This window comes from Scyliorhinus canicula, chromosome 9, assembly GCF_902713615.1.
Source record: "Scyliorhinus canicula chromosome 9, sScyCan1.1, whole genome shotgun sequence".
NCBI lineage: Eukaryota > Metazoa > Chordata > Chondrichthyes > Carcharhiniformes > Scyliorhinidae > Scyliorhinus > Scyliorhinus canicula.
The window spans coordinates 165,833,417-165,905,505 of NC_052154.1; the positions used below are offsets into that span (position 1 = coordinate 165,833,417).

The 72,089-nt window shown below is 43.2% G+C and overlaps 1 protein-coding gene across 6 annotated transcripts; it reads right to left on the reverse strand.

Annotated features, from left to right (window-relative positions):
* Positions 1-11,471: 11,471 nt before the first annotated feature.
* Positions 11,472-52,857, reverse strand: lmo1 (LIM domain only 1). 6 transcript variants are annotated; one of them, XM_038808118.1, is made up of 5 exons: positions 51,227-51,409; positions 41,395-41,468; positions 29,869-30,082; positions 14,204-14,329; positions 11,472-11,891 (listed from the first exon to the last, which is right to left on the reverse strand). In XM_038808118.1, the coding sequence occupies exons 3-5, from the start codon at positions 30,072-30,074 to the stop codon at positions 11,786-11,788; spliced, it is 438 nt and encodes a 145-aa protein (XP_038664046.1). In that variant the 5' UTR covers positions 30,075-30,082; positions 41,395-41,468; positions 51,227-51,409; the 3' UTR covers positions 11,472-11,785. The 6 variants fall into 6 exon arrangements, with proteins under 6 accessions (XP_038664046.1, XP_038664043.1, XP_038664044.1 ...); XM_038808115.1 differs by lacking the exon at positions 51,227-51,409 and adding an exon at positions 49,564-50,034; XM_038808116.1 differs by lacking the exons at positions 41,395-41,468; positions 51,227-51,409 and adding an exon at positions 52,801-52,857.
* Between the last annotated feature and the right edge of the window lie 19,232 nt (positions 52,858-72,089).

Consider the following 72,089-nt stretch of genomic DNA (forward strand, 5'->3'; position numbering starts at 1 on the left):
TAACTGAAATTTTAATGACCTAAATTGATAATTGCTGAACAACCTCTCTAGTTCAGGAAAAACGCATGCGAAAATATGGGCGGCACGGTAGCACAGTGGTTAGCACAGTTGCTTCACAGCTCCAAGGTTCGATTCCCAGCTTCGGTCACTGTCTCTGTGGAGTCTGCACGTTCTCCCCATGTCTGCCTGGGTTTCCCCCGGGTGCTCCGGTTTCCGCTCAGAGTCCAAAGATGTGCAGGTTGGGTGGATTGGCTATGCTAAACTGCCCTTAAGTGTCCAAAAAAGGTTAGGTGGGGTGTTCTTTCCAAGGGCCGGTGCAGACTCAATGGGCCGAATGGCCTCCTTCTGCACTGTAAATTCTATGAATCTGAAAGTAATTTTGTTAAGTTTTTAAAAAAGATTTAAAACAAAATTATTTTCCTCTTTTCTATCTCCCTTAATCCCATGTGTATCTCTTAACCTTAATTTCATTTATTTTTATTGAATGCCCACAGATGTTTCTCAGTGGGCAGCATGGTAGCACAAGTGGGTAGCACTGTGGCTTCACATCGCCAGGGTCCCAGGTTCGATTCCCCGCTGAGTCACTGTCTGTGCGGAGTCTGCACATTCCCCCGTGTCTGCGTGGGTTTCCTCCGGGTGCTCCGGTTTCCTCCCACAGTCCAAAGATGTGCAGGTTAGGTGGATTGGCCGTGCTAAATTGCCCTTAGTGACCAAAAAGGTTAGGTGTTATTGGGTTGCAGGGATAGGGTGTAAGTGAGGGCTTAAGTGGGTCGGTGCAGACTCGATGGGCTGAATGGCCTCCTTCTGCACTGTATATTCTATGTTCTAATCATGAGATGTGGACATGGCTTATTGCCCATCCCTATTTGCCCTTGGTAAATTGGTAGCGAGTCAACCTTTGGAACCGCTGCAGTCCACATGATGTCGGTATACCTACTGTATTGTTAGGGAGGGAATTCCAGGATTTTAATCCAGCAGCAGTGAAGGAACAGCAGTATAGTTCAAAGTCAGGATGGTGTGTGACTTCCATTTTCATTTCTGGTACCCAAATTGATAGCAGACGATCTGCCTGGTTTTGTTCTTATGAGACTCTCTGTTGGTATTAGAGTGGTTTGCTAAGCCATTTCAGAGTCTAATCGAGAGTTGACCATATTGCTGTGGGTCTGCAGTCATATGTAGACAAGTTAAGAATGCAAAATTCTCTTGCCTGAAGGACATTAAGTGAACTAAATTGGTTGTTTTCACAATCTGGTAGTTTCATGGTCATCATTATTGAAACTACCTTTTTACTTACAGTATGATGACTTAAGTAATTTTGTTTGATGCTGCCCGGTTTGTAGCCTAGGTCAGTGAGAGTTTTTCCCATCTGATTGGTTGAAATGCCTCCCTGTTGCTGCTTTCCCTGCTCAGATGCCAGAAGTCCCCCTGTAAAAGGAACCACACTGAAGTAGAGAGGGTGTTGTCAGTGTGCATGCGGAAGCTACTCCATGCACATTGCAAAGAACAACAGATAGAGAAGGAAGAAAATGGAACAAAGATGAATTATTGGGCACTCATGCTAACTCGGTGAGATGGAAACCAAATCCGGTATTGGAGTCTATGACTGGGTAGGTAACCATTGAACTGAACAATGGCAAAACTAGAGGAGAATGCTGTTCTTGACTACGTCCAAGAGAGTCGAGAGGTCGACCAGGGAAAGGGAAGTAATTTGATTGCCACCAGTTCAATGCTGTGACAGAGGTAAAACCCCAATTGGAAAACTGCTGGGATTTCAATGGGCAGTTTTTCAAATTTAGTTCCATTGTAAGTTGAATACAATAGCCTTTGTTTTTGCCCACATTCAATAGACAATTTAGATCTCAGGATTATTTGCTATACCTCTGAAAAAGTTCAAAAATACCCAGTCAAAAGTTAATATTTTAAAAAATATATAAATTGGAGTAACTTACATTTGACAAGCATTCTTCAGCTGAATCAAGTGCATTGGGGACTTATAATCTGAAACAATTATGCTATGGGCGAAGCACAAGTAAAAGCAAAAGGAACCTAGGAGTTTTCCAAAAATCATGAATTCAACTTCTCCTTTTGAAGTGTTGGCTGTTTGTCGAATTCCTGTCTAATTGAATCTGCGCCTTAGGAAACAAAGTTTGTGTTTATATGATGACTTTGTGACATTTTCATAAAATGTTTAAAGGGTGCAAAACACTAATACACTAACAAAGAGGTAATTTCATAGAAATTTATTTTATTAGCACTGTAGCATTGCAGGCTGCTAGGATTTCAATTCTAATGGGCAGGTTATCAAATTTGTAAGTTGACTATAATAACCTTGTTTTTGCCCAAGATATTAAAACTAATATCTTGAGGTAATTTACCATTACTGCTGCAGAAGGGCAGCACGGTAGTATTGTGGATAGCACAATTGCTTCTCAGCTCCAGGGTCCCAGGTTCGATTCCGGCTTGGGTCACTGTCTGTGCGGTGTCTGCACATCCTCCCAGTGTCTGCGTGGGTTTCCTCCGGGTGCTCCGGTTTCCTCCCACAGTCCAAAGATGTGCAGGTTAGGTGGATTGGCCATGATAAATAGTCTAAAGTCAGCATGTCATTTATATGGCAATTCAAATTCAACTCTTTGGGACTGAAGATTATCTTAACACAAGTCAAATTATGGTGTACAAATCCATTTACTGGCAGTCAAATAACCAGTGGTGTAACAGCACTTTCACAGTCCACAACAGCTAGTGTCAGGCTATTATCACAGTAGTGCAAATGAATGTTACCGTTCCCTATGGCACCACCAGCAAATTTGGAGAACTCTGCAAACCATTACTCTATGAATCTTGCATCTTCATTGATGGAAAAGCAGGTAATAAGATGCAAATAGTTCAGTGGACAACCGTATTATTTTAGGTGAGATTTTGCATTAGTTGCTTTTAAACAGCATTTACTGGTGTAAACCGCACGATGGCACAGTTGCTAGCACTGCTGCCTCACAGCTCGCAGGAGCCAGGTTTGATTCAGACTTCGGGTAACTGTCTGTGTGGAGTTTATACTTTCTTCCCGTGTCCGCATCGGCTTCCTCCAGGTTCTCCAGTTTCCTCCCACAGTCCGAACATGTGCAGATGAGGTTTCAGGAATAGGGACTAGGTAGTGTGGTCACTCAAAGGGTCAGTGCACTCGATGGGCCGAATGTCCTCCTTCTGCACTGTAGGGATTCTATGAAATTCACTCTTTCAGCTTGTATCAAAAAAGATACACTTTCTGTGGAACAAGGCTCAATATTGCTGTATTACATCCCTTTTAATGTCCTCCCCCACCCCCTTGTAATTTAGTGAGCCAGAAGAAGTGAATTACTTGATTTATTTAAAATTTTCATGTAGTCCAGTTAACTTTCAGCAATACGTTTTACACTTTCCTCTTCTAAACACAGGGAGTCACCATACGATACAGTAAAACAGTAATATGAAAATGGATTAGACAGTTTGTACAAGTTCAGCCTTCTGTTGGTTGTCAGATAGATTGTCTAGAGTTCTCTAGAGTTCAAAGTTCTAGAGTTCAAAGTTAACATAGCAAAGAGGATTCTGTAAAACACAACTGGCAACTACGTGGCAAATTTGCAGTAGCATCACAGAGCTACAGCCGAAGTGGGAGGTTTATGTAGCTCAAATGTAAAAGTAGCAATTGTTGCAAAGATCATGCTGCCATTAAAATCACTGTTGCATTAGGAAAAGCATTAATTCTTCTGTGGAACACTGTATACAAGGAATCAAAGAGCAAAGAACAATACAGCACAGGAACAGGCCCATCGGCTCTTCAGGCCTGCGCTGATCATGGTACCTGCCTAAACTAAAACCGTATGCACTTACGGAGTCCGTATCCTTCCATTCCCACCCTATCAATATATTTGTCTAGATGTCCCTTAAATGCCGCTATCGTTCCTGCTCCCACCACCTCCCCAGGCAGCGCGTTCCATATATTTACCACCCTCTGTAAAAAAAAAAACTTGCCTTGCACATCTTTTCTAAACTTTTCTCCACACACTGTAAACCTATGTCCTCTAGTATTGGACTCTCCTACCCCAGGAAAGAGCATCTGACTATCCACACTGCCCATGCCATTCAATCTTGCAGACCTCTTTATCAGGTCACCTCTCAACCGTTGTTCCAGTGAGAACAGAACGGGTTTAATCGAACCTCTCCTCATAGCTAATGCCCTCCATACCAGGCAACATCCTTGTAAACCGACTCTGTACCCTCTCCAAAGCATCCACAATCTTATGTTGTGTGGCGACCAGAATTGTACACAATATTCCAAATGAGGCCTAACTAAGGTCCTGTACAGCTGTAACGTGACTTGCCAATTTTTATATTCAGTGCCCCAACTGATGAAGGCCAGCATGCCGTATGCCTTCTTGACCACCTTATCTACATACGTTGCCACTTTGTGATCGGGGGGTATGCACGCCCAGATCTCTCTGCCTGACAGTACTCGCAACAGTTCTTCCATTTATTGTGTAATTCCGACATGCATTGGACCTTCCAATGTGCATTACCTCACACTTGTCCGGATTAAACTCCATCTGCCATTCCTCCGCCCAAGACTCCAACCAGTTTATATCCTGCTGTATCCTCTGACAATCCTCTTCACTATCTACAACTCCACCAATTTTTGTGTCATCAGCGAACGTACTAATCAGACCAGCTACATTTTCTTCCAAATCATTTATAAATACAATGAACAACAAAAGGTCCCAGAACTGATCCCTGTGGAACGCCGCTAGTCACAGCCTTCCACTCAGAAAAGCACCCTTCTACTGCTACCCTCTGTATTCTGTGCCCAAGCCAGTTCTGTATCCAATTTGCCAGCTCTCCTCTGATCCCATGTGACTTCATCTTTTGCACCAGTCTACCATGAGGTACTTGCCAAAAGGTTTTACTGAAGTACATGCATACAACATCTACTGCCTTTCCCTCATCTATCATCTTTGTCACTTCCTCGAAAAACTCAATCAATCAAATTAGTGAGGCACGACCGCCCCTTCACAAACCATGCTGTCCATCACTAATAGGATTTACTCACATTTGGAAACAAATGGACCTATCTGTAAGAATCTTTTCCAGTAATTTCCCTACCACTAATGGAAGGCTCATCGACCTACAACTTCCTGGATTATCCTTGCTGCCCTTCTTAAACAATGGAACAACATTAGCTACAGGCGAAGTTCCAAAGGACTGGAGAGTAGCCAATGAGGATACAAAGATTACTGTCAAGTCCCCAGCAATTTCCTCCCTTGTCTCCCTCAGTATTCTGGGGTAGATCCCATCAGGCCCTGGGGACTTATCTACTTTAATGCTTTTTAAGATGCCCAACACCTCTTTATTAATATCAACATGACTCAGAATATCTCCACACTCTGCCCTATACTCCTCAGCCACCAAGTCCTTCTCTTTGAATACTGAATCAGTGCGATATCATTTCAAGTCATGCAAGGGCAGCACAGGTTGACTTCTGATTAACATGTGGAAAAAGCATTTCTAACCACTAGTTAGCCAACAAGCGCTGAATGTTATTTAAAAAGGAGCCTGTGCAGTACTCCATATGCCCCCATCTATAAATGGTCAGACAAACACTGACCTACTGGCCGGCAAAACCAAGTGGTAATAAGTTTTGCCAGATTGCTACCCCATTCGATGAAAAATTGCACGGCGGGCTTGGGAACAAAAGTACCCAGCGTTGCTACGAAACCAGGTCAGAAGGGATCCTTAAATTGGAGGTAGATGTTTTTAAAAGGCTCATACCAGCTCATGTGTTGAAGATTTTTTTTTCTTAAATGTTCATTCACAGAATGTGAACATCACTGGCAACGCCAACTGCGGTTGCCCATCCGGAACGAGCCACCTTTTTGAACTGCAGCAATCCATTAGGATAGAGTTCCAGGCTTATTGATCCAGCGACAGCGAAGGAATAATGAGATTGTTCCAAGTCAGGATGGTATCTGGCTTGGAGTGGAACTTGGCCCCGTCCTCCTTCCAAGTTCACCTTTATTTCTTGATGAGACTCAAACACTGCTCCTCCTTCTGTTGTAATTAACCGGTATGCTAACAAACATCCTCTCGGCCAACCGGTTTGGAAAATTGAGGACCCAAGAGGGGAACCAGGCAGAGCCAGCGACTGTGCTCTCCCATCTCCCATCAAAGCACATATTCCACCTCCTGTATTTTGGCAGATGTTGTACTGACAACAGCTGCTCTTCCCAAAAGGAAGCTTTGCCAAAAGATTCTCAATGGCTCAAAATACTGGAGTGCTTGACTAACTACACCGTTTTATCAAAAAGACCAAATCTTTGGTCTTTGCCATTTAATATGGCATATTATGCAGCACAGCTTTAAAAAAGGCATTGAGGAATGATTGCAGGAGACTCTCTCCATTGAAGAGAAGAGCATTAAAGCAACATACTTGGTCATTATGTAGGAAATGCAGAGAGTTGCCAATTTGTACAAAGCATAGTTCCACAAATAGCAATGCAATAATGACCAGGTTATTGTTTTCCCCCCCAGAAAGGTGATGCTGGTTGATCAGGGGATCAGTATTGTACTGTGGAAATGTCTTGCTCTTCAGACTCTGCTATCCCTGGCCCCTCAGGAATCCACATGGGATTTGCTACAGTGAACACGTAGCAGCAGTCATCTCTGCAACGCCTCAACACTGACCTTCTCCTGACCAATCCATTGACTGCAGGTTTGGAGGAATATGCTATGGGGATACATGCAGTTACCACGGAGCAAGAGGGCTGGGAATTTGTTTCTTATTTATAGGATTTGGGTGGCATTAGATGGGTAAACAATTATATCACCAATTGCCATTGAGAAGGTGGAAGTAAATTGCCTTACTGAATCACTGCAGTCCCATGTGCTGTAGGTAGTTCCACAGCACTGTCAGAAAGATCTAGGATTTCGACTGACTGGAAGTGAAGGAATGGTGGCATCTGGATGGTGAGTAACCTGGAGAGTAGTTTCCAAGTGGTGGTGTTCCTATGCATCTGCGGCCCTCATCTTCGAGGGTAGCAGCTATGCATTTGAAACATGTCACCCAAGGAACCTTGGTGAGTTCCAGCAGTGCATCTTATAGATGATACTGCCCCAACCCCAACCGGTCATCATCAGTGGTGAAGCAAATGAGTGCATAGGTTGCCAATGAAGCAGACTTTGTCCTGGATGATGGAAAACTAATAATAATTATTCTTATCGTCACAAGTAGGCTTCAACGAAGTTGCTGTGAAAATCTCGGTCAACATATTCCAGTGCCTGATTGGAGAGGCCAGCACAGGAACCGATCAAGTACTGTTAGAGCTGGACTCATCCAGGCAAGTGGAGAGTATTCCATCACACTGCTGACTTGTGTTTTGCTGGTGGTAGTCAGGTGAGCTACTGGCCACAATTCCTAACCTGACACCTGATCAGTAAACAGTCTTTATATGGCTAGTACAGTTCAGTTTCTGCCCAATGACAATCCCCAGGATGTAATTGGAAGGAGACAGTGTTGATGGTGTTAAGAGTTACATTGGCTCCACTTCCTCGACTGCTGCTACGGGACAGTACTGGGCTGTCCCTCCCCTTCCACACTTTCTGCAGCAACCAGCATGTCTGGTGTGGGTCACTTTAGCACTTCACTTTGTTAGTTATTCATTGCTGGATTTGTCTCTTCACTAGGAGACAACCTTCAACCCTATGCCCTTAAATATCAACTTATTTTCCTTTCCCACCACACAAGTCATCTTTGGACCAGCTGAACTGCACCTGGTGTCCCCAAAAAAAAACAAATGAATTTCAAAATCTGCAGCATTATATTTCACGCAGCTTTTAAACCTTTTAGAAACGACTTGAACCCAAAGACAAAAATAGGCAGAGTCAAAATAAAATCAGGCAACATCTGCAATGAACACAAATACAGACCAACTTTAAAAAGGGGTTGATTAGGAAATCCCAAATCATTGAATGTTTGAAAACAGATTTAGTTCCAGAAACTCTATTGGAAACTTAACCTTGCCGAAGAACCAGTACATGCACACTGGTCATCTAGGTTGTCCCTCCACAAGTTTCCAGCTACATTAGACATTAAAGTTTAGGTTGCTACATTCCTTAAATAGAGCTAGCTAGGCAGCAAAATTATTGCTACTTGTAGAAATAGTCACAAGCCAAAAGCAAAATGTCTGATGTTTAAATACATTCCCAAATATGCCATGTTAAATACACAACTCTCATTGTAATAGGTTATAGAGTGAGCGGGACATTAGCTATGTGACATGTCATGGAATACAAGTTGCAAGCTGCTCATTTAAAAACAGCTAGAATCAGAATACCCAATTAAAGGGCAATTTAGCATGGCCAATCCATCTATCCTGCACATCTTTTTGGGTTGTGGGGATGAGACCCACACAGATTTTTTTTTTTTTTAAATTTAGATTACCCAATTATTTTTTCCAATTAAGGGGCAATTTAGCGTGGCCAATCCACCTACTCTGCACATTTTTGGGTTGTGGGGGCGAAACCCACGCAGACACGGGGAGAATGTGCAAACTCCACACGGACAGTGACCCAGAGCCGGGATCGAACCTGGGACCTCAGCGCCGTGAGGCGGTTGTGCTAACCACTGCGCCACCGTGCTGCCCCGAGACCCACACAGATGAGGAGAATGTGCAAACTCCCACACATTCTGGCCTCTGGTCACTGTGTGGCCTTTGCATTCTTCCCATGTGGGTCTTGCCTCCAAAACCAAGATGTGCAGGGTAAGCGGACAGGCCATGCTAAATTGCCCCTCAAATTGGAAAATTTGGCACTTCTTTTAATCATCCGAAATCCATTTCCACTAAGTTTCCGTACATGCCTTAACAAACAAGCTTATAACACTAAAGCACCCCTCCCTCCCACAATGAAAAACGCTTCAAAGTGGATTTATAACCCAAGAGCCCCCATCACAGGTATTGATCAATTCTATGGAGATGCATCTTTAAATTTTCCCCTTCCCCTGTATTTTCCTCTTCCTGTTAAAGATGCAGATTTCTGTACTTGAATTGACAAATTGACAAATTCCTACCAAAAACATACCAAGATGCTTTCTCCCAGCTACTACATCCAAATATCAAGAATCTAAAATTTAGCCTCCTTCCAGAGATCAGATTCAGTGGTTCCCGGCTATGGTTTTGGATCGTCAATTTTCTGTATGAAAGATTGAATTAGGAATTCGGAAAATGGTGCATTTAGTATTTTTGTCTATCCTTCGACTCGTTGAGAACTTGCATTCTTGATTCTTCATTCACACTAGTAGGTTGAAAAGGTCTGATGTAATAAGAGAAAACAGTACACAAGAGAAGCACAGTCTTTAAAATGGGAATGGCAGTCAAGTTTGCCATGTGGAAAAGTTGCATGTGCATTTGTCGAGGCAATGTTGAGGATTGGTGGGTTGACATATTCTCTTATGCATTTCACAAAGGTTACACAGATTGGTGATCATACAATGACTTTTCTTTGCATGTTCATCCTGTAGACCAAAGCAGCTCAAGGGTATATCTGAACAAGCCCTGCAGATCAGCAACAGGAAATGCTCAGGTCAGGCAGCATCGGAGGAGAGAACAATAGGTCAATGACCTTTCATCAGAACTGAAGAGAGTTTAAGCAAGAGTGAAGGTGGACAATAGGGGAAGAACAGAGATCATCTCTGATGGGGTGGAGAGCAGCGGAGGTTAGATAAAACATGCCACAGCCAAAGAATGATAATGGGTATAAAGTAGCAACAAAAACAAAAAAGTGTCTGAAGGAGGCATGTGAATAGCTTCATAGGAATCACCTGAATGCAACAAGAGGTAAAGAACAAAGACACCAAACAACAAAGAAGAAACAAACCGACAAGACAGAGGTTTAGTCTGAAGTTGAACTCTGCCCAAGTGCTTCCCTCGAGTTTGACTGGAAAATTGTTGCAGGCCATGGACAGAAGGTCAGTACAGGGGCAAGGTGGGAAGTGGAATGTAGGTGTTCCGCACAGTGCTCACTCAAGTTGGTGTTTAGTCTTTCAATATCAAAGATATCACATTGCAAACAGTGAATATAGTATAAAAATGGAGTACACAAGTAAATCGCTTTTGATTTTGCAAAATGTCTTTGGGGGTTGAGTGGGGGGGGGGGGGGTAAATGTGGGACATATTGCATCTCCTGTCCTTGGTTCAACAGAGAGGGGTGTGTTAAAGGGTGACAGAGGAGTGCACTCAAGTTGTAGAAGGAATGCCGAAGATGAAGGACAGGGGCTTTTAGTGGTGGCATCAAGCTGGAGTTGGCAGAAAATGGCCCATTGAATACAAGGGGTGGAATGAGAGGACCAGGAGAACTCTATCATTGTTCCTGGGAGGGAAGAAAGGCAAGAGAACATGTGCACAAAAGAGATTGAACACGGAAGGCCCTTGACACAGGAATCCACATTGGAGGCAAAAGGGAAGATCCATCAGAAGTGATATAGAAGGGGGCAGCATGTGGCACAATGGCTAGCATTGCTACCTACGGTGCTGAGGACCCGGGTTCGAATCCCAGCCCTGGGTCAATGTCCATGTGGAGTTTGCACACATTCTCCCTCATGTCTGTGTGGGTTTCACCCCCATAACCCAAGGTTAGGTGGATTGGCTACGCTAAATTGTCCCTCAATTGGAAATAAAATAATTGGGTACTCAAAAAAGTAGAGATGTAAAAGATTACATCCTGATACAATGGAGACACTGGAAAAATGGAATGGAGTCCTTACAGGAAGCAGGGCACGAGGAAGTGGAGCCTGTGGGCTTGTAGTTGATAGCTCAGGTCTCATTTGCTATGTTACATCTCCATTCAAATCCTTGGACAAACCTGGTTTCTCAACTATACCATTACCACTCTTCGGTTGTTGCATTATAATACCCCCTGCTCTCCATCTCCACAGACAGACCTCTCATGTTCTTCCTGCCCAGTCTTAAAAACTTCCATTTTGTTAGTTCTTCAGTTCGGATTTTAAAAAAGGTATCTTCTTGGATGCTGCCGGGTATTTCCAGTTCCACTTCCAAGTTCGGACAACCTGTAAATAGATACAGCAATTCAACTCCTGCGAGGGACACTTGCTACTTAGATGGGCAACTGTTCAACAGAAAACTGCTGCCTACAGAATCAAATTTGTTACAAACTGGAAGAAAAAAATTGATGTGACAAAAACAATTGCACAGAGTGATGTTCTTGTACTATTATTATTTCACCCATCTGTACACTTCAATAGTGGACTATAGTCTGGTCTAGTTATGCACCAAATTCAAGGCATTAGATCAAGATCTGTAAAAAGAAAAATCTTATTACTTCCACAGCAAGTATTTGACGTGCAAGTTTCCAGCACTGATCAATTTTACATCTTTTTGGAGTAGCTGTTCATTTGCTGAAGTTTAAAAAAAAAGTCAATGTTCACAAGTAGGAACATTTAATTTTCTTTAATGCACACCAGTAATAATAAAATTGCATTACATTTATGTAAAATAAATGTTCCAGTTTATATATACAGAAACACTGTACATACCCTCCCAGACCCAACATCACAAAACGTACAGGCAAAGCACTGCCCAGCTAAACAGGCACAGCTGTGCACCTAAAATCTTAATTGCTCAGTGTTGGAGAAAGTTACTTTAATCCATCCTGGACTAATTGAAGTGTTGCAAGCAAGCCGACAGATGCTCTCCATTTTCGTTTAAGTGTTGAACATCCCACAATGCTTTAGAAGGCCATGGGCAAGTCACTGAACTTGTGATGGGAAACTTCCATTCATTGCCCCTTCCTCATAGTCCATTTGGCAGAGGATCATGTTATTCTTCAGAAAAAATTTGTCTCCCACACAAAACCTAAAGAAGAAAAAAAAAATGAGAAAGTTAGATATACAAGGGAGATTTGCAGGATTTCCCCCAGTGAATGGCCTTATGCCATTTCAGAAATCCTGCCGACCCAAGCTTGCAGCTGGCATGGAGATTCTCTTCAACGCAGGATGTTCTGTCCAACATTCCTCCCTCAGCCAAAAACACTAACAGGATTACCCATTCATTTATGGATGGAGATCTTGCTGTGTGCCTATTTGCTGCTACATTTGCCTACAAGGTGACTGCAGATCATAATTAGTGAACAGCTTTAATACATACCGATGGGAATGTTAAAGCATTCTACAAGGAAAGAGCAGTAGCGGTTATGTTAGTGGGCTAGTAATCCAAAGATTTGGACCAAATCCAAAAGAGTTCAAATCCCATTTTGGCAGTTTGAATTTAAAATTAGTTTATTCCAGATTAGTTTTAAAGGCTAGCATGGCAATGATAATTAGTGTCACAAAGTGGGCTACATTAACACTGCAATGAAATTACTGTGATAATCCCTTAGTCACCACACTCCGGCACCAGTTCGGATACAACTCGAGGGAGAATTCAGAATGTCCAATTCACCTAACAAGCACGTCTTTCGGGACTTGTGGGAGGAAACCAGAGCACCCAGAGAAAACCCACACAGACACGGGGAGAGTGTGTAAACTCCCCACAGGTGATCCAAGTCAGGAATCGAACTCGGGTCCCTGGCACGGTGAAGCAACAATGCTGACCACTGTGCTACCGTGCCACTCCTAATAATAGAATATAACTGGTTCATGTGCTGGAAAAGCACAGAACACTTGACTTCTGTTCACAAATATCTTGGGGGAAAAAATTGAGCATGTTTAACCTGCCCCGGTCAATTCCAATCCCACACCAACACGGCTCACCCCTAACTGCCCTTGCTAAAATGAGACTAGCGAGCACTGCTTTGGTATATCAAACCATACAAAAAAAAAATTCCCATTTATTTAAGGCAGCAGCTCACCACCCAACATCCACCTCAAGGGCAGATAAATGCAGGCTTCACCACTCACATCCTGCGAATCAAAGTTTGATTTCTCCACCACTGCATACTTCAATTGTGTATTTGAATTTTGAGCTGTAAACAAGATTACAATCTGTGATGAACATGCATTTGACCACCGTCTAGGAAGAGTTAGATCAACTTCCAGGAATGCTGGGGTAGATTCAGAAAGCATGCATCTGGAATGGTGCTTTACTTCTTCATGGTTTTTGTTACCCATTTCTAATTGCCCTTGGGAAGTGGTGATGAGCTGCTTTTATGAACTGCTGCTGGTCCATGTGGTGTAGAACAGTAACACTTGTGCTAGGGAGAGAATTCCAGGATTTTGACCCAGCAACAGTGAAGGAACTGCACTGCAGTCCCAAGTCAAGATGTGCACAGCTTGGGAGGGGAACTTGCAGGTAGTGTTCTGATGCATCTGCTGGCCTTTTCCATGGAACATGCTGTTGGAAGGAGCCTTGGTGAGTCCCAACAGGACATCTTGTAGATGGTGCACACTGTGCATCGGTTGAAGGCGTGAATTGTTAAGTAGATCAAGCAGGCTGCTTTGTCCTGAATGTCGTCAAGCTTATCCCATCATAGATCAGCTGAAGACAGGCGGTTCCTTCTGGTCAGTAAACATTCACAAGAATTGCTTCATTCAATCTCAGCTCAGTGACCTGCCAGTTAATTGGCAACCTAACAAGTCAGTCCCCAGGGGGAAGAGGTCAAGTCTTCAATTTGTGGAGAGAGAAGGGGGGTTAACATTAGAGTCTGGATGACTCAAAACATTAGCTCCCTTCTCGCTCCACAGATGCCGTCGGACCTGCTGAGATTGCCCCATTTGTGTTTTTGTTTCAGATTCCAGCATCCGCAGTAATTTGCCTTTTGTGCAACCAAGGATAGTCTACAAGACGAACTTCCTTCCTGGATCGAGAATGGTTAGGAAAAGCTGACCACCAGGGATAAATGATAATCTTTTAATCCTGTAAAATAGGATTCCCTTCCCTTCCTTAAAAAAAAACATTCACCCCCAAGGTGCCACATTTCAGAATGAAAATAAGTGGTACCCACATTTATCGAAGCAAAGCTTGGGGGAAAAAAGGGCAGTTTTTAAAAGATATCTTTTACTGGCATGTTAAATTGGAACTACAAATGAAAGACCATGCCAATTGGGTGCATTTAATATGGAAGACAAATTCAGGAAAGTTACACATTTTAAAGCTCAAAATGTCAATTGTACTTTTAAATATAGTGATGGCTTTTGCTGGGCTGGATACAGCCGTTGTCTCTGCCTTACCTCTGATTGCACAGCTGACAGGCAAAGCAGTCCAAGTGGTAGACATTTTCCCGGGCTCTCATCACCATTTCAAAGGCAGGGATCAGTTTACTGCATGCTGCACAATTCCCTGTGGTACCAAACAGCCTGGCAAATGGAAAAATAAATGATTTCTGATAAACTCCATACAAGCCGTTTGAACAAAACAGCACAAAGGCAAATTAATCTGGTAAATCTCAAAGATTCCATTCGCAATGCCATCCAGATTCTGGGATCTGTTGAAAGCTCGCAAAAGACAATAAGGCAGAAGATAATCCTCACTAACCCTTGCATTGTACATTTATCAACTGGAAAAACTAGGCCACTCCAAACTGGTATAAGTTACCCCATCAGAAGGAGGTTACAAGTTCAAGCCCAGGTGATGACCTTCACAACCTAAACTAACAATTCAGTGCAATACTGGAGCGCACCTATGTATCAGTTCAGGCGGACAAGACCCATGGCATTACTTGAATGAGAGTCTCCTGACTGCGACTAAGTCATCTCTCGACTATTCATCTCATTGTGGAAATACGGATTGTAAATAAAAATTTCTCAAACAGCAAAGGGTCTGGCCCCACATGCCTTAAAATGGCAAGCATGGTTGATTGTGAAATGCAATACTGATGGAACATTACATTTTTTAATTATTTGCTTTCACTACCTGAACATTCATATTTAATTACATTTCTGCACAATTTTGTATTTCTGCTTCATTAACAAGGTGCAGCACGAGCTACATTTGCCAATAGGTTCCGTGGCAGACGCTTCCTTTTGCTATTTGAAGTGTTAAAAATTGTAAAGTACGCAAAAGTGATCCAATTGCATAACGTGTTTACCATCACCTTGTAACTTGGACCAGATACTAAAATCACATGCATGCCAGTCTCTGAAGAAAGTGGACAAAGTTTGGTTCGAATTGCATGCTGCATTATTCCACTGCAATGCATATTGTAGAATTTAGTTTTGATTTATGATAGAGCATGTGGTGGTTCTCCTGTCCTGCATTCCATGGGTTGTTTAGTCTTGCCGATTCCTTGTAGAAACTCCAGTTTTCAAAGATTTTGACTCCCCTACACGACCTTTGCCAGATTGAAATCTTTGTTGCAAAGTACACCTCTGCTGGCCGATCAAAATTTTCTCCAATACAAAACACCATTTGCAGCCACCACTTATTTGGAGGTTTTAAATTATACATTAACTCAAAATGAAAAGCATTTTTTTCCTCTACGGAATGATGGAAGAGCCAAATTAAAAAACATGTGCTGTGCTTCCCATCACCAACCCGCCACAACCCCCTGATATTCATATTTCCAAATGAATTGCCAAATCTCCCCCCCCCGGCAATCCATCCATTGTTTCAGTCACAATCTTCCATATTTTTTCTCTAACTGCAGTTTGTCACTGGATTTCCAACACCATCATTAATGGATGGTAAGTAAGTGAACAGCGCCAAATGTGAATCATCCTACAGGGCCAAACCTTCCTTTTACAACTATTCATTTCTTTCTGCATCCTGCCCATTTCATAATAGCCACATGACTTTAATTTGGTCCCAGATGGTTATAGCAATGGAAGGTCTGGTTTGTCAGATCATTTAAGTACTAGTGCTAGTCAACTGAAGTATCAACTTGCTCTATTGCCTTGACTGGAGTTAAAAGTTTAACCTGAGTATTTCCCAGCATTTGCTTATTTTAAGTTTTCATTTTTTGGAATCTGTTTTGATAGCAAATGGAGATTCTACATGGACAATATTCCAACTATTACCTAACCAAGTTATAAAATTCAAGATCATTATAATAGTCCTATTTCTAAATCATTTATATTTCCTTTTCTACTTGTATTCACAAAAATGCGTTTCCAGATCCAGAGATAATATTTCCAGATAACAGGTTCTAATTTTACTATCTAATAGTGAATGAATTGTTATTAACTCTTCACTCACGAGTCATCCTCTTTCATAATTCAGTTTGCCAAATCAAATACAATGCAAAAATGAAGGTAGCTTCTATTCTTGAACATCTGTCAATGCTTCGCTTTCCTAGAGTTCAAATGTAATTTACCTTTCACCCAGAGGCAGTAAGGAAACCTATCTGGCATCTAACTGTACCTCTCTTTCAAGGGGCTGGTTTAGCACAGGACTAAGGAGCTGGCTTTTAAAGCAGACCAACAGCATGGTTCAATTCCCGTACCAACCTCCCCGAACAGGCGCCAGAATGTGGCGACTAGGGTCTTTTCATAGTAACTTCATTTGAAGCCTACTTGTGACAATAAGCGATTTTCATTTTCATGTTCCCTGCTTGGCGAGACAGGAAAAACTGGAGGAAGAACTAGGAATAGAAAGAGACACACACTGGATCGAAGCACTAAACAGGGCAAACTCCACCTTCACATGCACAAGGCTAAGTCTAAAGCAGCTGAAAGTGGTGCACAGAGTGCACCTAAACAGAACCGGAATGGAGCAGGTTCTTCATGTGGACAAATGTCAACGGTGCCAGGGAGGCCTGGCCAACCACACCCACATGTTCTGGGCATGCCCAGACTGGTCAGGTTCTGCACAGGCTTCTTTTGAGGCAATGTCCAAGATTGTGGGGAGGAGGGTGAAGTCAAGCCCGAAAGTGGCAGTATTCTGGTTCAGGGGTATCAGTCCAGCCAGAACTCACGGGAAGGTGCGGCAACACCCTTGCCTCTCCAATCGCCCAAAGACTCCTGCTCAGCTGGCAATCAACAGCATCACCGAAAGCTGCAGACCGTCTTGCCAACATGTCAGAATTTCTCCAACAGGAGAAAAATGAAATTCAGAGGGTTGGAAGAGGGCTTCCACATGTGGAAGTCATTCACCAATTTGTTCCAGGACTCATTTGTAGCCAACAGACAGCCAATTGGAGGGGGGTACGAGAATCCGAGGGAGCATGAATGTGGGGAAATACATGCTAGGGCCAACAGACCGGGGAACGGAGGCAGATTTAAAATACGTAATGAACCTAGTTTGTGTGGGGTTCTTCTCTTCTTGCGCTCTTTTGCAATTCTAATTTTGTCTCGATTGCTTTTGTAAGGTACTACACGCAGGTATGACACTTGCAATTTCATGAAAATAAGAAACATTTGTTAAAAAAATGTTGGTCCATGCGGCCTAGCAAACATTGACCTGGAAGCCGTACCAACAGGCAACGAGACCAGACACAGCTGGAGATAAACGAGAGCTACAGAGGAGCGAAGGTGAAGGCAATCAGCACACGGAGAAAGCAGACGGAAAGGGGCACAAAATTCACCCCAGGAAGAGGTCAGCTTTTCTGTTTGGTAGAAATGGGGACAGAAACCATTAGGCGTACTGTCCAAGTTGGTTTAACAGGGTCTAAAACCTGTAGAGTTGCAGGAATTCTCAGATACTAAAGAGCTAGGTGTTTTCCCCAGAAGCAGCCAAACTATGAAAGAGGGTGATGTGGAGATGCCAGCTGATCTACCATCAATCTGACAAGTCAGAGAGGATTCAAATATTAGGCTCTAATAAGCTAGATGTGAGCCCTGCAGTGGTCATACAAGGAAAGGCCGACTGCCGCATGGTATGAGCTTTTATAACCATCCTCTCAGCCAAATCGGTGGGGAGTCACATGACTAGCCACAGCCAATTGGCAGAGAGGCACATGACTTGCCTGGGCCAATGGGCAGCGGGACTGCTGTACCAATGGCAGCCTGGTTCTAAGGTAATGTGATCTCCCTAGCCATACTACCACACCAGCATTGGACTGGGGTGAGCACAGTAAGAAGTCTTACAATACCAGGTTAAAGTCCAACATTTGAAACAAACCTGTTGGACTGGAGGGTGTTCTGGGTCGATTAATTTTTGAAAGCTACATAATAATCATCAGGACTGAGGAAGAGAGGGTTCATAGAAATGTGTATTGCTGTTGTTAGATAGGACTTCTGATCTACCCTGCATGATCAAAACAGCAAATTGTGGAACCGTGCAATGTAGGAACACGTGTGGAGAATGATGCAATTAAATAAATGCTTGTGGGTCTGTAAGACATACATCATCTTGTTTATGCAAGTGAAATGTAACGTTTTATTTCAAGTATCATTTCCCTGTTAATTCATGTGGTTTTGGTTAGGTTAAAAGTTACAAAAAACAAAAAGGGATAGGCTAAAAGTTACAAAAAACAAAAGGGAATTATTTCATCTGAGGGTTATTCACTAAATTCTGGTTCAGTTTCCCCAAAGGGATTGTAACAGTAACCTATCCTCAATTAGAAGGTTCATATGTCACTTTTGCAAACCCATTTAAGTGAACAAATTCCCTTTCCTTCATTTAGCCACATTTGATCTAACCTTTCAATTCATTTGGACATCTGTAGCTGGTACTTTTTTTTTTGAATGGTTTGCTAGACCATTTTGAGGGCAAGTGTCAACCATATGTCTGTGGGTATGGAGTCACATAGGCCAGACCAAGTGAATCAGATTTTCTTCTGCGAATGACAGTGAACCAGATGTTCCCCCCTAAAAACAATTGATTTAAATTCCATCAGCTGTCATTGCAGGATTTGAACCCTGGACTCCAGAGCTTCAAGTTACTAGCCCAGTGACATTACCACTTTTGCCACTATCTATGCAAAGGATTTGCCATCTCCAACCTTTTCCTGCCCTACAACTGGAGAACTGCACGTTTCTTCAACTCTGAACTATGTCCCATTTCCTTCTTTCATTTTGTCGGAATGTTCCAGTGCAGAAACATGTGGATGACTGTCTTGAATTGATTGGTTAGGTTTAGGAAGCACGCTCAACATACAAGTTTGAAAATTGTATTCCCAATGGATTTAATTTGACACTTGCTGCTATTGCAGACCTTTGCTGCCATCAGTCACACAGTTAGGTTATTAAAGCTCATTTTTTAATCTCAATACCAACATAAAATTGCAAACAGGCTACTTAGCCTGGTGGGTTATTTCAGTTCAAAATCAAATTTAATTTTATGAAAGCAAATTGGGAATGTAGACGTTAGATGTCTGCTAATGTACCTGTTTCTATATTAATTTTTTAAGGAAATTAGATTGCTTCGGTTTCAAAATCTGGGACTAATGACTACTTCTCAAATTACTGGAAACCAGCGAGGAAAGTGAAAGGCATGTTTTAATTGGTAGCTATGCTCGTAAATTAACTGAAAAATTAGAAGGGAATTAAAACGTTACCACAGTGAAGATGCAATAATTTATTTTTAGTCGGATTCCTGCAAAAAGAAACCTACAGGTGAAAGATGCAGGTATTAAAATGCTGCAAAATAGGGCAAGACACCTCTTCTCTACTGGCAATTACACCCACTTCCTCTCCTCCTCTCTCCCCCCTCACCCCCCCCCCCACCCCATTCCCACTACACCCACTGTGATGATATGCATCACTGTAAATACACAAGGGGTTAATGTAAATGCACGCAGACTAGATAGACCTTAGAGGGAGCAGAGACATGACAGACATTCAACCAATAGGCCAGTAAGATATGACATGACCAATGGGCATTCAAGACACAGAGGTGACACTACTACAGGGGGGCATTACACCAACCCATATACAAGGACACAGCCCACATGATCTTCCTCTTTCCAGTGGCGACACTTAGTGAGCGCACACGGTTGATTGAACACATCTCACACACACCACGTGGATTGTAGCAGACTGGTTCGTCAGTCTGAGTAGTTATAGCAGGATTAACAGGAGTGTCGAATCCAAGTAGGAGAATTGTTAACAGTTTAATAAATGTGTTAAAGCTATCTCCAAGTCTGAACCTTCCTTTGTCAGAGTGCAGATCAAGGAAGCAGCTTATGCTACATCAAGAGCATAAAACAACCACTTCCTGCCCCCCCCCCCCCCCCCCCCCCCCCCACTACCCACTTCCTCCCCCCTCCACTAAAACTAGTCAGTCTGCAGATAGCTTCAAGGATCAGTCACTGGCTTCTAATATAGTAAAAAGTAATGTCAGTATATGCAACATACATATTATTGGAGATTTATTAGCAGCAGGACAGTTGCTCCAACCCAAGAGTGCACTTCAGATCCTGGGCAACCATTTGCAGAGGTGGCAATGAACACTCCAGGTTCCAAAACTGTAGCAGCCTCCGACATTATGGCAGCACACCCATGAGGTTGAGCACTTAATAGATATCACATTTAGACATGGTCACTCAACAGCTTAAAGGGATCACAAGTAGAGGGTTTGGGCATGTAATGCACAAATTCTCTCCTGATGTGGTGCATTGCCTCCCTAGTGCCAGGGTCAAGGATGTCACCAGTGGCTGCAGAGCACGAGTGTGTATGTGTGCGTGCGTATGCGCACGCTTGTGCGCAGGGGGGGAGGGGAAGGAAAAGAGAAAGAGTGGTGGGTGTGACAGCTAGTTGTCAAGTTCCAAACATTGGAACCAGCACGTAAATAGACCTGGGACAGTTTCTTGTAGGCGGTTTTGCTAGCACTATTGGGGAAGGTTTAAACTAATGTGTGTGGGAACCAAGAACTTCAAAGAGGATTACCCAAGGTGCACAGCATACTGGGAGGGTGCATTAGAAGGAATGGCAAGTTAATAGGTGGGATCAGAGTAAGGGGAAAAAGTAATAGTCTAAATAAGTGTCATTGTGCACCAGTGTGGTAAATAAGATTAGTAAGTTACAGGTACAGATTGCAATATGGAAATGTGATCCATAGGATCTATATAGGACAGAAGGAGGCCATTCAGCCCATAAGTCTGCACCGACCCTCCGAGCACCCTACCTAGACCCACTCCCTTGCCCCAGCCCCGAATCCCCACCAAATGTGCACATCTCTGGAAGACAGGAGGAAACCCATACAGACACGGAGAATGTGCAACCTCCACAGAGAGTCACCCAGGGCCTGAATTGAACCCAGGTCCCTGGCGCTGAGAGACAGCAGTGCTAACCACTGTCATCCATGTTGGGGCTGAGAGAAGAGACCTGGCTCTGTAAATATTCCTGGATACAAGGTGAACAGGAAAGTAGAAGTTGCATTGATAAGAGACAATTGCAAGAAAGAGGGTGAAAAGGGTCAAGGATGTAATCTATTCAGCAAGAGCTATGGAACCAAAATAAAAGTGGGGTTACATTGCTCTGTGTCCATAGGCCAACCTTTAGTGAGGAAGTGGTAGAGGAACAAATTTGCACATAAATTATTTTGCACAGAAATTGTAAGAGGTGCAAAAAGTATAGGGAGGGACTTTAATTATCTGAACATGGATTGGGAGTATGCAAAGGTCAGAGGGTAATCAGGAAAATGTTCTACAGCAGCATATTTTCAGTCCCAATAAGAGAGAGGTAGCACTGGTAGATCTGGGAATGAGGTGTGCCAAGTGGCATAATGCCAGTATGAAATGAAATGAAAATCGCTTATTGTCACGAGTAGGCTTCAATGCAGTTACTGTGAAAAGCCCCTAGTCGCCACATTCCGGCACCTGTTCAGGGAGGCTGTTACGGGAATCGAACCGTGCTGCTGGCCTGCCTTGGTCTGCTTTCAAAGCCAGTGATTTAGCCCTGTGCTAAACAGCCCCGAATGAGGCTGTGGCATAAGATTTAGGCTGATCATGGATTAAAGACAGCAATCTAGATCAAGAATAACGGGTGAAAACCAACTTCCAATGAGGCAAAAACACAGTACAAATTTGGCTGGAAAAAAGAGTTGCTGAACAATGGACTTGAAAAAGGTGTTCTTTCCCCCTCAGGCAGTCAAAACCAATCAAATCCAGCCAGAAAAGAAGGGGGATGAACTGGCAGTCAACATAAGTGAATGCCAAAATCTTCTATAGGCCTATAAATAGGGAGTAGGCCAATTAGGGTAAAGGATTTATGCATGGAGGCAGAGTGCACAGCGTTGCATCCACCTTTACCAGGCCTTGCTAGTATTTCAGGCACTAGAAGGGTTTTAAATTGATGAGATATTGGATAGGCTGTCTGTGGACCAAAGGCAGGCAACTAGGACCAGATGAAATGCATCCAAGGATGCAGAGAAGTGTCTGGAAATTGCAGTGGCACTGATCACGATTTTCCAGTTTTCCTTTAACTCAGGAGTGTAGCCCGAGGACTGGAGAATTCAAATGTTATACCTAGTTTGAAAATGGATGCAAAGAAAAATTCAGCAACCATAGGCCAGTCAGTTTAATTCCAGTGTGAGGAAATGGTTAGGAAGCGATTTGGAACAAAATGAAGAATCACATGGACAAACATTGGTTAAAGAAAGCCGGCATGGATTTCTAAAGGAAAAACAAAACATTTAACTAACTTGGGTTTTAAGAGGTAACAGAGGAAATGGATCAGAGCAGTGCTGTTCATGGGGTGTACACTGACTTCTGAAAGGTATTTGATAGTGCCAGGCTTGCCAGAAAAGTTAGAGATCGTGGAATAAAAGGGAAAATAGCAACATTGATATGGAATTGGCAGAGTGGCAGAACAGTAGGGGTTAATGGATGTTTCGGTCTGGAAGAAGGGCTGCAGTGGAGTTCACTAGGGGTTTGTGTTGGGACCTTTTGAGGTATATTCGTGACCTAAATCTGGTTTTAGCACACTACTAAATCGCTGGCTTTTAAAGCAGACCAACGCAGGCCAGCAGGATGGTTCAGTTCCTGTACCAGCTTCCCCGAACAGGTGCTGGAATGTGGCGACTAGGGGCTTTTCACAGTAACTTAATTGAAGACTTCATTGAAGCCTACTTGTGACAATAAGCGATTTTCATTTCATTTCAAATGATCACAAGATATAGGAGCAGAATTAGGCCATTTGCCCCATCTGCTCCGCCATTCTATCATGGCTGAAACGTTCTTCATCCGTTCCCTGCAATGCTACAGACCAAGAGCTGGATGAAGAAATCAGCCTGAGGATCTCCTCCCGAGAACACAGGACCTAGGAGAAGGAATAGACAATTTAGTCTCCCGAGCCTAAACATCTTCAATGTGATCATGGCTGATCCCATCATGGCCTCAAACTCCACTGTGCTGCCCATTCTCCATAACCCTTCAATCCATTACCAATTAAAAACCTGTCTGACTCCGTAAATCTACTCCCCTGTCCCTGCATCCACCGCACTGGGGTAGTGAATTCCAGATTCACAACCTTTTGGGGAAGTAGTTTCGCGCCAAATCGGTTTGCTGCTACTTATTCTAGATTATGACCTCTCTGGAATGCCCCGCAAGAGGAAGCATCTGCTCCACATCTACTTTATCCATTATCTTTTAGCATCGTGTATACCTCAATTTGATCTCCTTTCATTCTTCTAAACTCAAAAGAGTGTAGGTCTAAATCAGGGGTGGGCAAACTTTTCCGTGCAAGGGCCACATTCAGAAATTCACAATTTTAAAGGGCCGCATAGTATATTAAGTAAAATAATTACTTCACCCGGTTATGATTCTGGGCGCCTCATATAGAACATAGAACAGTACAGCACAGACCCTTCGGCCCTCGATGTTGTGCCGAGCAATGATCACCCTACTCAAGTCAATATATCCACCCTATACCAGTAAGTAACCTTTTAAAAATAAAAAAATAAAACAAATTTTTTTTTTATGACTTGATCTTGGTGGGCTGCATAAAGACCTTTGGCGGGCCGCAGTTTGCCCACCCCTGGTCTAAATTGTTCAATCTCTCCTCATATGACAACCCCTCATCTGTGGAATCAATCTAGTGAACCTCCTCTGAACCACCTCAAGATGCCACTACATCTTTCCTCAAATAAAGGGGACCAAAAACTTGTGCACAATACTCCAGGTATATAGCACACAATGAGTTTGTGGATGATATGAAGCTTGGAAGCATTGTGAAAAGCGTGATGAGGAGAGTGTAGAACTTCAAAAAAGATATCAAGAAGTTGGTAGAATGGACAGATACATGTTTAATGTGGAAAAATGTGACGATTCATTTTTATAGGAGGAATGTAAAATAAGAGAACAATTTGAAAAAAGGGTGCAGGAGCAGAAGAACCTGGGTGCATATATGTACAAGTCATTGAAAGTGGCAGAACAGGTGGAATGAATAGTTTAATAAGGAGGTTCTGTAAAAGAAACATTTCAGCTCAGTATCGCATCCAGGTTTGGCTGCAAAGATTGGAATGTGCTAGTTCCAGGGTTGAGTAGCTCTGGTTTAGACTGGAGAAGTTAGGTGGCTGTGGGGAGATTGAGAAAAATCGTGGCAGAATAGATAGATAGAAATGGTTCCCATTGGTGAAAGGATAGACAATGAGGGGGCACAAATATAACAATATTTTGCATTATCAGCAAAATAAGTGATGACTGATTAAGGTCTGGAACACACAGCAGTGTGTGGGGTTGGAAGTAGGTTCAATTGAAGCATAAAGAAACTGCATGGTTATCAGAAAAGGGAGAATGTGCAGTGATATGGGAAGGCACGAATAGGGAATTGATTATTCGGAGAGCCAATGCAGGCATGGGCTGAATGGCCTCCTGTGCCCAACAATTGCGATTTTGAATGGACCCCGTACCCCGTGGGACCATTCAATTCACAATTGCTTACATTTTTTTCTGCAACGAAGAAGAAAACAGCATACAGCGAATCAGCTTTTCCACAAAGTTATCCAAAGTCAGTCACTTCCCTTTCAGAAACTTCCTGGAAATAAAGCAGGTTTGTCCGTTGGACCTGAGAATTTTAAAAAGGAAGACATGCCAACCTCGAAGGCAGAAAAACTGACAGCTGCAGGAAAACATTATGGATGTGGGGTTTACACCAAGTTGTGGCATTGGACGTGCAATGTGGTGTAAAGCAAGTCAGCTTAAATTAAATATAGTTTCAGGGTTAGATGCATTTCAAGACCATTGTACAGACTGGAGCTTGTTGCATCATCCATCTGCTAAAACCATGAGGTCATGGAAACACATTTAAGGAAGGCTTTTTGAAAGCTTCAAGAAAAATCCCAGTACACTGCAATTTCTTCCTTTAAACAAAATGCACGAGGACTATTTGTGCTCAGTTACAGCCAGCAGACTGATTGAAGGTTTGCAATAATGCTGGAAACATTGCTGCCCCTTATTTCCACACATCTGTTGGCCCTACTAAGTGGTGTGTGCGCTTTAGCCAGTTACTCTGACAACCTTGTTCATTACAGTAAAGCAAATTGTAACCAGCCAAATTACAGAGCGACTGCACACAAAAGCAACATTTCACTTTGTAGTAGAACACCAGATTCCTAAACCCCAGCAAGCCCAATGTGGTGACACACCGCCAAGCCATTTCAATGGTAATAGAGGCCCTCAAGTGTCAGCAACTAACCTTCATTAGCGTGAAACTCGAGTCTAAACAAGTTGCAGTTTAATCTTGTAGTTTCAGGTTCTACTTTTCTGCCTCACGTTTGTTCATATAAACAAAACGGTTACAATCACATTCAGCTTTGCCCTCCTGCTGATCCTGACAGATTTTGACAATCTCCAATTGTTGCTTCTGGATGTCTTCCAACTGATCAAATGGAGATGATTGGACATTGCCAATTCAAACAAATAAAGAAAAAAAAGTTAGGAGCTGACAGCTAGTATTACAGGAGGTGATGGCACCTCAGTGGATGGAAGAGCAGTCAGAATTAGTGCCCAAAGATTTCTACAAGTCAACTATTGTTCTCTAGCCAATGAATAAAAGCCACAGCTAGATTATGCAGAAACTCAGTTAAACTGCAGCAGTGGCACGCATGTTGGACACTGCCTCCTCCAATAAACGCAAGGGGCAAATTTAAATAGTTAAAGCAAAAGGCAGCATAGCTGTAGCAGGAAAAAAGTGATGGTTTATTTTTTGGATAGCCGTCATGAGACCAGTGTAGAACATGGGCGGAAAGAATAGGGGTGGAAAGAATCGCTGTATGCCCAAAGCCATACTTCATTCCTTTAAACACATCCAACACTGCCACAGAAAAAGGCTGCAAATCCTGAGCAGCAAGCTGCTGGCCCAATGGGGGATGTACTCGAGACCTCTTGAGAGTTGTATTCAGTATTATTCCAGAGGTTGGGGAAAGATTTCCGATTCAAACCAGCTGCTTCATATGATCCAAGTGTTGAACAGCAGCTACAATAAGTGTTCAATTATTTTAACTGCACTTTCAAACGAGTCAACATAAGAATCTAAACAGTGTACATAGAAACCAATCTTCATCAGTCAGCTCAACTGTACACAGGTTTTACCCTCCTGCAACAAAAAAAGGGGACTATTTTGAATGCCACTGACCATGTACTGTATTGGTCAGTACACATCAAGCCGTGTTGCAGGGATGTGAGCAGACAATTTAGGGCAACAGTTCAGTGAAGTGGTAAGGGAAACCAGTCAAACCAAAACGCCAGCTGCTTTCGGATTGAAATTTATTGAACAGTAGGAAATTCTGTGCACCATTTTATGTATATTCTTTGTATTCAACATTCAGAAACCCTCCAAAATGACTTGGAGCCTTGCGCTCAAATGCGCCACATTTTCATGTGGTTATGTTGGGTAACCTGCAAAAAGAAAAATGTCGGGGGCAGCACATTGGAGCAGTGGTTAGCACTGCTGTCTCAGCACCGAGGTCCCAGGTTCGATCCTGGCTCTGGGTCACTGTGTGGAGTTTGCACATTCTCCCCATGTTGGCATGGGTTTCACTCCCACAATGCAAAGATGTGCAAGAGTAGGTAGATTGGCCTGCTAAATTGCCCCTTAAAATTGGAAAAAAAATGAATTGAGCACTCTAAATTTATAAACGAAAAGAAAGAAAGCTGTCAGGCAAGCTGCAAACTATGGACCCCATATTCTGGTGGACTGCTAGAGGAGATATCATATTGTTGATTTTTTAAATTAGTTTAAATGAGTAGAACTGGTTTAATGATGAGTCTAGGAAGGGCGCAAGCAACGACATCCCATTAGCGGCCCCATCCTCACCATTGCATCATATATAGACTTGCATCATCTCAGGACATCTTTCTTCACAGCCAATTAATTACTTTTGTGAACTGGAGTCACAGTTATAATGTAGGGAAAATACCAGTTAATCTGTTTTTGTGATGCTGACTGAAGGATTAACATTGACCAGGATACGATCAATCACCACCCACCCTCTCCCTTTCACCAAAACAGTGCCACGGGATCTTTTGCATCCACCCAAGACAGCAAGTTGGATCTCAGTTTAATAACGGTCTGAAAGCACGCACCTCCAATAGTGTGGCACTCGCTCTGTAGTGCACTGGAGAATCAGCCTTGATTTAGGTTCTAGAGTGCGACTTGAACCCACAACATAGAGGTGAATGCTACCAACTGGGCCATGGCTGACAATGATGCCAGTCAGCACCAGCTTCTAGGCCTTACTACAGTTTTTGTTATACTCGACAGGTTTGCAAAAATCTTCAGTCAAAAGATTGTCTGGGCAATAATTTTAAAAATATACTTCCAGTTCATATTTTTTAAAATCACAATTGTGCCAAATGTCAATTGCCTTTTGAAATCTGTTATGGGTTGGCCCATGCTAGCACTCCCAATGTTGTATCCAGTACAATTATGACCTCTACACAAAATGTGCCAAAGATGGCACCCAAGCCAATTATTTTATGGCCCAAATACATTGAAGCAAAGTTCTAAGGAACAAAGGATATATATTGGAAGACTTAAAATTACTTTAAGCTGGAGCATTTCAACTATTAAAGACTAAACAGAATTATTTATCCTTGCATTTTGCATCAACATGCATACAATTGCTAAATGGCGAAAAGACATGAATCAGAGACAAAGTGGATTACACCCATTGTTACACGCCAAAGAAATTTTACTCGCTATTTAGGAGACTAAAGTATACAATTTAGTCCGGAGACAATTTAGTCCGGAGACACTTTTCACGATTTGTGCTTCCACTTTCTCAACATATTGCAGCTTTTTGTTCGCAATACTAATGCATCAGGATTAGAGTAAAAGATAATAGAATAGAATGCAATTTCCCATCCTTCTAACTCTGAAGTTACTTATCCCACTCCCTATCAAAGCAGCAAGCTTGCACCCAGGCCTTGGGTGCCTGTATTTGAAAATGCTTATCCACCAACTCATTTTAAAATTCAAATAGGATCATTCCACAACTTAAACTCCAAGTCCCGGTGTCATTTAGTAAAACTGCACTTGCCCTTCAAATGTATCCTTCCCAAGGGGTGTCCAGAATTGTGCAATATTCCAGATGTGGTCTGACCAAGGCTTTAGAATAGAAGAAACATACTTGGCATTCTAACATTCCATTAATTATTTTTGCACCCTGTGCACTAATTGTGTGATATGAACATGGAGCAAATGCTCTTGCTCCCCAGAGTTTAATTGCTCTTGCTCCCCAGAGTTTAATTTCTCGCCATTTAGAAAACATTTTATCTTTCTTCAGTTACAAAGTGCCTCATTTTCAGAGGTTGCTGGAAAGCCATTTGAGTGAACTGCTGCCTACGACAAAGTACTGGCTTCTATAGTTGCAGTTCTTTCATATTATAAAAAAAAAGGTCAGCTTCATTCAATTTGCACATTGCTTTATTGAAGTTTAATAGATTTAGGATTGATCAAGCCAGATATTTTTCAGGATGAAAGATGGACAAAATGGCAGGCAACAAGCATCACTTTCCTTTCCCACTTCAAGTCCGGAGACCCTAATAGCGGACTAAAAAGTGTTGCAGTTATTTCTTGGGTGCAGAGAAAAAGCTAACTATAAATATAAAAAGTTTCTGGGAAAAAATAAAGTGAGCCTTGGTCCTATAATAAAGGAGAGAGTAGAGAATTGATAGTAAATAGGATACAAACAACATCCCAGAAGTGGCTATAAACCAGGAAATGGAAGGGAAGGATGAACTCAGCACAATTGAAATGCTGAGTAAATTGTTGGAGTTAGAGTGACCGGATCCTGATTGACTGCATTCTAGGGTCCAAGGCGTCTGGTGAGATTGTTGATGCATTGTGTTTAATTTTTCAAAACTCCCTAGCTTTGAGGAATGTAATGTGGGTAATTATGAAATTGTCCATATTGGGCAGAAAGATCATCTAAATGGCGAGAGATTGCAGAGCAGGGAGATGGAGGAATCCAGGTGCATGAATCACAAAAAGGCTAGTATGCAGATTCAGTGAGTAATTAGGAAAGAATTAGAATGTTATCATTTGAGAGGGGAATTTAATAGTAAAAGTTATGCCACAGTTGTATAGGGCAAAAGTGAGACCACAGTACTGTGTACAGTATTGGTCTCAGGATGCAAGTGCATTGGAAGCAAGACTCATGAGACAAACACCTGGGAGTAGGCCGTTTGTCTCAAGAGGAAGGGTTAGATCGGCTAGGCTACACAGATGTGGAGGGGATGTTTCCTTTAAGGGGTCGCTGTTTAAAAATAAGCAGTTTCCCATGTAAAACAAGAGACGAGGCAAAATATTTTCAGAGGGTTGAGTGTCTTTTATCCTGAAAAGGTGGAGTCTTTGAATATTGGGTGGATAGATCTTTGGTATGCAAAGGGGTGAAAGGTTATCAGGAGTATGCAGAGTGCAGATGGAGTTCACGATCAGATCAGCCACGATCTGGCTAACAGGCGAAGCAGGACGGTTCTGTGCTCCTCGAAATCTCCATGTACCGAATCTTTCAAGAGGCATTTACAAATCTGCATTAACATCCTATTTATTATTTTTAATCTACTTATATTTACCTTAAATAGTCTCTACGACAGAGAATTAAGTTTGCTTTTGTGTAGAGTGTAGATCCGACTTCTCCAAGACGGCAGTCACAACAGGCACATTTTAGACAGTCTTCATGCCAATATTTGTCCAGCGCCTTGAGCAGGTAACGATCCTTGATCTTGCGGTTGCAGCCAGCACAGCCTTTCTGCTTTCCTTTTGGCTGTACAGAAAGCATTGGTACACCTACAATTCAAGAGGAATTTTTAGTTAGAAAGATTTGAGTTCCCCCCCCCCCCCCCGACTCCGAAGTTTTATTAGACAATATCAGAAGGAAGTTTACTCAGTGAATGTAGATTGAGGCGATGAAATCTAGACGTTGAGGTCTAAGGATAGTCCTAAAAAGTTCAACGTACACAAAGTGTTACCAAGAACAGTCTTTCACAACCGTGAGCTGTTCATCCATCTCACAACACCACTATATTAAAATATTCCATTCCCTATGCAAATAGAAAGATTTGCATAGGACCTTTCATGACCATTGGATGGCACAAACACAAGTGCTTTGTTGGTTATAAGCAAAGCAGGAATTGCGGTCAGCAATTTGCAAACAGCAAGGTCCCACAAACATGACAAGTGACCAGGTTAACAGTTTGGGAGATAAACACTCCACACCTCTTCATAATAATGTCGGATTTGAGCTCCACCAGAGGCAGCAAGCGAGTCCTCATTTTTACATCTCACCCAAAAGGTGGATCCTTATACAGAATTGCCTCAGTACCACAGTGAAGCATCTGTAAGTCTTTGTGGGCCTTGAACCCACAACTGACCAACTGAGAGAAAGCACTAGCTGACAAACTGCCAGGTGGCAGAGAAGTTCAGAATTGCAGTAATGCAAGCGAGATCGGGCAAAGTACCTGACTTTTGAGGGGGCTGGAAGATGAGATGCACTGCTTCTGCCCTCTGCCAACATCATTGTGGAGTGCAAGAGGCAATTGCTCCTCTGCTTGATTTCATGCACAATTGCAGAGATCCTCGTGCTACCCAAGCACACAATTGGGAATAAAAGCCAAAATAGATATACCATTTTTATGTATTGAATGTACAGTTATAAATTGATCTTTTGTACAATTGAAGTTAAATGTTAAAAAAGGCCAAAAAAGTTGCCTTTTGGAGAGCCATCCATATAGTTTTGGAAATTACTTCAGAAAACTTGTATTCCTCAAACTATTTGCACAAAAAGAGAAGAGAGAATCTCTAGTTTACTGCTGAAATCTGAAATTTACTGCTGACTGTAAAACAGAATCCATTTTTACATTTATGCTGCTCATGATCTAATGAAGTTCCACATGGCAAAATAGATCTTTGGAAGCGTAATGTTGAATTGGAAATTAAACTACATACCAGGACTTTTTCCACTACAATTGTGCAAATTACATTCAAGAGTCAGAGACATGCTTCCACAAGGTCATTGGGTTTTGCCAGATTATCCCAAGAACAAACATACCTCCTGTGCCCTTTGTAGCCAAGTTCAACTCTGGAAATGTTTCATCTCAAGTCTTTGGGGTATTATTTAAAAAAAACAACTTAGATTTAGCAGGTCAGCTACAACATTGAAAACATAAAAATAGGAGATCATTCATCTCTGAACCTGCTGGGCCATCTAATAAGACCATGGCTAATCTACTTCAACCCACTTTCTGCATTATCCCAATACCTCAAGACTCCCTTGGGCATTAAAATCTAGGTGCTCTCAATCTTGAATGTAGTCAATGACCAAGTATTCACAGCCCTCTGGGGAAAATGCCAAGATTCACAGTCCCCAGGGAAGACAATGGTCACCTTGGTGCCAAATGGTCAGCACCGTCTGTGCCTTAGTTCTAACCTCACCAACCAGGGCAAGCAACTTCCCAGCATCTATCCTGTCAAGTCCCTTTCGGAATTGGTGTGTTTCAATTAAATCCTCCCTCACTCCTGTAAACTCCATGGAATATAGACAGAGCTTACTCACTCTTGGAGAGGATGACCTTTGTATTATTAATAAATAAATGAAATACTTGGGGAAAAAAGTTAGGAAGGTAGGAAAAGGTGGTGGAGTAGCTCTGTTAATCAAGGATTACATTCAACAGTAATGAGATGGCCTTGGCCAAGAGCAAGATGTACAGTTTGTGTAATATTAGAGGCCAATATGCCCTCTAACATTAGGCATCATGGTATACATCATGGACAGGGTATACCAGAGGAAATATGGGTTCATGAGGCGAAGTTACCACAATAATAATAGGTAACTTTACACAAAGATTTTGCAAATGTAGCCCAAGTTTGGAACAATGGCGGAATGTTTTCAGGACAATATCCTGGAGCAGCACGTTCAAGCCAGACAGGGAGCAGGTTATTCTGGGCCTGGTAATGAGTGATGAAACATGATTAATCATCCTCTAGGCACTTTTGCAAGGGAGAAATGTTTGCGTTATAAACCTGAATGAAGTACAACGGTATGAAAGCGGATCTAAAATGAACTGTGAAACTAGGTTAAAAAAGTTAGGACAGAGATGCAGAGGTGCTATTTTAATGGTGAAATTTAATAACTGATTTCTCAGTTAGAAAGACCAAGAAGTATGCTTCACCCATGAGTTTTAAGGGTAGTATCAAATTGAAAGAAACTGTACAATCTGCAAAGATTAGTGGCATGTCAGAATGGTCAAATTAAAAACCTAAGAATGATTTAAAAGGGAGGAATAGGAGTAGGGGAAGCTAGAAAGGAATGCAAAAGCAATATAGTTTCCACAAGTATTTAAATAAGAGTTGATTCAAGCTCTTGTTGCCCCTCTAGAACTTGGGGAATGGAAATACAAGCGTGTCCATCTTCATTTGTAGAGGACTTGAAAATCGCCCCACGAACTTAAAAAAAGTAGGAAAAGGTGCTGGGAAAACTGTTGGACCCAAAGGTTGACAAGTCCCTGCAACCAGATGGCCTGCATCCGAGGATCTTAAAAAGAAATGGCAGTAGAGATTGTGGACACATTTGTAGATACTTTGGTTAGAACTTCCAAAATGCCCAGTGGATTGGTGAATAGCTAATTTAAAAACATTCAGTCACAAAATGGAGACTGACCAGTTAGCCCAACATCTGAGAGAGAAATTGCTAGAATCCATAATGGTTATAGCAAGATGCTTAGAAAAATGAATTTGGAATTTGATCAGTTAGTGTCATTGGGAAACACTTTAATCAATTGGTGTTTAAATAAAGTTGGATAAAGGGAAACCTCTAGATGTGTTGCATTTGATAAGGTGCCACACAGTTACTGCACAAGGTGCAACATCTTAGCTAATGCTAACAGGAAGCAGAGTGTAGGGACAAATGGGTCTTTTTCATGTTGCCAAGCTGAAACTGGGCCACACGCATCAGTGCTGGGCCTCGACAACTTGCATCAATTTAGATGAAAGTGCCAAATATATAGTAACTACATTTTCCAATGACTTCAAGATAGTAGTTGTCGTGAGGTAGAGGAATCTGCAGTGGTTCAAGATGATCAGTGGCCGAAACGTTTACTGATGCTCTCATCTACAACTTGGTTATAGATGGAAATGGAAATCGCTTATTGTCACAAGTAGGCTTCAAATGACGTTACTGTGAAAAGCCCCTAGTCGCCACATTCCGGCACCTGTTCAGGGAGGCTGGTACGGGAATTGAACCCTGCTGCTGGCCTGCCTTGGTCTGCTTTAAAAGCCAGCAAAATTATTTAAGCACGAGGGTTAGAAATTCAGAGGTTAACAATTTTAGCAAACTGAATGCGGCAATCACGAAAGAGTGCCTTAGACACTGCCACAACTACATGCAAGATAAAATCCAGGGTGCTTCCACAGCAGCCATTTGAAACCTGCACAGGATATTAATGCCTTTCCATGTACATTTCTTCACTCAAGTAGACGGAGGAAAAACAGTGAGGCAAGACTTGCACAAATTGCTAAGCTGCTTGAACTCTCAGCTAGTGAGCAGAACAAGCTTTCAGATTCACTTAGCTCAATTGATGCAATTTATCTTCATATCAAGATACAAAATAAACATATCATGCTTCCCCACATCAATGGGTTGTCTTGCTTGATAAAGGCTTCTTGCTATTCTCCAGCACTCCCAAGATTCTCTCAGCAAGACTTATTCCCCCAGGCATTCCCCGAAGCCTTCTGCCTCGGTAGCTTCTTCACATTCCACCTCAAGATCAAAAAGGCTTTCCAACATCATAAAAAAGGTGCTTTTCCCTCCGCCTGATTAACTAGACAAGTTAATGAATTACTTGTCGCATCTTTGGGGAAATTGAAAAAATATCCCCATTCATCATATTAAGTATTGTCGACCACGTCGCTTTTATTTGAAATTTATTGCCATGGTAATATTTTTCAATCTTTCGACTTTTTCCATAACGCGATCAACATTAAAATTTTGTTTCTAGAGACATGTAGTTTAAATTCAGTTTTAAAGGGCAGGGAGAGCATTAGTTGTGGGTTTAACTAAGGGGGCTGAAAATTGCAGGTGAGTCACATTTATACTTGTACATCGATACGCAACTAGTTTCATCTAAATTCTCATTCACAAGTGTAAAGTTGCTCCATCCACATTCAGAGCCTAACTTACATTAAATCCAATTAAGACAGCTATATGTTTTAATCAGATGCTCGGAATACCTTCTACCCAGAAGTTTTTGGTTAAATAGATAACATGAACAGTCCAGTTCACCATAAATGTAATTATATAATCAGTTTAGCACAGCCAGAGACTTTGGAGACTCACCCCTTCTATTTCCTCATCTGTCCCTCTGGGGAAAAGTTTTTTTTTTTTTTTTTAAATCCTTTCTGCCATGGAGAGGCAACAAGAAAACAAAACCAGGAGGGAGGTTTCTCTAATGAGCAGGGTATCATCTCCAATCCATTGCCAGCATGACTTCCCACAGCTCTTTGGCATGGAGAGGATATTTACCTCATTTAGGGTATGGTTTCAGAAAAGGTCTCCATTTAAGAATAGGAATAATTTGGAAGGCCGAGATTCTTTGGAATTCTCTATCGCATTGAATATATTCAATGCGCCGACAGAGTTTTGATTTACAAAGGGAAGGAGGATGGAGTTGAGGCCGTGATCAGATGAGCCATAATCTTATTGGCTGGCAGAACAGGCTCACCTACTCATGATGCCTTCAAATTTGCACCAATCCAGAGTGTTAATGGCATTTCAAGGAGCTGGCAGACTCGATGGATAGTTATTGTCCAGTTTTAGAAAACAACTGGATTCAGACAAAGCTGACCATCTAAAGCAGTGATGATTCTAAAACAAAATTAGATTAAGCTCCGAAATGTGTTCTTATTCAGACTGGGGTATACAGCGCTCCATCTTTGGAAGAGTTTGCTTCGACGAGGGGAACATTTCTTCTATAGTACTCGGTTGTGGGGTCCTAAATTCAATTACTGGCTATGTTAATTTACATGCAAGACTCAAAATTACTGAATATTCTAGGGTAAATTCATAGTTACCACTCACAGCGTTAAATGCTTCCAAGTTGTGTCTGAACACCCCTCAATCCATTGACTCAAACTGCAGGATTCCTGGCATTGATGTGTGGTACTAGAAGACTATCGATCTTCAAAAATAAGCACTTGGGAAGCACAATTCATTGCTACATCGTTTCGGAGCAGCATTTTTCTGATTGCTACATCATTGTAAGCGGCTTCTCAATTAGGTGAAGAACTGGCCCAAGTTAGATATTTAAAATCTACCCATTCCCAGATGATTAATCCCACGTTAAATTCTTCTATGGCTGGCTTCAAGAAAGCAAGTTACACAAGAGGCAGCATACATATATTTAACTTGCTTCCTCCACATCCTCAAATACATATGCAACTGGATCTACTGACAGGTGCACCAACTTTAAAATGCATCAGCACAATTTGAAATATTGCTTCAAACACATTTTCAGTAAGAAATTAATTGCAATCAAGGTGTTAAAATTCCACTAAATAGTCAACTGCTTCTGAACAAGTTACACATGCGCATCCTGTTTGAGGTAAAGAGAGCAATAGGTAAACTGCCTTTTAAGCAAACACTCCAGATTTTCAGCTTGCTGAATTATCATGTTCTATCAATAATGGCAAACAGTTGGCCATGAGTGAGTTACAGTCTAAAATTCTTTTGAATGTTTAGGCCATCTTATTTAGGAACATAATTTTTCCCTGGAGAGGTTAAATAGCTAGAATCTAGTTCTGCCTCATTCCAAGCTCTGGTACCACAATAGCTCATTTGGCTCATAGGAGATAGCAAAAATTGACATGCATCTTGAATACACAACTCGGAACCCAAAACTCAATCACTACCAATGAGTGAAAGGAATAGCTGACTCATTGACTTCAGGAAGAAGTACTGTATACACACCCCTGTCTGCATCAACGGGCCGAGGTGGAGATGGTTGACAGCTTCAAATTCCTAGGTGTACACATCACCAGAAATCTGTCCTGGTCCACCCACGTTGATGGTACCACCAAGAAAGCACAACAGAGCCTCTACTTCCTCAGGAAACTAAGGAAATTTGGCATATCCACACTGACGCTTACCAACTTTTACAGGTGCACCATAGAAAGCAACCCATCATGGACAGGTAGTATTGAGGAAGCAAGGGGGCTGCAGAAGGACTTGGATAAACTGTAGGGGCAATGAAGTGGCAAATGAAATACAATGTAGAAAAGTGTGAGGTTTTGCACTTATGGAAGGAGGAATCTAGGCATAGACTATTTTCTAAATGGGGAAATGCTTTGGAAAGCAGAAGCACAAAGGGACTTGGGAGTCCTTGTTCACGATTCTCCTAAAGTTAATGTGCAGGTTCAGTCAGCAGTTAAGAAGGAAAATGCAATGTTAGCATTCATGTCAAGAGGGCTAGAATACAAGACCAGGGATGTACTTCTGGAGGCTGTATAAGGCTCTGGTCAGACCCCATTGAGCATTGTGAGCAGTTTTGGGCCCATATCTAAGGAAGGATGTGCTGGCCTTGGAAAGGGTTCAGAAGAGGCTCACAAGAATGATCCCTGGAATGACGAGCTTGTCATACGAGGAACGGTTGAGGACTCTGGGTCTGTACTCGTTGAAGTTAGAAGGATGAGGGGATCTTATTGAAATGTACAAGATACTGCAAGACCTGGATAGAGTGGACGTGGAGAGGATGTTTCCACTTATAGAACCAGAGGACACCATCTTGGATTAAAGGGACGATCCTTTAAAACAGATGAGGAATTTCTTCAGCCAGAGGGTGGTGAATCTGTGGAACTCTTTGCTGCAGAAGAGGCCAATTCACTGAATGTCTTTAAGACAGAGATGATAGGTCCTTGATTAATAGGGGGATCAGGGGTCATGGGGAGAAGGCAGGAGAATGGGGATGAGAAAATAACAGCCATGTTTGAATGGCGGAGCAGACTCGATTAGCCAAGTGGCCTAATTCTGCTCCTATGTCTTATGGTCTATGCATCACAGCCTGGTGTGGCACTGCTCGTCCCAAGGCCGCAAGAGAGTCGTGAACACAGTCAATGGATGGGAAGTGGGTTTGTGTGATGGACTGGGCTGTCTATGTCTCCCACTGCCTTGGGAAAGCGGCAGTATAAAAGATCCCACCCACCTGGCTTACTCACTCTTCCAACTTCTTCCATTGGGCAGTAGATATAAAAGTGAGAACACGCACGAACAGATTCAAAATCAGCTTCTTCCCCACTGTTACCAGACTCCTAAACCACCCTCATATGGACTGATCGGATTAATACTACACTCCTGTATGCTTCACCCGATGCCAGTATCTACGTATTTACATTGTGTATCTTGTGTTGCTCTATTACGTTCATGTACTAAATGATCTGTTGGAGCTGCACGCAAAAAAAAAAAACTTTTCACGTGACAATAAACTATTCCAAACTTTATTCGGAGATTGTGACCCTGAGTTCCATGTTCAACATCTACCCCATCAAGCCCCTCAAGACCTGTGCGTTTCAATTAAACCTCAACTCCAGGGAACTAACCCCTCTGCCTTATCCCAGGAAGCTGTGCAGTGAATCTTTATTGCATCGCCCCCTCCCCCCCTCAGGCAGGCAAGGAGATCAAAACTGCACATTATGGCAGTGTGGCCACACCAGTGCCCTATATGCCATGTTCTTGCCCACATTCACCAAACCCATCTTTATCCAATTTCTTGATCAGCTCGCAAACCTCAGGTTTACTGTTTGTTTGGTAACAGGGTCAGACTCCAAGTGTGGTTAACACGTGGCACTAAGACAGAAAAGCAGTGGCTATGTTAAAAATGATGCATCTTACTAAAGTGTTACAACAGCTTATTTTTAAAAAGCATCGCAAACAGATCCATTGCTCAAACATCATGAATGTGTGGTTTCCCAAATCTACAAGACCCTAGTTTCAGACTTTAAAAATCACACTTTTGATCACTTTTCCCCCTAGAGGTCCTGTTTCTTGTAGCATTACACACAATGCTACTATTCAAGCCACACAAGTGGCCTATTAAACCATAACAGTTATTGTAGGAGCAAATCTGCTCATATGCTTGATATTTCTAGGAGATACTTATTTGCATCCAAATAGTCAGAAAATACAGCAAACATTAGACAGTCAGTCTAATTTAATATGCTTTCCAAATGACATTTTAGCATTGCAGCACCTGGATGCCACAGAACTGGACAAAGCACAAATTACCACTCACCCAAATATCAACTGATGCAAACAGAAACTGGGATAATAAAATTAATCTGGAGCAGAGGGGGATTGCATATTTTATCTGGATTTCCATGTCTGCTCAGTTATAAACCCAAGAGCTATTTGATTATGTTTTAAAAATTAGAGATGCAACTAAAAGACAGCAGATCAAGAAGCTTCTCATCTAACCCACAGCTTGTGGGTTAATGTGTTGGAGATGACCTTTAAAATTATATCAAATTGAGGGACAATACACTATTGTCAGAATGATTCACTGACTGCTGTACGGGAATACATGAGCTTTTACCTTGCTAAAATGCTGTTCTCTGTTTGACATCTACTCAATAGGCATGTGCCATTAACTCATGGCAGTTTCTTCTTTTAAAACTAGCGTCATTTCAACATTTTCCTTCTTCACTAGCTTAGCTATTAGCAACAATGCTTCACGCTTCCAAAACCTGCTGTCCTAAAACCTGCTCGGCTTTACCAGTTTTAAATATTATGTTGTGCAATCCCCAAAGTACATTTCAATGTTCAGTTTTATAGCATGCTTGACCTCAAGTTCTACAATCACTTCATTAATACCGATTTTACAAATATAGTAAATGGGAAAGGTGGTGTTAAGTACGAGGGGGATTATATGCTTCCAAGATCAGTCTTAGTGACTTCACGATCCACCTTCAATAAAAAGGACAGCGAACGGGCTTGAGATTAGGAATGTAGTGAACCAACTTAAATATTTAAAGTAGCACACCACTTATGGATCATCACTTGTTGATAACGCAATAAAGTAAAGCCTACTTGTTTACCTTTGCATAGCACCAGTCAACTATATCCATGCCTGGAATAGAAGGGCCCTTGCAAAGCACCAAGTCTGTGGGGGAAAAAAAGGGTCAGGAATTCGACAGTCAACCCTTCAGGACACTGCTGCCAATTAACCCACGAAGAAATGTTAAAGGTTTTACTTACTGTTCTAAAAGTATTGGCGATGGGTAATATTAAAAAAGGTTCTAGAATTATACAGCCAAATAAGGACATCAGGTGCCATGATGAGGGACCAGTCCAAGATGAGACCCCCCAGGTATACATCTTTGGCAACACTGGTTAAGATGAGTTAGCTCTCAGTGCATTTGGTTCCTACTCAACAGTCAAGTGCAAGCTTCTCATTAAAATGAAAGCAACTGAAGACCAGGAGTGGACTCATGGGTCAGAGATATTCCAGCCTGAAAATACAACTTCGGCACAGGCATTATATACCAACGGTTTGGCATAATAGGCAGTTTCGGCTGTACCCTGGGAAAGCTCCACCCACAAGAATGCTGTTAGGGTTATCAGGTCACAGGATTTTAAACCATTTTCTGGGACAATTTAGCTCGTCATAACAGCTAGCTTTCAGGGCCATTGCAAGTTCTATTCCCTGCAAGTCATAAGTACCACCTTTCATGGCACATGGTGTTTTAAGCAGAGTCTCAAGGCAATTTGTGGAGTCAAGAAATCCACCCTGAACAGGGTATTTCCTAGTTGCAGCAAAATCAATAGACAGGCCTTGGCACACACAACCAACAAGTCTCTCGACCTTTGTGCACCTGGTGCAGGGAAGGGGAGGGAGGAAGCCTTCCTCATGAGCCTGGTCAAGTCAACAATTAATAGGTCCAGGAAGCAGAAGGTCACGGACCAGACCGACTGCCCCTCTTCATCACTACGTTCACCACCCGGTATCCCAAGTACGTGTCCAGCAGCACAATTGAGGCCTTCTAAGCCTAGTGGGCAGCACAGGGACTGGGGCACTTTGATTGACGAACAGATAAATTTGGAAACCAATGCCAAATCAAAGTAAAGTAATCCCAAAATTAGAGTAAAATCCAAATATCAAAGCAAGCATGGAAACAGTTAGTAATCACCAAGAGCTCTGAACCATCTGAAGGATGTGTCTGTTCTACACAGGTCTAGCATTACCCTCTTGCCTTTAAGTATCCCCATATGCGTCTTTGTGGCAGCGCCAGGGACCTGGGTTCAATTCCGGTTTGGATCACTGTGTGGAGTTTGTACGTTCTCCCCCGTTTGTGTGGGTTTCCTCCGGGTGCTCCGGTTTCTTCCCACAGTCAAAAGATGCATGGGTTAGGTGGATTGGCTATACTGAACTGCCCTCTAAGTGTTCAGGGATGTGCAGGTTAGGTTATGGGGTAGGGAGGGGTGGTTGGGTGAGTGGATATGGGTAGAGTGTCCGATCTATGGGATGGTGCAGACTCAATGGGCTGAATGGTCTCCTTCTACAATGTAGGGATTCTATGTACCTTAATCACCATTGACCCATCCTGCTACCTTCAGTGATCTGCGGACATGGACAAATGCTTCCCCCATTCCTCTTTTTACCTCACTTCTCCAGATCAGATTCCATTTGACACTCCAATTTGTATCTGGTCATCAAATTCTGTTTCCTTCCTGGCAACCCATTTTTTTTTTTGCTGCCCAACTTTCAATTATGCTCTCTACATTTAAGAGGCAGTACTGAGCTTTGCAGAATTCCATAAACAGGTCCTTTAGTCACAAAAACATCCACTGAATGATATCCTTTGCTAAGCCCATTTGGGATTCAGCTCCAATGGGGGGGGGGGGGGGGGGGGGGGGGGGTTTACAATACTGGCCAATCTGTATTGTGGGATCTTGTCAAAATCCTTGCAAGCAAACATTCAGCCAAGTCAGACACAACCTTCCCTTAACAAATCCATGCTGACTGTCCTTGATCTTGCACCTTGCTAAAGGAAAATTTATATCATCCCTTGAAACTTAAAAAAAATATTTCCCCACCGCTGAGGTTAGGCCGACTAACCTGTAATTATAGAGTCTATCGCTTGCTCCCTTTTCAAGCAACGGTACAATGGTAGCAGTCCTCCAGCACCACACCTGTAGCCAAGAGGATTGAAAAATGATAGTCAGTCTCAGATATTCCCTACCTTGATTCGCAGCCTGGGTTGCATTTCACTTGGGCCTGGCAATTAAACCATTTCAAAGATGTTAAACCCCTTAATACATCTGTGGTTATAACCATCCAAGATCCCTCCTTTGGTGCCAAATCTTTCCTTGGTTATCCTCTTGCGCCTTTACTTAGGAGCCCTTGCATTTTCTTGGATTATACTTGCCAATGTTCTTCATATTGTCTCAACTTTCCAATTGCACCTCTATGCCTTCAGGTTTTGCTATATTGAACATTCAAACTTCAGACAGAAGTTTCCTTTTTTCACTTTATCCTTCCCTGTACACTATGGGGGGGCTGAATTTGGGAGTCCTGCATTCTCTTTCTTGGTTATATTTGCCTGAACCTTCCATCTCCTGCTCGAATATTTCCTGCAGCAGTTTGAGAAACTTGGCTATCACATTGCTATCACAGGCTGATAGTCAAACTGAGCATTTGAGGTTCCACATCCCAAAATATTCACCATCATGTGAAACATCCTATTCAACAATAGCCCAATATTGCTGAACTGTGACTTGTGCTCAAATCACATCTTGGTGCAAAATTAGGAAATCACAGGTTTGCATCATCAAACGTTGGTGTAACAACATGTTATCCTGTGTATGAAACTGTCAATTAAAATACCATCCCGCAAAAGTTGGTCACTACACTTGCTCCAACTAGGAAATTTGATATTATTTTGTCAAATGCATGTTGAAATTCCAGAATGGATAGTCCAAGAACATCAGATACAAGATAAGGGCACCCTTATTGAAATACTATAAAGCATTGCTGTATAGTGACTGACGCGTCCCTACAGTAACTGGCCTTCTTGCCTCACAGATTGCTCGATTAGTTGTGAAATAAAAAGGAGGGTTGAAAAAAAATCAACTAGAGGACAGCCAGTACAGGTCTGCTCGGGTAAATTGGAATGATATGATAGAAAAATGCTGGATAGGGTCTGCCAGCATCTGGGGAGAGCAACAGAACTGTACAAGCATCATATGGATTCAAACGTCAACAGTTTCTCTCTCCACAGATGCTGCCAGACCTGCAGCGTTTATCCAGCATTGTGTTTTTCATTTCCAGCATCCACAGTACTGATTGGAATCAAAGACTAGCAGGCAAATTAATGAGACAATGGGCTGTCTGGAGAGAGAAGCTGATAGTTTGGGTACAATTTGCAGCAGATTCCCACATGGGGGAAGGTAGGACAATAGCATGAGCTTCCTGGATGATTTAAAAAAAGGGTGTACAATGATGGATATTAGATTGATAAATGCACACGAGAGTCAGGTAGAATGTAGAGACATGAACAAGAAAATAAGTAAAATAGAGTTTATAAGGAGACAAGTAGATAGGGAAGCACTGTTTTGGCAAGGAGTCCAGAACCAATTTAACGAGATTGGCAAAATAACCAAGGCAACAGGGTCAGAGTTTAAGGGATGGACAAGATTGTTGTAGAGAACTGTTATGGTAAACAGCAGGCCGAAATTTTTTAAAATTAATTTGTTCATGGGACGTGGGCGCCGCAGGCTGTGCCAGCATTAATTACCCATCCCTAATTGCCCTTGAAGGGACAGTCAAGAGTCAACCACATTGCTGTGGGTCTGGAGTCACATGTAGGCCAGGCAAGGATGACAGATTTCCTTCCCCTAAAGGACATTAGTGAATCAGATGTGTTTTCACAACAATTGTTGGACTTTAACCTGGTGTTGTAAGACTTCTTACTGTGCTCACCCCAGTCCAACGCCGGCATCTCCACATCTTCACAACAATTGACAGTGGTGTCATGGGTTATCATTGGATTTATAATTCCAGATTTTTATCGAATTCAAATGTCACCAGTGGATATTAGATTGATAAATGCACACGAGTCAGGTAGAATGTAGAGAAGTGAACAAGAAAATAAGTAAATAGAGTTTATAAGGAGACAAGTAGATAGGGAAAGTTTTGGCAAGGAGTCCAGAACCAATTTAAAGGAGATTGGCAAAATAACCAAGGCAACAGGGTCAGAGTGGCAGGATTTGTCCCCATAGCATTACTCTGGGTTTCTGGTTTACTAGTCCAGTGATAATACCACAAGTCCACCACCTCGCCATGAATGGCCTTCTGTGTCATTATTAAATAAATGTTTAGGTTCTGAAATACGCTGCTAGAGTCTGGGAGGCAATTACCCCTTTCAAGATAATTGGACAATTATCCGAAGGGGAAAGATTTATAGGGCTACGGAGAGAACACAGCAGAGACTAGCTGAGCTGTTCTTCCAGAATTGAATGGCCGTGTTGCAAGCATTCTAGGATTCCATTATAGGTTGTTAATTCTGTATCTGCGCGCACCCAGGAATTTCTAACTGCCCATGTTCAGAATTGTTACACATTCGGCCCTTTTGTCTGCATCAGCTGTCCGAATGTGCAATTAACCTAGTACCATTCCACTGCCACTCTCTCTCTTCCCCCCCCCCCCCCCCCCAATAACCCTGCACATTGGACATAATTCACTCCATTGCCTCAATAGAACCTGCCACCTGCCTCCACCACATACTAACAGCACTTCCAGATGCTAAACTGTTGCTGCATGCTAAACACTTTCTCCTGTCTCTCATGCTTCTATTGCCAGTTACCTCAAATCTGCACCCTCATTTGGAACAGTTTCTCTCGCCATGTACTCTTGTCCGGACCCTTCATGATTTTGAATTAGCCTCCCTCACCCCTTCTCAAAAAGGAAAACAGTCCCACTTCTCAAATCATCCTTAGAACTGCCCTCCCTATTGTCGTCCCATCTTTCCTAAAGTGTAGTATTCAATACTGGATGCAACACTCAGTTGAGGCATTTTATAAAAGTTTGTCACAACACCCTTGGAGCTAAGGTTCGAGGTGAAAAGAGAGACTCCCAGTGCAGATTTATTTGGAAGCTCATCTCGTGGTCAAATACAATACCAAGGTTGTGAATAGTCTGGTTCAACTTGGGCAATACCCAGGAAAGGGATGGAGTTGATGGCTCAAGATCCCTTCTGAAGAGCAGGGACAGACAACATTGTTCAAAAATCTGCCTTTATTTTCAATTTTTTTTTCTTCAAATTTCAGTTTTTCAAATTCAATTCAAAATTCAATTTTTTAAAAATAGGTCCTCGTAAAATGCTACTAAAATCCTTTGAAGGTTTAAATGAACATCCTTTGACATTATACAGAACTGCACAAAACCTACTCTGCAACAGACTACCTTATTACGCCCTCCCCCCTCATCTGATTGCTTTGTGTAGAAGAAGGAGGCCGTCCAGCCCATCAAATATTCACCGTCCGGCCCAAGGAGCACCTTGGCTAGGCCCTCTCCTTCACATCTTTGGACGCAAAGGGAATGGCCACTCCACCCAACCTGCACATCTTTGGACTGTGGGAGGACCCCCACACACCCCACAGAACGTGGAACTTCACTCAGCAAGGGAGGAATCAAACCTGATCCCTGATGCTGAGAGGCAATCACAACACCCTTGGAGCTAAGGTTCAAGGGTTACAAGGTAGCAAGGAATGAGCTTAAAAAAAAAAAAAGGGCTTAGGAGAGCTAGGAGGGGGCATCAGAAGTCCTTGGCAGGTCGGATCAAGGAAAACCCCAAGGCTTTTTACTCGTGAGAAATAAAAGAATGACCAGGGTGAGGATAGGGTCGGTCAAGGACAGTAGTGGGAACTTGTACATGGAGTCAGAAGAAATGGAGAGGCGTTGAATGAATACTTTTCTTGTGTTCACCAAGGAGAGGGGCCATGTTTTTGAGGTTGATTTGAGGATGTGAGAGATACAGGTGGGTAGGCTGGAGAAGGTAGATGTTGTGAGGAAGGATGTATTAGCAATTTTGAAAAACTTGAGGGTCGACAAGTCCCCTGGGCCAGATGGGATATATCCAACGATTCTTTGGAAGGCAAGGGATGAGATTGCAGAGCCTTTGATCTTTGGCTCCTCGCTATCCACAGGGATAGTGCCAGAGGGCTGGAGTGGCAAATGTTGTTCCTCTGTTCAAGAAAGGGAATAGGAAGGACCCTGGTAATTATAGGTCGGTTAGTCTTACTTCGGTGGTCGGTAAGTTAATGGAAAGGTCCTGAAGGATAGGACTTATGACCATTTGGAAAGATGCAGCTTAATCCAGGATAGTCAACACAGATTCGTGAAGGGCAAACCTCACAAATTTGATTGAATTCTGAGAGGAGGTAACTAAGTGTGGAGATGAAGGTAGAGCAGTTGATGTCATATACATGGATTTTAGTAAGGAGTTTGATAAGGTTCCCCATGGACGGCTTAGGAAGAAAGTAAGGTGGTGTGGGATAGAGGAAAATTTGGTCAATTGGATAAGTAACTGGCTATCACATAAATGACAGAGGGTGGTGGTGGATGGAAAATTCTCAGACTGGAGACCAGTTACCAGCAGTGTACCACAGGGACCAGTGCTGGGTCCTCTGCTATTTGTGATTTTTATCAATGACTTGAAGGAGGGGGCTGAAGGGTGGGTCAGTATATTTGCTGATGACACCAAGATTGGTGGAGTAGCGGATGAGGTGGAGGGCTGTTGTAGGCTGCAAAGAGACTGATAGGATGCAGAGCTAGGCTGAAAAACAGCAAATGGAGTTTAACCCTGATAAGTGCGAGGCGATTCATTTTGGTAGAAAAAACTTGAATGCGGATTACAGGGTCAACGGCAGGGTTCCAAGGAATGTGGAGGAATAGAGATATCTTGAGGTTCATGTCCACAGATCTCTGAAGGTTGCCACTTAAGTGGATAGAGCCGTGAAGGCAGCTTATAGTGTGTTAGCGTTTATTAACAGGGAGCTTGAGATTAAGAGCCACGGGGTTATGCTGCAACTATACATGACCCTGGTGAGACCACATTTGGAGTATTGTGTGCAGTTCTGGTCATCTCAATATCGGAAAGATGTGGAAGCACTGGAAAGGGTGCAAAGGCGATTTACCAGGATGCTGCCTGGTTTGTAGGATAGGTCTTATGATGAAAGATCGAGGGAGTTAGGGCTTTTCTCTTTGGAGCAGAGGAGGATGAGAGGTGACTTAGAGGTTTATAAGATGACGAGGGGGCTAGATAGAGTTGACGTTCAGAGACTATTCCCTTGGGTGGATGTAGCTGTTACAAGGGGTATAACTAGAAGGTTCAGGGTGGGAGATATAGGAGGGATGTCCAAGGTAGGTTCTTTACTAGAGAGTGGTTAGGGTGTGGAATGGACTGCCTGCTGCGATAGTGGAGTCGTGCACTTTAGGAACTTTCAAGCAGTTATTGGATAGGCACATGGAGCACACCACAATGACAGGGAATGGGATAGCTTGATGTTGGTTTCGGACAATGCTCAGCACAACAGAGGGCCGAAGGGCCTGTTCTGTACTGTTCTATGTTTTAACCATTAAGTGATGCATATTTCTCAGCCTCACCTGGTCATCTAGTGCATTCAATTCCTGGATGCACTCTCCCGAGTCTAGGTTCTGTTGTTGAGGTAGTCTAAATTATACTAGGTAAAAAGCAAACTTGGCCCTTGCAGACAAAACTATGAAATTTACATGTATGCAGATGCAGATTACAACAAGCCAACCCAGTAAGCATTCACAAAATCATTCTACTTATAACAAGCCTATCTACTTAAGCAAATTTACCTGGTTTCACAAAATACTTGTTCGACAAACTTTAAAAATCCAATTTGAGTAATTTTATAAAATGATCCCTTAATTCTCTTCATGGCAAATCTTGGTTTTAGCTCTCAAGCCAAAAAAAGCAAGATACACCCAGAAGACAGAAGACAGACAACTCCAAAAATTCAATCGAGACAGTTTTGATATCCAGCATAAAGGCCAATAAATCAGCCAAATCATTAAATAGATATTGGATTGGCACATAACGTAACTTAGAAATGCTATTCAATACAGCAAGGACAATTTAAGCTAATGCAGGGTGGTGGCTGGGTGAAAGCAATTTGGATACCAAATACCAAAGGAAGAAAAATGGAAATTTGGCTTAGGGAAATTAGTCAAGCTAAAACAGGTACTGGTATTCACCCAATTTCAGACTAATCCTAAATCAAGCCGTAGGAACTCCATATACATGACAGGAACATTACTGTCCACTTTTATTGATATATACTCTTGAACGAATCACCATGGCAACTCAAAACAGCAATTCCTACATTTCTAAATACAGGAAAACACCCTGAAGCCTAGATTTTATTGCAATGACTGCCAGCAAAATCAAAGCATTAGCATTTGCAAAGGTTTCAACCATGCACTTTACGAACACACATTACCAAACAGTCTGCTGATCAAAGCTCGCTCAAAGATGGGCTCAATTTGTCTTCAACTTGCCTGAAAGACTCGATTTAGTTGGGTTGCACTAATCTCTAAAAAATGTAAACTTTATGGCAGAGGGTGGCACCATTTTTGTGTCGAGATAATGAAAAGAGATTAACTACAGGTTAACCCTTCAGTACGGAATTGAAATGAAGGCCTGTAATCAATTAAACCACTTTCTGGTGGATACCAAATGTAGTTCCTGCCTCAGCACACGTGTTGATATACAATCTCTGCACCTCTCTCCCCTTTAGACGTCATAACCAGCTGAAGAATTAAGTTTTACGCTAAAATATCCAACTTTAAAGCCAAGTGTAGAGCCTTTTTACAACTTCAAAATTCTTGTGAACATCTGTATTAGATTTAAAACAGCTTAAATTCTAAATCTGCGGAGAGCAAGACTACAAAGCTGAGCAAGCTGCTTTTCGAATCAAAGTGGGGCTTTGGGGTGCAATCAATACAGCCCTAAAAAGGGTTAATGAAGTGTCAATAACATTTGGGTATAGCTCAGAAACAGTTTACTTACAGCCCTTTCCATTAACAGGAATCTGCATTAGCTGTAGATTAGGAATTTGGATAACACACTATAGGTGCATGTGCTGTACAATGAAATGCTGCCATCAATTTCTGAACCAATTCATATCCAGCAGCAAACCATCTTGCCTATCAAACACTCTCCATTTTAAAGGGTCCACAACTCCCTCTTCACCATCAGCCTTAAAAAGGTGCACGCAGCAGCACTGATTCTTAACCAATATAAAAAGGGTCACTCGAGTTAAACAGCTACCCTGCACCTTGTAATTAATTACACTACAAACATGCCTTTTTCGAACAAAAAAGCCATATAACCATGAAGCATTAATTCAAGTCACTGCATTGTAAGCAATCTGTACAGCAGGATTTAAAACAGGACTCCATGTACACCATGGAAGTGAATTTATAAACAATTTTAATGCATTTTATTGCACAACTATGTAATGGCAACTTATTTAAACTCCAAATTATTCCTCCCCAGCAGAAGTTGACATATTCTCATCTGGAGAAATACAACAATTCAAGATCTCTGCCCGCACGTCTTTAATGAAGCAAGTCCAGCTGGATCAAACTCATTTAAAATTGCTATTAATAGTTTGGACTGACTACTTTTAAATATGCATATCAAAATAATTCAATTTTTAAAAAAAGCTAGTCAAGTGCTACATAACATTTCCTACATGGGGTGATCATTGTAACGAGTAATCATTTGATTCACCAAAATGACCCCTTTCAGAGAAAATTTGTGGGGCAGGGGAAGGAATTAAAAAGACCAGGGAGAATAAAATGGTCATTTCAAAATTTCTGCAGGTAGAAAGTTACACGTTCATGCTTGTAATTCACACAGCCAGTTTCACTTTTATGGCACCTCAGCATCTCTCTGGTTGGTTAGTTAAGACCATAAAACAACATGAATGTACCTGCCTATTCCCAGGTCAAAGGCAGGAGACAAAAACAGCTTCAAACTATCACTGCTTAATTGAGGAATGGTAGGGGCAGATTCTTCCCCCCTCCCTAAAAATTTGCAGTCAAGACTTGCAGCTATAAATCAGTGCAAAATCTCTTCAACCTATTAGTTTTCAGAAAAAATAAACCCACCAAGCATAGCATCCAGCTTTTACTGTCACAACTAAGTTCAACAAGCAGAAAACAGGCAGAAAGAAATTTTCAGCTATTACTCACATTGAGTGGTTGAACCCAGCAAGCAAAGGGTGAAGCTTTTAGGCAATAAACAGCAGGTGATCTTGCTCTTCTGCAAAGTCCTAATGCTACTAAAAGCCACTCTCAGTGTACTGTAATTGGGCTTCAGTAGTTAATGTAGTATTGACTGCATTATATGGCCCTGTGTATCCCCTTTTACTAATGCCATTTGTATCGCCTTTGTACATTTACCATATTGCTTAGCCAATATCTGTTAAAAGCAATCCAAATCATGAATCATACAGAAAAAAAACTTTTTAAGCGAGACAGACATCCAAAGCAGTATATTTACAGTTGACTTGGTACACTGTCCACTTAAGAGCAGTTTTTTAAAAAATAGGGCTGACTTATTTTTTTTGGTACTATGGTTTTCATGAAGAATTGCGGTCTGATCAAAACACAAAGCAGCTCGTCCATCGTTTTTCACCGGTTTAACCCTGCCAACACCACTGGATGTGATGACTGGAGCCTCCGGTGTGCAATGAATGAACGACCAATGCGTTCGCCGTGAGCTCTCATGTCTTCCGTTATCCCTGGAAGCTCACGTAAGCTGGAATCGGAGACATTTCTCCCCCACCCACCCCACCACAAGGGGTACAATATTTCACACATTTAAAGTTCTTCCCAAGTCTTTATATTTAAGAGCCGCTTTACTTCGCTAGTTGCCGGCGGCAGCATGGGGGGGGGGGGGGGGGGAAATGGAGACGTTTCAGAAAAGAATAAAGTCCCACATTTAAACCCAAGAAGCTCCCGATGATTCATTGAAGTATTTTAAATGAAAAAAAAATGCACGTGTTTCAGTATTTAGGTGAATGTAAAAGGAAACGTGCGGAGGGGGGAACAAAAAAAAGTATTAAATAGACAAAAAGAAACAAATAGGAGCGGATTGGAAAGTAATTGTGTTAATTGTATCAATTTCATCGCCGTAGCAACGGGACAAGCGCCAGCAGCCAATGGGGGTGGGTGAGTAAGTGAATGATACAAGACAGGGACAGGGGACAGAACTGGCTTCACTCAATGTAGGAAATTAAAAAACCTCAAGCCTCTCGATATTCACTAATCCCATTGCCAACAGCCCGGGATTTTTAACTTCAGCTATCCGAATGAAAGCAATTACATTTTAAACCCACTTTCCAAAAATAAAATGTGGTGAAATAACTGATTGGGGGGGGGGGGGGGGGGGGGTGCAATCAAGACCATCAGAAAGTGATTTCGTTAAATAAAAAGGATCAGAGCCGGAAAGGGAGAGAAAAAACGAACACGTAAAAAAATGAATTTATGTTGGACAGGGTATTTTTAAATATAAAATAAAACTCTAGAAGCGATTAGAGTTCGCGAGTCCGGCAAGGGGGAAAGAGGCACTCACATACAGACAGAAATGGGAAAAGACAAGACGCAGTGTGCCTACACGGCCGACATAAATACGGCAGGAACATGTACAAAAAAGCAACTGTCGAACACGGAGCATGGTGTAAACAGACCCGGAAAGTGACCGCACAAAACAGCTTGTGTCTTTATTTTCAGTGTTATTTTGGCAGTTCGCGTTATCAGGAGGGATACAGAAGCCGGTAGGTAAGTCGAGGGGAGGGTAAGGGTTTGTTTTGGCTGGGGGTGGGGGATAGAGCAGAGAGAAGCAGCGTCTCACCTTCCTCCTTGTCAAGCACCATCGTCCTCTAGATACAGCGGAGTCCGGGGCACGGCGCTCCCTGCTCGGCTTCCCCACTCAACGAGAGTCGCTGTGGCTGAACTGCTGACTATCTCGCCTTTTGAAGATTAGACACAAGCCGCGACAACCAACCTTGTTTTTCTACCCCCCCTCCTGCTCTCCCCCGCCCGATTAAATGAAAAATGACAACAGCCACAGACACATTCACACACCTTCAAGGGTTTGTAACCCCAAAAATCGCGCTAAACCGATCTCAAAAGCCGGCAAACAGCGATGAGCGTTTTTTTTCCTCCAATTTATGTGATTCTGTACCCTTTAGGGTCCCTGCCTGGCGAATAAATGCACACATTTCCCAGTATTCCTCAGGTTCCCTGGTTAATTAAATCAATTCATTATGCTCATATCTGATTAGCAGCTCCCGAATCAATTATTCAATACACAAACATAATTGCCTGTGCCAGAGGTGTCTAAGTTTTAGCTTATTTAACTCCAAGGACACTAATTACCCCTAGGGCAAGGGAACTTTTCTCATTAATTCTGACAAATACAAAAGCCCATTTAAGGAGCGTGCGTGGCTCACTCACAAAGGCAACATTCTGTAACACACGTGCATTTAGCAATGGAGATCGAGAGAGAGAGAGAGAGAGAGAGAAAGGGTTTTGCTACTAATTTATAAATGGTAACCTTATTTATTCCAAAAAGTACAATGATGCCGAACCACCCTCGAATCTTTTATTAAACCTTGAAGTGTTTCTATTATCTGCACCACCCCCCCTCTCGGGGGGGGGGGGGGGGGGAAGGAAAGAGAAAAATCATTAAATTGTGGATTCATACCGATCTTTTAATAAAATGACAGAACAGCGGTTTGATCCAAGATTGAACGCCCCCCTCCCCTTCTAACATTCAATGCAACTTTAATCCTAACTATTAGGAATTAGGCATGCAGAGCTGTCCAGGCACAGTTCTAAATTACAATCAAACGGTTACCAATTACACAAATTATTGACGGCAGATTCTCTTTTCAACTGCAAATTAAGGCTATTAAGAAAGCCTTTTTTAATGCAAAAGTGACTAATTAACCAACGGATGGGAAATCTGCAGCCCAGATATCAAAAAAGTGCTCTGTGCACATTGCGGAAACACAAGGGAACCAATTAGTTTAATTATCAAAACAGCTAATTAAAATTGCACAGTTCCTAATTAGTTCTTTGCTTTTTCCTCTAATTGACAGGATGGAGATAAATGGGCAGCCGATGAAAAAAAAGAGGAGAGAAGGAAAACAGAGAAACTCTGGTTGAATATTTATGCTGACTTTATCTCGGTCTGTGTGGCAGCCTTGAAACTGGGAAATTAATGACCTTAATTCCCAAACTCTTTTACTCTAACTGTGCTCCCCTCTGCGTTCCCTAAGCATTCTTATTTTTATGAGCCCAGCCACCCCGCCAACAATTTACACGGGAAATAAAAGCTCTGGGAGGTGGGGAGGACCCAACAATTCACTGCCTAATGTGACAGTTCCCAGTTAAAGACACAGGGCCTTCTTTGTACCTTACTTTTAATAGCTGCCAGAAATCTGATCGTCATTACATTCGCTTTCAACGGCACCGCTATGTTCGTTATGACTTTTATAAAGGGGGAGGAGGAGGGAGGGGGGGGGGGGGGGGGCACGTTTAATTAACAGGTTCCTGTCCTCATTACCTGAAGGAGGGAGGGAGTGACCATAAACGGAATGGCCATAAATTGTCCCAAGTGATACGGCGGCTTCTTTTATAATCTGAAGTAAATGTAATTGTCGTATAGCAAAGCTAGCACAGCCCCCCCCCCCCCCAGTTACTAGGCTCTTCTGAAGTAAACGCCCCCCCCCCCCTAAAATGAGGGCAATACTATTCATGGCAGCAGTTTAAACTGTTACCAATATTCAAAATATGAAAACTGTTGAATGATGACTCCCTCCCTCTCTCCCTCTTTGATGTTGAGAAAGCGATGGTCTACAGTGACCGAATTAGCACATTATGTAATTAGCCCCAGATCCTCATCTTGCAGTGCTGTGCGTGAACACGAGTTTTCAAGATGTCCTTTGAAGCTGGTCACATGAATTTGCACGTGCAAAGCAGTCTGCCTCCAAGTCAGACATTCCTCGTGACAACACCACTTTTATTCACGTTAGTTCCCGCCAAAAATATCTGACTGGTTTGCCAATTAGATTATTGGAATTTAGTGGTCTTCTCAGATGCTAATAATCAACTGGCATTGATTGACATTTTGCTCGTAGTATTTTCTTGCTTGCACAACGGATGGTCTGCTAGATTCTTATCTAACATTAATAACTAGTATGAGAAATGATCAATATCCCTCTCTACTTAGAAATGTTAACCTCCCATTTCAAAAACTCTTACTAATGCCACCCAATGGCTGTATGGGATTGCAGCAGTAAAACTATAATCTCATTGATATTCCTTTTGTCTTCTGTCCTCACATCTTTGTCAATCTCCACCTATCTGCTGGCGCTCTATCCAGCCCCACCGCTCCACCTACTGCTCCCCCCCCCCCCACTGCTCCCCCCCCCCACTACAGTAGAAATCTGACCATATTTCCAGTTCTCTCTAGCTTTGACAGAGTCTTCCAGACTCTAAACGTTCGCGCCATTCTTTCTCCACAGATGCTGTCAGACCTGCTGAGATTGTCCAGTATTTTCGGTTTATGTTTCCGATTCCAGCATCTGCAGTAATTTGCTTTTAAAACTCATCCTACGATGCATATCAAGGAGATTGTGCAAAGAATCACCATTTTACTTCATGTTGCATCATGGAGCGAATAAACATGTCTGCGCAACTCATGAATTTGGTAATCGTGCAGGCTTTTGAAATAATGCTGCAAATTTCAACTGCATGCCATGAGGACAGGCTTTTCAGAATGGTGATGATTCACGTCTAGAGAGAAGAAATACAACTAACTGAGGGTGACATTAAGTATTTTAATGGTAAGTACATAAAAACACTGGAAGCAAAACTGCCTCCCCATCTGTGGTATAAACATTGAGGAGATATCTGTAACCAGTTTGTTCCATTTTTCAAGAACTCACTTATGAATTTTGTGCGCTCTGGTTCCTATTGTTTATTCTCAAATTAATGACTCCACAATTTGGTATACCCTGAACCCCAATACATCAGGGGCCCGTATCTGCAGCAAAAGCTGCTAGATTTACACCGGGTCCCTGCTAGCCCTCTGCAGGACTTTGAATATGTGGCCCTTTCATGCCAACTTTTCTGGTGTGAAAGTCCACAGTTTTGACACCAGCATGGGGACTTAGTTCCAATGATGGATAATCCAGCCCTATGTGTATCAGCCTGTCCCAATTCAGGATTGCAGCACTGAGGGATTGCTGCACTGGTAGAGGTACTATTCTTCGGACAAGATACTAAACTGAGACTGTTTCCGCATGTTCTAGTAGTTCTAGTGGCTGCTAAAGATTAATGACACTCTTTGAAGCCATCTTTAATTTTAGAATTCTCTGCTTGCCTTGATCAACATTCCTCCCTCAATCAACATCACAAAGCCATTCATCAAAGTTGTTTGAGATTTTGTTATGTGTTACATTGCTGCAAAAGACCATTTTGGTATATCTGGCTGTTCTGAGTGACATAACAATAGTACATCCAAATAATTGACTACATGCGAAACACTGAAATATCTAATCAGATACTATATAAATTCCAGGCTGTAATTTTATAATTGTCTGACTGAAATTGACTTCAATACCAGTTGGTTATTTATTTAATTTTTACATAATTTTCAACAGTGAATTTCTAAAATTTTCAGTTTCTGTATGAAGTCAAGAGTTTCATGATCCAACTATAATAAAAATAATGCAACTATTTAGATTTCAATATGGTGACCAACCATATCAAAACAAGGTCAGAGGCAGTACAGATGACATAATCAGTTCTAAGTTTATAATTCACATTAGAATTAAATTAGTAAAATCTCAATTAATTTTATATATATGAACATTCCCTGGCTTATTCCCCATATTACAAAGACATTCACAACACATTCACCGATTAATTATTTCTACTTTTGTACATATGGAATAATCTGCATATTTGACATTAGACATCCTTTATTTTATCACTGTGACCAAGAAAGCACAACAGCACCTATACTTCTTCAGAAAACTAAGGAAATTCGGAATGTCCACATCAACTCTTACCAAGTTGTACAGATGCAAAAGCATCCTATCTGGCTGCATCACAATTTGGTATGGCAACTGCTCGGCCCAAGACCGTAAGAAACTACGGAGAGTCTGGTGGCACTGTTTGTATAAGCCGCGTTGACTGGGGTTTTGTGCTCGGGGGGGGGGGGGGGGGGGGGGTGGTTGTTGGTTATATTGTTGTGTTTTTGCTTTTGGTGACAATTTGATGTGTAAAGCTGTTGAAATTGTGGGCAGGATCCTCTGATCCTGTGGCTAAGTGTTGAAGCGTCATCTGGCCCCTAGGATCAGCGATCATGCGCCGCACAGGGGGTCAACACGGCACTGGAGCGCCTCACGCAGCTCCAGCTGCCGATACAGGCGCGCCACGGCTGGCGTGAGTTTGCGCACGCGCGTAGGTTTCCTTCTCCGCGCCTGCCCCCAGGAACATGGTGGAGCCCTACAGGGGCCCGGCATAGAACAACAAAGAAAATTACAGCACAGGAACAGGCCCTTCGGCCCTACCAGCCTGCGCCGATCCAGATCCTTTATCTAAACCTATCGCCTATTTTCCAAGGATCTACTTCCCTCTGTTCCCCGCCCGTTCATATTTCTGTCTAATGAACAATCATGGGGCATGGAGGAGCATAGCCCACCCACCCCCCCCCCCTCGGGATAAGCCCACCCGCGGATCGGTTGCCACGATCGCGGGCCTGGTCACTGTGGAACCCCCCCCCGGAGTCAGATCCCACCTCCCCCACACCAGGACGGCCCCCGCAGCATGAACGCCAAGGTCCCCCTCCCCCTGGGTAGGACCACACGTGAACGGCGCCAGCGTAACTCGGCGGGCATTCGGCCCATCGAGTGAGGAGAATTGCCGGGGGGGCCGCTACCGGCGCCGTGCCGACCGCACTTGCGCCGATTCTCCAGTTGCTGGAGAATCGGCGGACCGGCATCGGAGTGGTGTCACGTGATTTCCCCCAACCCCAGCAATTTTCCGACCCGCCGCATGGTCGGAGAATTCCGACCCGGCACGGGGTTGGAGAATCCCGCTCTATTAGTGTATCAATAAAATATTTTCTAAAAAAAAGAAACTACAGAGAGTCGTGAACATAGCCCAGTCCATTGCGCGTACCCGTCTCCCATCCATTGACTCTGTCTACACCTTTCTTGGGAAAGTGGGCAGCATAATCCAAGACCCCTCCCACCCGGCTTATTGTCTTTTCCAGCGTCTTCCGTTAGGCAAGAGATAAAAAAGTCTGAGAACAGGCACGGACAGATTTAAAAACAGCTTCTTCCCTGCTGTTTCCAGATTCCTGAGTGACCCTCGCATGGACTGAACTGATCTCTTCAAACATCATCTCTACAGTTGTAGCACTAAACTCAGTATGCTTCAACCGATGTCTGTATCTATGTATTTACATTGTGTATGTATTGCATGTCCTATGTTTTTCATGTATAGAGCTATCTGTCTGGACTGTATGCAGAACAATACTTTTCACTGTACCTCTGTACACAAACCCAAATCCAAAGGCTATGATTCATACAGAAAATGTTATTTACAGTTTTAATGCAGTGAAAATGTTATGTATCTTCTCACAGGCTTTCAGATTTTCTTCAGGAATCTGATGCAATGAGACCACCTACACTGGCTTCTTGTGAGGTTTGAAATCAGGTGGAAGAGAAGAAAGCTATTGTCCTCGAGTCTCAAAGAAAGATTTTGGATTTGATTTATTGTCTCGATTACAGCGGTACAATGAAAAGGATTGTTCTGCGTGCAGTCCAGACAGATCGTTCCATACATGGAAAAAAAAAACGTACATAAATACACAATGTAAATACATAGATACAGGCATCGAGTGAAGATATTACTATAACATCGTACTAACTGAAATAAAACCTATAACCAGCCAGTAGAATGTCGTCTACTATTGTAGGGGCAGCAGGGTAGCATGGTGGTTAGCATAAATGCTTCACAGCTCCAGGGTCCCAGGTTCGATTCCCGGCTGGGTCACTGTCTGTGTGGAGTCTGCACGTCCTCCCCCTGTGTGCGTGGGTTTCCTCCGGGTGCTCCGGTTTCCTCCCACAGTCCAAAGATGTGCGGGTTAGGTGGATTGGCCATGCTAAATTGCCCGTAGTGTCCTAATAAAAGTAAGGTTAAGGGGGGGTTGTTGGGTTACGGGTATAGGGTGGATATGTGGGTTTGAGTAGGGTGATCATGGCTCGGCACAACATTGAGGGCCGAAGGGCCTGTTCTGTGCTGTACTGTTCTATGTTCTATTGGTACATCACCTGAGTGAAGCTATTTCCCAAGAAATATGGATTACTACTGGATTCATTATGAAATATATCTAATAATTAACTTTGAACTCATAGCAGTCAAGTAAATGATTATCAGAAAAATTGCATTAGAATACAATAGAACTCAAGAACTATACAGGGGTCAGAACTTTACATAAAGGGAATGAATAGAAAATTATTTGGAAAAATTAAATTCTACAGTTGAATCAGAACCATTTTAGGTTGGCTAAGTGCTTATCTGGAACTGGCTAACAAAGTGACTATTGTAATCAGGCAAATATAATGAAATTCAGATTTAAAAATAAAACATTTGACAGCATTAGGATCCTGTCTGTAGCAGTTGGTTGTGTATGTTTCATCCTTGCATTCTCTGTGAATTTAGGAAAATAAAAACTCAAGTATCAACATCATACATTTAAAGGTTTGGTCTCATTTTTGCATACAAACAAACAACTAATTTGGAATCTTTCTATAGTGGAATATAGGAAGATTTAGACAGTTTGTAGGAACATGTACAACATTGGAAAAATGAAGTAGGGATTAAACAGTACAATTGGTACTATTTCATCTTCAGAGCAATTGTGGGAGGTGGTGGTATTTTTATTGGACTTGTAACCCAGAGACCCAGGGTAATGCTCTGGGGACCTGAGTTCGAATCCCACCAAGGCAGATGGTGAGATCTGAATTCACTGAAGACCTGAGTCTAATGATGACCATGAATCCATTGTCGATTGCCATGAAAACCTATCTGGTTCACTAATATCCTTTAGGAAGGGAAATCTGCCAACCTTACCTGCTCTGGCCTACATGTGACTCCAGATCCACGTGGTTGTCTCTTAAATACCCTCTGAAGTGGCTGAACAAGCCAGCCAGCAACACCCACATTTCATTAGTGGATTTAAAAAAAATTCTGATTGATAAAAATCCAGTTTTAGAACAGCAGCTAGCCTTTCCATTTACATTAATCTACCATCATTGTATTTGGAATTAAAGATGATTTGGCCAATGTTTAAGTAGTTATGTGTCTGTGGGCAGCTGGATTGAAACTGGCCCAAATCATTTCACTCCAAAAACTTGGCTATAAATGAAAGAACATCTCTATGGCATCCGCCTGGGTTAGATTTGAACCCAGATCACAGAGAGGAATGGACACCTTCTAACCAGCTGTGTTAACCAGCTTTGCTGAAGATAATATTAGTGGGGGTAGATTTTGGCCCAGGTTTGACACTGTTCTACCGGCTTCACAGAAAAGTTTCCTTTTTAAAAAAAAACACTACCTACCTTTGGCTGGCACTAGATGGTGCCATTGAAGATTTTCTACCCTGCTTATTGCCAACTAACTTCTAGATGGGGGTCTTTCGACGGCATCAGACACCCTATTTACATATCTAAAGGTGGTTAACACCTATTTTTTGATGACTGCCTGGGACACCTAAACAAAAGACCCTCACAAATTTAGCAATAGGATTAAACCTGCACAAATTAATGTACACACTGTCTTACTGCTAATGGGCATGCCTTGCATCAATTTTGTGCTTGAAAAATAGGCACTTTGTATATCAATTTCCACCCCTGTAAATGTAAAAGATGAAGAAAAAACATGAGGAACACATTTATAGAAAATTACATTTCAACTAGTTTGTTGCTTCAGTAACTACAAAAAATGGTATTTCAACTGCCCCATTGCATCATCAATTTAAAGACATTAGTTTATGGAACTTCAATAAAGGCATCCTTCTCTCAGTACACCAACGCCACTTTGCTGTTGGATTTTCTTTTTGAAGTGTTTTCTTATTAAGTCATGTGTTAGTTTAAGCCTTCTTGAGAACTGGTTTGACTGGCAAAAAAAAAGATTAATTGGTGGAATGTTCTACACCTGAAGCTTCTTATTGAAAGGCCCATTACAGTATAGGTAACATTCTTACAGATATTTGTAGTTTTGACAATGCAATGCTTTGCATTTTATTTTGGCCCTCACCCTGGAGGATAGGATGTCCAGGCCATAAATGCAATTTGGTGTACCCCTCTTGAGAAATGTTTGCGAGTTAAAATTCACCCTTGCAATCTTTCCTGTCACTGGCATAGATATGTAGAATTTACAGTACAGTATGAGGCCATTCAACCCTGTGTCAGTGTTTATAAAGCTCATATCTCCTCCCATGCTACCGCATCGGCATGCCCTTCCATTCCTTTCTCCCTCATGTCCTCAGCTTCCCCTTAAAGGCATCTACGTTGTCTCAACTATTCCATGTGCTAGGTCCAGATCCTGACCCCTCCCTCAGTCAGGAATAAGATTCAACTGAGATTGGAAATCACAACCGTTGAGGATTCCCAAATGTAATTTTAGTTCAAATTGGGTTTCAGATTTGGGTCCCTTTGCTTTGAGTTCAATGGTCTAGCCACTTTGTGCCCCTACTGAAATCAAGAATTTGTAAACTCTTTTTAAACATTTCAGCATAATACAAAGCTGTCAATGTACTTTGGTGTCACAGAATTTAAACAGACTCGCCCTTCCTCAATTTTACGTGCACTTTATTTCCTTAACTGTGACTTGTCCACATGGCAGCTCTTTCACAGGGGTAAATAAGACAACCAAGAATATACCTAATGGCACTCGGAATTCCATCAATAAAAAGACCACTTGTGTGGGAAAAAATGTGTAATCATACCTCGCCCCCATTGCCAAGATAGAATGGTACAGTTTTGTGAAATGTAACCAAATAAGATTTGATTTAAAATTCCACAGGTTTTCCTTGAGGATTCAATTAGAAACATAGAACAGGAGTAGGCAATTTAGATCCTTTAGTTTATTCCGCCATTTAATGAAATCATGGGTTATTTATCCCTAATGCATTATACTGACTTTTGCCCATTTCCCTTCATATCTTTGATTAACAAATATAACATTTGAGATTGATAAATGTTAACATTTGGTCTAACATCAAATGCTGCTTGCGGAAGAGAGTTGCAAACATCTATCTTGCTTCGGTGAAGACGTGTTTCCTAATTTCACCTTTTGAAAGGTCAGACTCTAAACTTCGCATTGTGCATCCTAACCCTAGGCTTCCCAATAGTGGAGCTGGCATAAAAACAGAAAATGGTGGAAAGACTCAGCAGGTCTGGCAGCATCTGTGGAGAGAGAAACAGAGTTAATGTTTTGAGTCTATGAGTTGAGGAGGGGTAGAAATGTGATGGATTATATGGTTGGAGGGGGCGGTTGAGAAGGTGGCTGAGAACAGAAGATTAGGGATAGCTGAGAGCTCAGCAGAGATTACCAAAGATTCATAGACTTAAGACAAAGACTAAAGAAGGCGTGAATAATGGCATTCAGGTAAGATAGCAGAATGGGTTAATCGCAGAACAAGGGTCAACACTCTGAAAGCAATTCAAGTTATAGGTGGTTTTCTGGGGGAGGGTGTTGCTGGGTAAAAAAATCAAAATGGAGGAGAGAGTCCATGGTCTGAAATTGTTGAATTCAAATATTAAGTGCAAAAATCTGTAAAAGGGGCTAATCGGAAGATGAGGTGCTGTGCCTTGAGTTTGCATTGGGCTTCACAACAACAGGCCAAGGATGGAAATGTAGGCATGAAAGCAAACGGAAATTAAAATGGAAAGCGACAGGAAGGTCGGGGTCATGCTTGCAGACTGAGTTAAGGTGTTCCACCGTCACCCAGCCTGCGTTTACTCTCCCCAGTGTAGAGGAGTGTAATGGAACTGGACAATGGTCTTGGTACTTGAACCTGAAGCAATAGGTTCTAAAGCCTACAGCTATGTTGCTGGATTAACTAGTACTTTTCACAGTTAAAAATATTTTAGGAGGGAAACTTTACACCCTCCGCCCCACCACCCACCCCACACACATTACCTCGCTTGAAGACGCAGCTCATGCAGGGGATCAGTTCCACATCTACCAGCCAATACTCCACTCTCTCAACCAAGAGGTAATTCTAAAGGTATAAACCTAGATAGTGTGTGCCAATAGGGTATTAACCACAGGAAGCATCACTGGTGCCTCGGTTTAAATCTCGTCTAAACCAATATTTCCAAACCATGAGCATTTTTCAGCAAGGATCTCTTTATATTGATTAAGAGTGGAGACTTGCTGTGACCACTTATAATGCTTCCACTGACTCGAATCTGCTAATTCAGCTCAAAAGTGGGGATTTAAACTTGCCACTTTTTGACCTAAATGCTCAGTATCCTACCAGGTGTTGCCTGACCCTCTAAGGGTGACTAAGCCATTAAAAGCCCCTTGGTAGGTAGGTTTTGTCTGAAGAAAATAACAAGTTTCTTTTGAAAAGATGCATTTGAAACATTTGAAACCTTGGCCAAAATATTTAATGGATGATTTTTGTCTCCAACCACTTGAGGTTAGTTTAATTAAGCTTTTAATTAACCTTAAAAATTGTTAGGACAAAATGTGAAAATTTGAGGATACATTTAAAAAGAAAAAAATCAATATCAAAAACTCATAAATTACTAGCAATTCATCATTTTAATGCAATTCAATGAAGCTGAGAATTTAAACGTAGATGCCTATATTATATTATTCCTTTCATAAAACCATACCAATGTGGATGGTTGCTGAAAAAACACCACATAGCTCTCTGCAATCAGCAGGTTTGTGGACCACCCCATCGTCAGATATTTATAGAGATGGAACTTATTTAAGTTGAGTTACTTGAGTCCACAAGTTTTCATATTAAATGTCTTGAAAACTCAGCTCTGAAAGGGTCATGCGATTACTGAACCTCGTCAACCAAGGCAGAATTTGTATTGTATGACACTACAGCTGAAGTGTGCAAATTAATTTGAGATGGACAGAGTTCAATAACTAGCCCACCCATGTAATGGGGAACTTCTAGAGTTCAAGGAATAGCCTAGAATGATTACCAGATTATATTCATTTGTTGTAATGCACAGACCTCGCTGTCAATCACAATGCAACTTTAATTGAGAGGGCAGAAGCAGGGTTGTTTAGACAGTTGCTTGTTCAGTCTGCCCTCGTAACTACCACTACCAATGAGTGCATACTAAGCAGCAGGGGTGCATGGAAACTTTCTGCTGCTGCTTGTCAATTCAGGAATTAATTTCACCCATTCAAGGATTGTTTGATTCCAGCGCATGCATGCCCATGATGTATTATTGAATAGATTACAAAGTTATTGAATATTTGAATGCTTAGCTTTTTGTGAACCAGTTTCACATCTTTCTTTGGTCTAATGATATTAAAGTTGAAGCAAGTTTAAGGTCATTCAAAAACTCATAGCACTCAACCCCCCCCCCCCACACAAAAATTACAATATAATTTCTGAATTGGTAGGAGGCCATCCAATCTCGCCATCTCTCTACCTCTCCGTGATTCATTTAGTAGTCGTCGAGTCACAGGATTCTGGGTTCAAGGCCCACTCCAGACTTGAGCACATTGCCGGTTGATACTCCAATGTACCACCGAGGCAGTGTTGGACTGTCAGTGTCTTCAAGCCGAGTTGTTGAACCATTTGTCCTGTCAAGTGGATGAGGGAAAATATTCCATGGCGCTATTTCAAAGAGGAAAGGGGAGACATACCTGGTGCCCTGTAATATTTGCCCCTCAAACAACATCCCAAAAACAGATTATCTGGTTGTTATCAGATGATTGTATGTGGGAGCTTGCTGTATGCAAAATGGCCGCCATGTTCTCTACAACCCAACAATGATCACACTTCAAAAGTACTTAATCTGCTGTGAATGTTGAGGCATCTGATGGTCATGAAAAGTTTGATATGAAAGAAGGACATACAAATGTGTATATCTGTATTGCAGGGCATATTAAATGACTTTTTTTCTCCCATGGGACTAATTATTGTCTCTGACCAAAGCAGGTGCCATCTTGACCCTGCTGCACAGAAATGTTTCGACAACAAGCACATTAATCACATGGCATGCCAGAACTTCGTAAGAGCACTTCCCCAGCAGGTAGGAGGGCTACCAAGCAATCAAGTCACTCCAGGGTGTCCTCATACATATCTTATTGAGCAGCTGAAAAAGTAGGATTTGGAGGCATGGGCAATGCTATTTACTTACTTGCTTGGCTGTGGAATGGCATGTAATAGTTGGGAAGGAGATGGAAAGAAAGAGTAAAATAACGGTAGGGTATCAAGATAAACAAATTAAATTCATGATCATGTCAGGGTAAATTGGTAGAGATAAGCAGCATTTTGGTGATGAAGGATAATAGATGGATAACATTGTAAGTGCAGAAAGTAAATTGTGTTGCTTTATTGTTTCAGATATGTTAATCAGTACACATGTTGTAAATATATCATTGCTTACATTAGAGCACAGCATGCTCAACTAATTAAAATGAACTTGGGCACTCTTTCACAAGTTCCTCATACACATGAAAAGCTGATTCTGAATAAGCACTGTAATAACTTGATGCAAGCATCTGATTCATGCAGAGCATTCCAATCAATGAACACATGGCCAGGTGCCTCTTTTGACACAGACACAAAGGTATCAGCATAAAAATGGATCATCTGGAGAAATTTTATTCGAATTTTGACTGCTAATTTCACTATGTTAATTGGTTTACACAGTCTTTACATTAAATGTGAAGCCAAACCTGCCCGGAACAAAAGGACAATACAAATTACATAAAATCATCTACTTTGAGTTTTTAATGGTTAAAAAATAATGCAGCCGAACTTAAGGTGTGCTTGGTTGTAGAAAGTGGACTTTATATAATTTATATACCAGCTTTTGCAACAGTTATCTCTATGCTTTTCCAGGCCATTTCCTTACTGACTGTGTCTGATGAAATTCTGTTGTGAGAATTGACTGGAGAGAGGGAGGGCAGGGGTGGTGAATTGAGGGTTTTAATTCCACTGGTGTTTCTGAATTGAAAGGCATACTGGTGGGAACTTCTAATGGAAGGTCTGTAATCAGAATACACTTGTATTCAGCCGCTACAATAATGAATCTCATCAAATGTTAAAGCACAGGCATGTGTGGAAGGATAGAATTTCAAGGTTTTCGACTGTCCCCATTTTAGACACTCCTCCGGGAGCATGTGATTACTCAGGTTTAGCAATTTATTGCCTCATCTTTCAATATCCAGTGAAGCACAAAATTCTAATCTAAGTTGTTCTTTCTACTTAAAGAAAAGGCGTCGATATGCTCAGAGACTTTTGTTAACATTGTGGCGAGTCATTTCTTGCTCTGATTCAAAATGATGTGGGTGAAATGATTTTCTGATGTGAACAGGCAGTCCATTATCGGTGCAGTTAACATTATTTAAAAAGAACATCAGAAGGTACAGGCTGTGCAATTCAAGAATAATTCAGGCCTTTTACTGTTTAAAAATGAACAATGCAGCTCATCAGAAGCTTAGTATTATGGGGTTTGCATTACAGCAAAGACCTGTTAGTCTGAATTTATGTTAGCGTGGTCATAATACTTTGTTTAGCTACTGGATTAATTTAAAATTGAATGTATATGACACTCCCTTGTATGCTGATTTATAAGGCAAGGCATTTCAAAGACACAGTGACATAATCACAAGAAGATGTTTCAATATTATTACAAATCTAGCACAGGCTGAATGGTCTCATTTGTACCATGATTCTAAAAGAATGAATCAGTTGGCATCACTTGGAAAAAAAAACACTCATGGATGCACATACTAGAGCTGGATTAACAAACTGTGTCCATTTCCCAGTGTTCTCTCCACTTTACAGTCTCAGTTTTGTCTATCATATTAAAAAGAAATCTCTTCCTTATGTGTGCCTGACATTAACAGATTATTGCAGCAAAGTTTAAATAGCTTACCAAATTAAAGGCGTCGGTTCAAATGAATGCCATTTACTTGTAAATTGTTGTAGCTTTCAATACGGAGCCTGACAAAGCAAACACAAAACCCAGAGAGAGAAATGTTCAATCTTTAAAGAATTATTTTAACGAGGTGACCAAGTAAGTGCACCAGAAGAGAGCATGTCTTTTACGTACGGCAGTCTTCCACTATTTTTTATCCAATTTTCTATGAAAATTAAATTTAATTATCCAATTACGATGATTATCTTGCAGAAGCTGCCCACAACTGTGCCTTTATTATCCAGTCCCAGCTGTTATATAACACAGCAAAGGATTCAGTAATCAGACGTTGACCACTTCAAAGAGAATTATAACAATAGAAGAAATGCGAACATCAGAAAATTCAAAAAGACACCGCGCACGATTCTCCGGAAACATTTCTGAGTATGGTGGCGAGCGGGAACTGCCATGAGCTTCCTCGCGCTGGGCCCAGCGAAGTCAGCAATGCTATTCAGCATTAATTGGTCCATTTAACGAGGCACCAGGGGCTTCTTGACCTAAATGAAGGCTCACCAGCCGATTTGCCAGCATCGCGCTCGCGCTCCGCTAACAAGGTCAAGCAACGCATAAGCAGCATTTGTTCATCAAACCCCAGCCAGCTCACAACAATGGCGCCCAGGAAACCGGGCCCAAGATTCGGGGATGCAGATCTGGCCAGACCTCTAGACGCAGTGGAGACCAGGAGGGATGTCCTGTACTCCCGAGGGTCCCGGAGGGTCAGTCACAGGGCAGCCAGCGCTGCCTGGGACGAGGTGGTGGTGGCTGTGAGCACTGGGAATGTGACCAGGACTGGCCTCCAGTGCTGGAAAAACGTCAACAACCGACACCGGGCAGCACGAGTGAGTCGGAACCAAAACCCTGCCCCCCCCCCACCCCCCCAATCGAGAAGTTTTCTCCCCTACATGAGCACCCGACGCCCAACTCTCCATGCAACCCCCAACCCTCCCTCCACCTCCTCCCGTTAACCCCCAACCCTCCCTCCACCATCCTCTCCCTTCAACCCCAAACCCCTCCTTCACACTCCGCCCCGCCCCCTCCACCACTGAGGACCTGTCAAGAGTGAGTTGTTATTGCCTTACTGACTGACCCATCCCTCCCACTGACCAGATGTTCATTCTTCCACAGCCCTCTAGTCGACAGTGCCGGCCCATCCTGGATGACCCCCTCTCCAGCTTCGCAGAACACCTCAGACGGGAGCTCCGAGGAAGACACGATCGAGGCGTCACAGCTGTCATCCCACCCTCTGCCAACGTAGATACATACATCTCGGTGGGAAATGTTAGTGTCCAGGCTTTTGGGGCACAACCTGATGAGCGTTACATGGCTGCTGATGCACATCAGGTGGAGGCAGGAACCCCCAGGTGAGACAGCAGCCAGAGGTCTGCGGGGATCTGGCTGGGTCCCAGCCTGATGCTGAGCCTATGGAAGAGGTAATCCTGGATTTGATGGCAATGATAGGAAGCGGTCAGGCCATTCAGAGGTAGATGACAGCGACACTTCAGCAGAGTCATGGCCGACTGGAGGAGTTCCAGAAGCCATGGGCGCAGGAGATGGCACCGGCAATGGGTGGCACTGAGGCCAACACTGCTCGGGTGGCGACCATAGTGGAGAGCCTCATGCACGATGCTGGCATCATTAGTGAAGGTATCCAAGGTGTCACGCTGTGGGTGACGGCCATGGCTGAGGGCCTTGACAGAATGACTGACTCACTGGGGGATGTAACCCAGGACCAGGCTGAGCTTGATGAGGTTCTGCCGGACATGTCCCAGTCTCAGGTGGAAATGGCCAAGGCACTGGGGAGCTTGTCCCAATCACTGAGGAGCATCGCCGAGGGCGTCAACACAACAGTGCAAAAATGGGGAGCCGCCAGGGCTGGCAGAGCCAGATGATGCAGGGAGAGCCGGGGCTCGATCAGCTGCCCCTCCATCCCAAGGTGAATCCCAGGGCCCTCAGTACACCGAGCAGGAGAAGTGTCAACCTGGACCCATCCCATGGAGTGGTGACGGTGGCCACCAGCTCTCCCGAGTTCCACCCCTCTGATGAGGCCACGTCTCAGGGTCAGCACCCAGAATAGGGCAACATGGCTGTGCATGTGTCGCAGACAAGTGAGCCGGGGCCCTCCAGCCCCAGAGCCCCAGAGGATGCCCAGCATGGGAAGGTCACGGGACGAGGTAAGCCGCTGGCTGCCTCCACCTCTGATATGCATCCTGGGGACACACCTAGACGTAGTGATAGAGCTAGAAAGGCAAAATACATTGAGGATCACTGAGAGCACCGGGGGGGGGGGGGGGCACCTTCGTGAGAATGGGGAATTGTTACACTAAATAAACACCTTTGTGCACAATCAGTATGATGCCTCTTTCACTTTCTTCCACATTGCGGGCCAACCTACGAATCCTTGGCCCTCTCTCCAGGCATCTCCACTACCCGGGCACAGCACGTGCAGGTGACGGGTGTGAGCGAGCACTCTGCAGACAGGCAGAGAGGGATCAGAGTATGCCATAGATTGAGGAGCGCTGGCACCCAGCTCTCTGCGGGTTATCATCAGCCCCCTGCCCTCAACAGTGACCCACTGACAGCCCCGGAACCCTGGAGTGATGTAACACATACCCTGGGAGGGTGGAAAATGGGTGTGGGGATTGGTAAAATAGCAATAACAGACCAGGCCTCGTCCTATGTGAAGTGGGCGAGTATGAAGGCCTCCCTGGCCCTCCAGGCATGCCTGTCCATCACTGCTGTTGACTGTCCTACAGCCTCTGGCTGGTCCTTTGGTTCCTCCCTGGGCTCGTCCTCCAGCCCTTGCTGGTCTGGCACAGCCTCACCATCCTCGTCCTCCTCCTCGGAGGTGGCCACATGTCCCTCATCACCAACATCCAGCTCATTTCCCTGCTGCTGTGCGAGGTTGTGGATGGCACAGCAGACCACCACAAAGCGGGTGACCCTCCAGTGGGTGTACTGCAGTACACCACTGGAGCACTTAAGGCATCAGAACCTCATTTTGAGCAGTCCGATGCACAGCTCAATGACACCCTGGGTGGCCGCATGGGCCCCATTATACTGGTTCTCCGCTTCGGGCTCTGGCCTGTGTACTGGTGACATTAGCCAGGTCCTCAGCGGGTACCCCTTATCAGGTACTCTTCGAAGAGGCCGGGGCTGACCAACTGTCCCAGGATGTAGCTGTTGTGCACACTCTCCGGAAGGGTGTAGACACGTGCATGATCTTCATCTGGTTGGCGCAGACAAGTTGCATAAACCCTTTTCTGTTAACGTAGGGCACTCCCAGATGGCCCCGTGAGCGCAGGGACACACGCCTGCCATCTATTACCCCCTGGACAGGGGGCATCCCGGTGATGGTGGAGAAATCTGCTGCCCAGTCATCCTGCTGGGTTTGGTCCATGTCAAAGGTGATGTAGTTTTCCGCCCGGGCAAACAGGCCTTCTGTGACCTGGCGGATGCAGCTGTGGACCGTGGCCTGTGAGATGTCGCACAGGTGCCTGCTCAAGCCCTGGAATGATCCCAAGGCGTAAATGTTTAGAGCTGCTGTGACCTTGGTGGTCACTGGAAGCGAGTGTCCTCCTCCATGTGGTGCCAAGTCCGCATGGACATGGCACAGGTGCCACACCATCTCCTTGTTGAGGCGGGGCCTCCTGCGGCACACGCCGTCCATCATCTGTTCAAATGCCAACGATGCCTGTACACCCTGGGCTGTCACGGGACTCTCCCTCTGGATCCCTCCCTGGCCTGTTGGGAAGCCGGGTCCTCAGGTTGTGGGGTGGGGTCCAGCACATGGTCCGCCACTTTGAGCATCTGCAGACACTGTGCTGGGACCCTCCATTCCCCCATTGATTCCCCCCTCCCCCTCACCCGGAACGCCCTGCTCACGCACACCCAGCCGCAATGGGCTCCTCTCACCAGACCCCAGACACTGTACCCCAGACACCCGTTCATAACGTTACCTGGACCGAGCGCTGGTCCCGTCCCCGTGGTACTCACCCACTCTCCGGCCGTGGACACGTCCCCGGAGATGTGTCCCATCTCTTGGGAGTTCGGATGTTGGCTGCTGCATGTGTGGTATTGCCTCTCACAGTATTCAGGCACAGCGACCTGGCATCCCGGTCTGATTGGGCTGCTAGACAATGACTCCCACATGCTACGTGGCCCACCCACCCATGTGAATTCACTTATAGAATGATAGAATTTACAGTGCAGAAGGAAGTAATTCGGCCCATCATGTCTGCACGGGCCCTTGGCAGTCAGTGGGGGCTATGGCTGGTTGGTGGGGCAGGCCGTCAGGGATAAGGGTTGCCCCCGGGACAGGTACACACAATCCAGGGGTTGGCATGGTGGTGCCACACACTGTTGCCCTCCCAGCGCCTCCCACCCACCCTCCCATGGCGGCTCACCCCTGCAGAAGGCCCCCCCCAACCCCCCAGAGCACTTGGTTGGCAAGCCCAGTGCCCCCCCCCCCCCCCCCCCCCCCCACACCCAGCTCTTTGCCTATGAGCAAAGATGGCTACTCACCTCCTCAGTTCCACACAGAAGCCCTTCTGCCAGGTTCACGTTTTTCAAAAGGAGTACTGATCGGTACCAGCGTGACCACTTGCTGGGGAGGTCGATGAATCATTGGATATCATAGAATCATAGAATTTGCAGTGCAGAAGGAGGCCATTCGGCCCACCGAGTCTGCACCGGCTCTTGGAAAGAGCACCCTACCCAAGGTTCACACCTCCACCCTATCCCCACAACCCAGTAACCCCACCCAACACTAAGGGCAATTTTGGATACTAAGGGCAATTTATCATGTCCAATCCACCTAACCTGCTCATCTTTGGACTGTGGGAGGAAACCGGAGCACCCGGAGGAAACCCACGCACACATGGGGAGGATGTGCAGACTCCGCACAGACAGGGACCCAAGCTGAAATCGAACCTGGGACCCTGGAGCTGTGAAGCAATTGTGCTATCCACAATGCTACCGTGCTGCTACCGTGGGTCCCTCCCGTTAATTGTATGGAAATAGGGTTAAGTGGTGATAATTGGTTTCTCGCCGCACTATGGCGAGTGGCGAGATACTGATCTCGCCTAGCGGAGCGGGCCGCTTGCATCACAAACTGTTTGGCGCTTGCCACACTTCTCGTTTTCAGCGTCTCACGCTATTCACTGGCCTTGTTTCACTCAAGCGAGAATGCAATGAGGCTGGAGAATTGCGCCCACAGTTTCTGACATAGAGTGAATGTCACCATTGGTCATCTTAAAAAAAAAAGTTTTAAAAATGTTAAAGATTTTACATTTCATGCATAGATATTTGTGCTGATGACATCATCAAAAATAATGGCTGGGAAGAAAAAGGTACTGAGTCTGATACAGAGATACAGGCGTTATTTAGAGTGCCGTTTGCCGCAAGCACAAATCCCGTTATGGCTGCTAAATCTCACAAGGTGGCCGGAACAGGATTTGCGGCAGCGAGATCTCGGTTTGAGATCTTCCCCGTGCCCCCGCCGGTGGTGTGTGATCTCTGTGGAGCCGGCCTTGCCTGTTCTCTCGCAAACCATGCCCCCAGATTTTCTGTGTATCACGTGCCAGAAAATTCTGATCTGAAAAGTCGGCCGTGTTTGGGAGAGAAACACATTGGTTTTCAGTCAGACCCTGACGCTATCGTGTTGGAAAATTCCACCCAATCAATCAATGGAGATTCAGTCATTAACCCAGAATTTGAATGATGACATAATTTTAATTGTTGATTCAGCTCCGTTAGTGTCTTCTCCAAGTCATTTCTCTTAATTATACCATCAAATATTATGAAGAGGCCCCAAGGAGGTTGGTTACAAAGGGATATAGATAGGTTGAGTGTGTGAAGATGTGGCAGCCGAGAAGGTCATTCTCATCCGAGAAGAGACGGCCAAAGAGTCCCTGTTGCAGCGAGTCATCAACAACCTCAGCAATGGCTGGCAGAAAGGGCAATGCCCTCAATTCTACAACGTCAGGACGACCTGACGCTGATCGACGGCATCCTGCTCAAGTTGGACAAGATAGTCATCCCGTCTACCCCGAACATGGTGCTGCGGCAGATTCATGAGGGACACCTGGGCGTAGAAAAGTGCAGACGCAGGGCCCAGCAAGCTGTCTACTGGCCCGGCATCAACCAGGACATCACGGACATTGTCCTGAACTGCGAAACCTGTCAGAGGTTCCAACCAGCGCAGAGCAAGGAGATGCTCCAACCACATGACCTAGAGACCTCTCCATGGTCCAAGGTTGGCATTGACCTATTCCACGCGAATGGTCGTGACTATACCTTAATCATCGATTACTTTTCAAACTATCCTGAGGAGCTGAACCTGCCAGACCTCACCTCACGGACTGTCATCAAAGCGTGTAAAGAGACATTCTCATGGCATGGCATCCTGAACACCGTCATGAGCGACAATGGCCCGTGCTTCCACAGTCGAGAATGGCCCATGTTTGCCAAGAGCTACAATTTCAGGCATGTCACCTCCAG

Coding starts and splice junctions, on each gene's coding strand:
- lmo1 (XM_038808115.1), bottom strand. Junction 30,083..41,394: donor GATAGACTCTATAATTACAG/GTTAGTCGGCCT, acceptor CTTGAATTGTAG/GTGTACCAATGCTTTCTGTA. Junction 14,330..29,868: donor TGTCGTAGAGACTATTTAAG/GTAAATATAAGT, acceptor TCCATTTGCCAG/GCTGTTTGGTACCACAGGGA.